The sequence below is a fragment of the Hypanus sabinus genome, chromosome 24 (assembly GCF_030144855.1).
Source record: "Hypanus sabinus isolate sHypSab1 chromosome 24, sHypSab1.hap1, whole genome shotgun sequence".
NCBI lineage: Eukaryota > Metazoa > Chordata > Chondrichthyes > Myliobatiformes > Dasyatidae > Hypanus > Hypanus sabinus.
The window spans coordinates 29892777-29959956 of NC_082729.1; the positions used below are offsets into that span (position 1 = coordinate 29892777).

The 67180-nt window shown below is 57.1% G+C and overlaps 1 protein-coding gene across 2 annotated transcripts; it reads right to left on the reverse strand.

The window, feature by feature from the left end:
• Positions 1-10317: 10317 nt before the first annotated feature.
• On the reverse strand, positions 10318-59445 carry LOC132380607 (protein-serine O-palmitoleoyltransferase porcupine-like). Of its 2 annotated transcripts, none has more exons than XM_059949536.1 (13): positions 59285-59445; positions 55561-55717; positions 54064-54256; positions 51529-51572; positions 40926-41107; positions 37854-37984; positions 33798-33923; positions 33343-33443; positions 24119-24195; positions 20831-20894; positions 18201-18286; positions 13279-13389; positions 10318-12313 (listed from the first exon to the last, which is right to left on the reverse strand). In XM_059949536.1, exons 2-13 carry the CDS (start codon positions 55646-55648, stop codon positions 12212-12214), a joined length of 1305 nt encoding a protein of 434 aa, XP_059805519.1. In that variant the 5' UTR covers positions 55649-55717; positions 59285-59445; the 3' UTR covers positions 10318-12211. The 2 variants fall into 2 exon arrangements, with proteins under 2 accessions (XP_059805519.1, XP_059805518.1); XM_059949535.1 differs by having other exon boundaries at positions 55556-55717.
• Between the last annotated feature and the right edge of the window lie 7735 nt (positions 59446-67180).

Below are 67180 nucleotides of genomic sequence, written 5' to 3' on the forward strand. Positions count from 1 at the left end.
CATATACATTAAACTAATACATTCCCATTCTCATAAAGGTTGGTATTTAACCCCCGTGTGGCCCAGCAATCCCGAAAACCTCCCATGGTCCTGGGCACTGCGTGTTTTTTCTCTCGCTAGTCAACCAGCCACTACATACTCCCGAAACACTGCCAGTCAGAACCCTATGCTACCCATCTGCAGGACCCACAGTATCTATCTTTGCCAGCTCCAGGAGCAAGTCAACTCCCCTCTCCCTGCCCCTGCCCTTACAGGATGACCAAATGTGGAGGGTGGGTCTAAAATGCAGCCCGGAGCAGCCTCCCCAGATACACGAATCGGGGCTGCAGCCTTGCACACTCCATGTACATGTGGTTCATGATCTCTTCCAGCCCACAGGAGGCTGGGAGATCCGTATACAAACCAAGAGACTGGTTGCAGAGTCTCCCAGGTCCCCCAGGGGAGGGGGAGAAACATCCGCATAAAAGGACTCCCACCCCTGCCCCCAGGTGGGAAGGCTGGCCGACGTGTATCGGACTGGCGAACGAGAGCTATGAAATGGACGGTGTGGAGCAGCAGGTCACACTGGTACCTCCTACCTGCAGGTGCTGATGTCAGATGGTTCAGGGTTTGAGAGACTGGCTCCCGGACACGATTCCACGGCCTGGGTCCGAGGAGCAACTCCAGCTGAGCGGAGCCGGGCTTGTCCGGAATCACCCCACACGCTGAGCCTCGCCGTCACCTCGTGAGGCAGGGGTGGGCCAGGACACCACCCTCACCAGCGAGGGCAGAGGCAACTATGTTCCAGACTCTCAGCAAGGCTGGGCAGCCTCCACACAGCGGCACAGCTAACGCCCGCCAGAGCCCCTCCAGAGAGTGTATATCACCAGCACACGCCACCTGGGAGGGCGCTTGGCGTGAGGCAGGGACCTGCCAACACATTGCCTGCCATTGCCCATCCCAGAGAGCCGGCGTTTCCTGTTACCCCAGAATTCCACCAACCCCCTCTGTCTGTTGGGTGGGGCCTGGGTGACCATCTGGTCCCACAAGATGGAGGCCACCAGCTGGTTTTGACCAGCCAGGCCATGACTCTCATTCTGTCCTGCCAGCCAGGTTCCCATAAGACATAGGAGCAGAATTAGGCCATTCAGCCCATTGAGTCTACTCCACCATGGCTGATCCTGGATCCCACTCAACCCCATACCCCTGCCCTCTCGCCATATCCTTTGATGCCCTGACCGATCAGGAAACTATCAACTTCTGCCTTTAACATACGCACAGACTTGACCTCCATAAGTCTGCGGAAGAACATTCTGCACATTTACTACTCTCGTGAAAAAAATTCCTTCTTACCTTTGTCTTAAAGGGTTGCCCCTCAATTTTGAGGCTGTGCCCTCTAGTTCTGGATACCCCCACCATAGGAAACATCCTCTCCACACCCACCCCATCTAGTCCTTTCAACTGTCTCCCCAGAAGGTCTCAGGTAGACTCCCAGGTGAAGAGGGTTGGACCTCCACTCAGAAGGCCTCGTGTCCTCCGGAAAGGAGTCCACTTGCCACTGACCCACCGAGAGCCCAGAACGTTTCGCCCTGATCATCGCAGGGAAGGACACCACCGAGGAAACCTCCTGGCACTCGCGCATCCTCCGCAGGTCACCGCGATCTGTCACGTCGTCAGACTGGGCCAAGAGCACAAACTCCATGCCTGGTCAACCCCCTCTGAAGACACAGCATTGGCTCTGCACAGATGGTGGATGTGGGGTACCCTTGACATACCCTTGGTCGCAAGGGAACTGGCACCGTCAATGATCCACTGACTTTGAGAAGGCACTCTACTCTACAAGAGCCAAAGCGGGGCCACAAATGCCTGCAGAGTGCCCACCAGGAAGCGGTGGTCCAACTGGTCCAATGCCTTCTCCGACTCACACTGACACCCAATGAGGCAGTGCGGGGGTGGACTGCTCCCTCAGCCAGGACACCAGCCGGGGTGGGCTCCAGCCAGAGGCAACCGCGTTTCAGACTCTTAGATACACCCTGACAGAAGCTGGGCTGTATCTGCAGAGCTGCCCAGCTGACGCCCACCGGAGATGGCCGCTTCTCCTCGGACAGAAGCCCCTCCAGGTAACGTCACGTCGCCAACACATGCCACCTGGGAAGCTGCTCAGTGGACAGGGATCTCTGCAGGGCCCTGAAGCAGAGCTGCCAACTGCGTATGGATACACACCAGTCGCCCTCTCCGATCAGACTCAGGACCACTGCAGACACCTACCATTGTCCGGCATCCCAGGGTCATCCACTAACTTCCTCTGCATTTTGGAAAACACTTAATAATGACAGTATACAACCCTGAGACTCGCCTTCCCCACACAGCAATCACAATAGGTGCAGGAGAAGGCCATTCAGTCCTTCGAGCCAGCACCGCCATTCAATGTGATCATGGCTGATCATCCACAATCAGTACCCCGTTCCTGCCTTCTCCCCATATCCCTTGACTCCGCTATCTTTAAGAGCTCTATCTATCTCTTTCTTGAAAGCATCCAGAGAATTGGCCTCCACTGCCTTCTGAGGCAGAGTGTTCCATAGATTCACAACTCTCTGGGTGAAAAAGTTTTTCCTCAACTCTGTTCTAAATGGCCTACCCCTTACTCTTAAACTGTGGCCTCTGGTTCTGCACTCCCCCAACATTGGGAACATGTTTCCTGCCTCTAGCGTGTCCAATCCCTTAATAATCTTATATGTTTCAATCAGATCCCCTCTCATCCTTCTAAATTCCAGTGTATACAAGCCCAGTCGTTGCGATCTTTCAACATATGACAGTCCCGCCATTCTGGGAATTAACCTTGTGAACCTGCACTGCACTCCCTCAATAGCAAGAATGTCCTTCCTCAAATTTGGAGACCAAAGCTGAACACAATACTCCAGGTGTGGTCTTGCCAGGGCCCTGTGCAACTGCAGAAGGACCTCTTTGCTCCTATACTCAACCCCCCTTGTTATGAAGGCCAACATGCCATTAGCTTGGAAGTCATTCAAGAAAAACATCAAACCGCACCCAACGCGCAAAATAAAACAAATTGCAGAAAAAGCAAAAGAATGGGTGAAAAACGCAGAATATAAAAAAATCGAAAGAGTCCAGGCACATTCAATTGAGCTCGGTGTCATTCATTACCCACAGGCCACCCCAATCAAAAATCAGCCAAAATAGCTACAAAAAAGGGAGAGACCAGAAACACCTCATAACGTGAACTACAGTCCAGTCCACAAACTGCGCTGATTGAACCTTGCCCAAGACCCAGAAACCCTGCACCATCCCCTGACAGCATCGAGGGAGAAAGAGACCATCACACGCAGAAACCGTCCTCCGGCAGCAGTCAGTGACGTTTTTGCGGCAAAGGCAGCAGGTGAGATCAAGGTGACCAGATCACAGAGGCACCTGTTGGCTGATGACCACCACCCTGTCTCACTAGGAGTGCCCTAACCAGCGCCCCAGGTGGGCCATGATCTGTGTCTCCAGATCCTGCCAGGACTCTGGTGAAGGAGATACTCAGAGGGTCCCATCTCCACTAGCAGGGACTCATTAAGAATCCAGAACATTTCGCCCAGTTGATCCCAGTAGCCACTGGAACACTGGGATCTGCCACCACCAGGACGTCCACGTCCGGCTCACACACACACACAGCACCAGACCTGTCAACCTGCTCCGTAGGAGATACAGGAATGGTTCGATGAAGATGATGTACAACTGTCCGGACAAGGGCATCACTGATTTACTCCTCTTCAAAGGGGAATGGGTGCCTCCAACGATGCATTGACCTCGACGAGACAGCCTTGGGCAGAGTACGAGAGCCGAACTCAGGCTACAAAGTGTGGTCTGAGCCCAAATGCATTGCAGCGCGCCCACCAGGAACCTGGTCTACCCAGTCAAACACCTTCTCCTGGTCAAGACAGAGGAACATTGCCAGGGATCCAGTCTCCTGGAGCAGCTAGATGGATAGGTCTAGGTACGTTTCCTTTCTTGGGCAATAGGACCACAACAGCTCTCTGGGGTGAAAGGGGCATCTCCCCAATCCCAGGACATCGTAAAAAGCCCGAGAGAACTGAGTGACTTGCTAGGGCACTTGGCCCTCTGAAATTGCTGAAGGGTTGTGGACACGTCAGGGCATCCAGCCGCTGCACGATCATCAGCAAATCCTCGTTGCACACATCCACATTTGATGGGTCTGACAAGAACAAGGACCTGTAGGAGATGTGGTCTTCTTTGTAGATTCCATTAGGATCCATGATGGAGGAAACATCAACAGCTACTATCTCCACTACTTTCTTTTGGACTTGCTGCCACTTCTCCGACGAGTAGAGGGTGAGCCGTGGTCCAAATCCTGGATCTGTGGCCTCAGGATCAGCACATCCACCTCCTCCTGGTTTTTCCCACCAGCACTGTTGGTCCCCAGCAGTCACACCAAGATAGGAGTCTGTCAGACAACTCTTTCAAGCCGCTCTATCTCAGAGCCTTGGCTCTTTATTGACCCCCTAGTGGACTCCTGATATAGAAACCTGAAGGGGGCTTTGCCAAAGCCCCACCATCGCCGGAGGGAACAGAAATCCTCCCGTCTCTCCCTCCAGGTGACCCAGAAGCGGCTGTCTTCCAGCCGCTGATTGTTAAAGGGCTCAGATCCTACCCATGAGTGCAGAGGAGTGAACTTCATCCACACAAGGTGCCGGTCTGAGCACACGGTAGCTGGCCGCAGGACGCTGACACACAGGAGGTGTACCCCCCCGGGGATGAAGAGGCAGTCTAAGCAGGAATACCCCACTCTATACCTTCTCAAGAAGGATGAAGGCTCTGCCAGGTGCCCACTAGCTCCCTGGACTTCTCTGCCGATGCTGGTTCACACTGAAGACCAGACCGGCCCTGCACCTCGAGTTGAAATCTCCCGAGGATGACGCAGTCCCCAGGGTTGATGGAATAGGTGCGTCTCAGGGCCAACACGTTGATGAAGTCCCGTGGTGCACCATGCCAGCACACAGCCGGGAATGATGTATCCCGGACTCTTATAACTTATGGCTGGAAAGTTTGGGCAACAGGATCATCACCCTACGGCCAATGCTTCACACCCTCAGAGCATCGTTTCATGCCCTTGATGGGTATCACGGGAGGGGTGAGGAAGTCCATGGTCTCACTATCAAATGAGTCCTCCTGCACCCCCTCATTACACTGTCCCAATCTTCCTCCCGTGTGTAGTACTGCTGGCTTCACATTTACCTCAGCCCTACCCCCAAGTAACAATGGAGGGATCACCCCCAGGGATTCCCTGTTGAGTTTATCCCTCACCCCAGGAGCCAGGCCGAAGGTGAACCCTGACATCTCCGAATCCCAGAGTACCTGCCTCTAAGGAGACGAAAACTAATCGGGCCAGGGTGGAGAGCTCCAGGCCACATCAGCTACCTGACCAAGGGCAACACAGTGTTCACCAATATATCTCTGTACACACACCCCGTCCACTTCAGGCTGCCTCTGGGAGCCCAGGTTTAGGGGCGATGTCCACACTCTCTCCCCTGCTGGCAGAAGAGCTCCTGCTCCTCTCCAGGCCAGAAGGTTCAGGCATTTAGGTACAGGAGCCACCAATGGAGCAGCACCCTCCGATTCCCTGACCCCGTCCCCCATGCTCTCCTCTCAGCCTCTGCGATCTCAGAGCTTTGCACCCAGCAAGGTAGGTGATGAACCTTCTGTGGCTGGGGCAGTCGGAAGGTGCTCAGTACTTTATAGTATCTTCTTGTCGTGGCTCCAGAAATCCCAATGCCCGGAAAGGCTCGGTTGGTCTCATTGTCAATTCCCAGGCTACAAAAGACCAAGAAACTTTGGCACCCAAACTGTCCAAGAAATACAAGGCAAGAGGAAGGGGTGCAATTAGCGGGAGAACAACAGTGATTCCCTCCTTGCTCTCAGAGCAATATGGCTTTCTGGCAGGTTGTCAGCAGCCAGCTAGTGGCCACCAACAAACGCACTGCTTCCACACTAAACCACTCACTCACTCAGATATTCAGGACTGTCCATACTTCCAAGGAATCTTACAAACTTAATAAAGCAGTTTTCCCCGATTTGTCCCAGCTGTCAAAAGAGCAACACAGTGTGTGTGACCCCAAGAGTGTGTGATGGGACAGTGTGGAGGGAGATTCATTCTGTGTCTGACCCCGGGAATGTGTGCTGGGACGGTGTGGAGGGAGATTCATTCTGTGTCTGACCCCGGGAGTGTGTGATGGGACGGTGTGGAGGGAGATTCACTCTGTGTCTGACCCCGGGAGTGTGTGATGGGACGGTGTGGAGGGAGATTCATTCTGTGTCTGAGTCCGGGAGTATGTGATGGGACAGTGTGGAGGGAGATTCACTCTGTGTCTGACCCCGGGAGTGTGTGATGGGACGGTATGGAGGGAGCTTCACTCTGTGTCTGACCCCGGGAGTGTGTGATGGGACGGTGTGGAGGGAGCTTCACTCTGTCTGACCCCGGGAGTGTGTGATGGGATGGTGTGGAGGGAGCTTCACTCTGTGTCTGACCCTGGGAGTGTGTGATGGGAAGGTGTGGAGGGAGATTAACTCTGTGTCTGACCCCGGCAGTGTGTGATGGGACGGTGTGGAGGGAGCTTCACTCTGTCTGACCCCAGGAGTGTGTGATGGGACGGTGTGGAGGGAGCTTCACTCTGTCTGACCTCGGGAGTGTGTGATGGGACGGTGTGGAGGGAGATTCACTCTGTGTCTGACCCCGGGAGTGTGTGATGGGAAGGTGTGGAGGGAATTTCAGTCTCTGTCTAACCAGGACAGTGTATTCAAAGGCTTCCTACATAGCAAGGTTTGGGGAAATTGGATGGGTCTGTCTATCTGGGACAGGGGTGTGGACGTGATGGGAGATGGCCGCAGTTCTAGGAAAGTTCGAGAGGGGGCAGCACCGATCCGCTGGAGGGACTCTGCAGGGCAAGCAGCAGGTGTGGAACAGTGGACATGGTGGAATTCAGAACCTCGACAGCTCCTCTCCCCTCCCACAGACGCTGCTGGGATCCCCGAGTTTCTCCGGGGTGGTCTGTTGCTCTGGATTCCAGTGACAGTCCGTGGTCACTGGCACTATAGCGTAGTGGTTAGCAGTACCAGAGCCCGGGGTTCGCTTCCTGTCATTGCCCATAAGGAGTTTGTTCGTCTTCTCCCTCCTGTGTGGGTTTCCTCCGGGTGCTCTGGTTTCCTCCCACAGTCCAGAAACATTGGCTGGTAAGTTAATTGCTCATTTTAAATTGCCCCGTGATAAGGCTTGTGTCAGATCAGGGGTTTCTGGGCAGTGTGGCTCGAAGGACCAGGAGAGCCTTTAAATAAAATAATCGCGTGGGTGGCCCCAGGCCCCCAAGGAGGTGGGCTTTCAGTCCACCCGGCATGTTGTTTACTGACGGTCTGATGCAGCTCACGTCCCTCTTTCAGCAGGTTCCGAAGGACTCCAAGAAAGGAGAGGACAAGAAACAAGGAGGTAATTAATGGTCGGAGGGTAGGGTGGCTGTCAGGTTGGGGTAGTCTTGTCGGGTGCCCCTCAAACCTACTTTACCCAATCTTACTCCCTGCCCGAATCTCCTGCACATTGCTGTTTCTTCAATGAAATAGTCAACTGCCCCTCCCCTCACCAAACCCCCACACCCACACTCCCCTCCATCTTTGCTGAAATACTCAACTGCTTCTCCCGTGGCCAAATCCCCACTCCCTGTCGAAATCCACACACGCAACCCAGCAAATCACCCTTCTCCACCGAATCTCCCCCCTCCACACAGACCCTCCCTCGGTGAATCACCCCACTGAATCCCCTCCCCTCTGTAGCCCCTACCCCCAGCTCCTCCCTCGGTGAGTCACCCCACAGCCCTTCGTTCGACAAATCCCCCCTCTGAATACACCCCCCCCCCCCGCAGCCCCTGCTTCACTCACGGTGCACATTCCTGTGAGTTTTACCGGTGCACACCCATGCCCCTTCACCACTCCTTCGCATGCACGCACCCCAGGGTTTCCTGAGGGGGGAGGGGGCGACCCAGACCACGTGGGAAAAGCTGCATTCACCACTCGCGTACGTCTGAGCCCCAGGGGTCCCGACGTCGCCAGCCAGGACCACGTGTTCGATGACGCGGGACTAACGCTGCCGCCTCCCTTCCTCCCGAGGGCAGGGCAGCCAAAGGCCGAGGGGCAGTGAGCTGCGCGACTTCCTGAAGATGGCACTGGCCGTCCTGCTGGGCTCCTGCATCGGCTCCCGCAGGCGGAGGCCCCCAGGCTGAAGTGGCCCGCACACCGGGCGCTGGACAACTGCCGCTACAATAAAGTCGACTTGAATAACTCCGTCGTCAAGAGTCCGTTCACCCAGAGTCTCCGGGATCAGGGCGGGGAGGGTTCCATCACCCACACAATGACAGGATGGGGTCTATGTGAACACACACACACTATGATGGGATGGGTTCTGTCTGTGACACCCCCACCCCACACAGTGACAGGACGGGGTCTATGTGAACACACACACACTATGATGGGATGGGTTCTGTCTGTGACACCCCCACCCCACACAGTGACAGGACGGGGTCTATGTGAACACACACACACACACACTATGATGGGATGGGTTCTGTCTGTGACACCCCCACCCCACACAGTGACAGGACGTGGTCTATGTGAACAAACACACACTATGATGGGATGGGTTCTGCGTCTGTGACCCCCCCCCCCCCCCCCCCACAGTGACAGGACGGGGTCTATGTGAACACACACACACACACGATGATGGGATGGGTTCTGTCTGTGACACCCCCACCCCACACAGTGACAGGACGGGGTCTATGTGAACACACACACACCATGATGGGATGGGTTCTGTGTCTGTTACCCCCCCCCCACCCCACACAGTGACAGGACGGGGTCTATGTGAACACACACACACCATGATGGGATGGGTTCTGTGTCTGTTACCCCCCCCCCCACCCCACACAGTGACAGGATGGGGTCTATGTGAACACACACACACTATGATGGGATGGGTTCTGTCTGTGACCCCCCCCCCCCCACAGTGACAGGACGGGGTCTATGTGAACACACACACACACCATGATGGGATGGGTTCTGTGTCTCTGACCCCCCCCCCACCCCACACAGTGACAGGACGGGGTCTATGTGAACACACACACACCATGATGGGATGGGTTCTGTGTCTCTGACCCCCCCCACCCCACACAGTGACAGGACAGGGTCTATGTGAACACACACACACCATGATGGGATGGGTTCTATGTCTCTGACCCCCCCTCACCCCACACAGTGACAGGACGGGGTCTATGTGAACACACACACGATGATGGGATGGGTTCTGTGTCTCTGACCCCCCCCCCCCACCCCACACAGTGACAGGACGGGGTCTATGTGAACACACACACGATGATGGGATGGGTTCTGTGTCTCTGACCCCCCCCCCCACCCCACACAGTGACAGGACGGGGTCTATGTGAACACACACACACGATGATGGGATGGGTTCTGTGTCTCTGACACCCCCCACCCCACACAGTGACAGGACGGGGTCTATGTGAACACACACACACGATGATGGGATGGGTTCTGTGTCTGTGACCCCCCCCCCCCACCCCACACAGTGACAGGACGGGGTCTATGTGAACACACACACACGATGATGGGATGGGTTCTGTGTCTGTGACCCCCCCCCCCCCCACCCCACACAGTGACAGGACGGGGTCTATGTGAACACACACACACGATGATGGGATGGGTTCTGTGACTGTGACCCCCCCCCCACCCCACACAGTGACAGGACGGGGTCTATGTGAACACACACACACACACACACACACGATGATGGGATGGGTTCTGTGTCTGTGACCCCCCCCCCCACCCCACACAGTGACAGGACGGGGTCTATGTGAACACACACACGATGATGGGATGGGTTCTGTGTCTCTGACCCCCCCCCACCCCACACAGTGACAGGACGGGGTCTATGTGAACACACACACACGATGATGGGATGGGTTCTGTGTCTGTGACACCCCCACCCCACACAGTGACAGGACGGGGTCTATGTGAACACAGACACGATGATGGGATGGGTTCTGTGTCTGTGACCCCCCCCCCCCACCCCACACAGTGACAGGACGGGGTCTATGTGAACACACACACACCACGATGGGATGGGGTCTGTGTCTGTGATCCCCCCCCACCCCACACAGTGACAGGACGGGGTCTATGTGAACACACACACACCATGATGGGATGGGGTCTGTGTCTCTGACTCCCCCACCCCACCTCCAGCACAAGAGTCACACACTGACGTATACAAACAGTTTGTATATATTGGAATATAAATATACTGAGGGCAATGCAGAGTGATGGGGCTGTGGGGGGGTGGGGGAGGAGTAACAAAACTCTCCTGGGAGAGGGAGAGGTTTCCCGACACTGACAGAGATGGGAGTGGTGGGGGAGTTTGGAGGGCAGTAGAGGGGAGGGTCTCGTGATTTTGCAGGATAAGACCGGGTGCCTCCTTCTGCCTCTTTGCCGGAGATTGGTTTCTCCCGTGGGGCGAGTTTCCACTCTCTCTGGAGAGGCCAAGAAGCCCAGAATCTTTCCCAACCGCCCCCCGTGTGTGCTGAGTCACACTTGCTCCCTGCGGACCAACGACCTGAGGGTCGGTGGGTTCATTGGCCATTTTACGTTAATCCCGGCACATGGCAGAGCGAAGAACCCGGGGGAGAGAGAATGAGATGAGGAGATGCTGATGGGACATTGATGGCAGGGGAGGGCCCTCATACCCCTGATGGAGATGTGGGGTGGGCCCCCTGCCCCCCCCGTAGCACTGCTTGGGTAGTTTAGGAACAAGAGGTCAGCTCCCCATAGGGAGAAATTTCTGGAATACCATGCCGGAATTCCAGTTACAGTATATCTGAAGTCTGATAATCAAGAGAGAAATCATGATTGTTCATCTACCATGATTTTGGCATGTTTGGGCTAGCAGAGTCGATGGGCCCAATGGCTTATTCCCTAAGGGAAGAGTGACTAGAAGGAGATGGGGCATTTAAATGGATTCATTCGACAAACAGGAATCGGATATCTCCCCCCCCCCCCCCCCCCCCGCCGTGTTGCTGCCGCGGATCGAACTCAGGTTGAAGGGGCCGGGTGGTTGTCCTGGGTTGCTATGGGAGGTGACCGGCCCTATCAACACCACTCCTCCCCTGAATCTAATGGGTCTGTAGTGCCGGGGAGGGGGGGAGACCGAGACACTTCTAAATCTTAAATCTCCCCAACAGTGGCATTCAGTTCTGCACCCTTCTCCGCTCATTCGAGGGTTAAGCCCCTTCGGCAATGGATAGGCAGGGCTGCTTTCGTCGAGGAGGGGGTTAACTGGAGCAGAGAGACTCCCGGTGGTCCGCGGATGAACGGGGGAGGTGGGTGCGGGAGCGTCCCGTCTGTTTAGTGTTATTATGTGGATAGCTGGAGGACGCTTCTCTTTTTCGGCGGAGGGGCCTGCCGATTTACAGAAACTCACAAAAGCGCTGAAGGGACTCAGGTCAGGCTGCAGCCGTGTAGAGGAATGAACGCTTTGAGCCAAGACCCTTCATCAGGACGCTGTCCCTAAATGACTTCACTCCTCCCCAGATGCTGCCCGTCCTGGCGTGCCCCTCAAACATTCCCTGTCGGTTGCTCTGGATTCCCAGCATCTGGTGCGGATTTGAAATCCGAGGTTGCCAAGGCGGACAGATTGGGTGGGGAGAGGGTCTTTGCGACTCTCTTCCAGAAGAGAACAGCACAGTGCCAGTCACTGTTCTGAAGGGGGGAGCAGGAGGGGAGGGAGGAGCAGAATATTTAGGAGAGTACAGTCGAGGCCAAGCAGACGCGGACAGTGGAAGGAGTCGAGGACCAGAGGGCAGAGACTTGTGCTTTGACAGAGTGTGAGTGGGTGAGTTGTTTGGGGTGGGGAGGGAGAGATAGAGAGGGTGGAAATGGAGAGGGATGGGGCGGAGAGAGAGGAGGAGGAGAGGGTGGAGGGCGAGAGTGGGGTGGGGGGGGGGGTTATATCCCAGTTAGGAACCATGATATACTGTCTGTGGGATTGGCTGGGCTGGGGGCAGGAGGAGGTTGTCAGCAAACAGGGAAAACCTGCTTCCCAGAGCCCTTGAGTATCCTGGCCCGGCGGTGGGGGCATCCGGGCTGTGGGAGGGGGTGGGGAATCTCAGCCCAGGAGGCGATAGAAAACCCAGAGTCCGAATGTGAGCCAATGTCCACTCCAGTTCAGCTCCTGCCACCTCTGGATGGTGAAGGACATCCCGTAACCCTGCAGGGAGGGTCAGAAGCAGAGGTCAGAAGCTCGTGCATACACTCCCCATGTCTCCCACACCTACCCCACTAATCGACCGCAGTGGGCAGCTTCAGACAGTTAACCCTAAACTCCCGAACGCCTCAGAGGGACGGTAATCCCCACCCCACCAGAACTGAGCCCCATCGCCAATGTAACAGGCTGACCGGTCTCTCTCAGTACAATTGTGAAGGGGTTCACTTTGGAAGGTCGATCTTCGAGGCAGACCGCAGGTCGAACGGCAGGATCCTCGGCTGTGCAGAGGAACAGACGGGTCTTGGGGGTCACACCCACAGATGCCTGAAAGTTGCCCCACGTCGGTACGGTGGCTCAGAAGGCGTATGGTGCGCCGGGGGATCGGGCTGAAGGGGGCGGAGGGCTCTTCCTGTGATCCGCTGGGCCGTGGCCGCCACTTTCCATCAAAGGTTTTCCGGTCGGTTCGAAGAAGCGAGGTTTAGTTTGTTACAGAGAGCACGGCGGATGCCTGGAACGCATTACCACGGGCAGCGGTGAAGGAAGATACAATAACCCTGGGGTCTGAAACCTATCGAATATTGAAAGGCCCAGAGTCTGTGTGGAGAGGACGTTTCCTATAGCAGGGGGAGTCCAGGACCAGAGGGCACAGCCTCAGCATGTAAAGACGTCCCTTTAGAACAGTTATGAGGAAGAATTTCTTATCCAGAGGGTGCTAAATCTGAGGAATTCATTGCCACAGGTGACTGTGGAGGCCGTTATTGAGTTTATTGGAAGTGGAGATTGATTATCGGGGTGTTAAAGGTTACAAGGAGAAGGCAGGAGAATGGGGTTAAGAGGAATAATAAATCAGCCACGGTGGAATGGTGGCACTGATTTGATGGGCCAAATGGCCTCTCTCTGTCGCCTAGGCCTAACGGTGATGACTCACTCGTCCACCCACCCTGAAAGCCCCCCACTTCCTAACGTACCTCCTCCTCCACCTCATCCTCGACGTCAATGTCAAAGAAAGATCCCAGATAAGTGAGGTAGAAGATGCTGAGGGAGCCGAACAGCAGGTTGATGGTCCAGACCATGAGATTCTGTGCCGAGCAGCAGAGAGTAGGGGAGGGGCGTTGAAAAGGGGGAATTGAAATGGGGTGGGGGAAGCAGAAGATACAACCACAGATGTCAGAACACCCAGGAAGTAAATCACAATCTCTAGCATGGGACATGGTGGGAGAAGGGGGAGAGGAACGGGGTGGGTAGTTTCATCAGTGGGAGAGGAGGGGAGGGTTCTAAATTGGAGGGATGGGAGGAGGAGAGGGACGGGGGAGAGGGTCCGCGCCAGAAGAGGGACGGGGGCAGAGGGTCTGCGGCAGGAGAGGGACGGGGGAAGAGGGTCCGCACCAGGAGAGGGACGGAGGCAGAGGGTCCGCGCCAGGAGAGGGACGGGGGCAGAGGGTCCGCGCCAGGAGAGGGACGGGGGCAGAGGGTCCGCGCCAGGAGAGGGACGGGGGGCAGAGGGTCCGCGCCAGGAGAGGGACGGGGGCAGAGGGTCCGCGCCAGGAGAGGGACGGGGGCAGAGGGTCCGCGCCAGGAGAGGGACGGGGGCAGAGGGTCCGCGCCAGGAGAGGGATGGGGCAGAGGGTCCGCGCCAGGAGAGGGACGGGGGCAGAGGGTCCGCGCCAGGAGAGGGAAGGGGCAGAGGGTCCGCGCCGGGAGAGGGACGGGGACAAAGGGACGGGGGCAGAGGGTCCGCACCAGGAGAGGGACAGGGGCAGAGGGTCCGCGCCAGGAGAGGGATGGGGCAGAGGGTCCGCGCCAGGAGAGGGACTGGGGCAGAGGGTCCGCGCCAGGAGAGGGACTGGGGCAGAGGGACGGGGGCAGAGGGTCCGCACCAGGAGAGGGACGGAGGCAGAGGGTCTGCGGCAGGAGAGGGACGGGGGCGAGGGTCCACTCCAGGAGAGGGTCCGCGCCAGGAGAGGGACGGGGGCAGAGGGTCCGCGCCAGGAGAGGGACGGGGGCAGAGGGTCCGCGCCAGGAGAGGGACGGGGGCAGAGGGTCCGCGCCAGGAGAGGGACGGGGGCAGAGGGTCCGCGCCAGGAGAGGGACGGGGGCAGAGGGTCCGCGCCAGGAGAGGGACGGGGGCAGAGGGTCCGCGCCAGGAGAGGGACGGGGGCAGAGGGTCCGCGCCAGGAGAGGGACGGGGGCAGAGGGTCCGCGCCAGGAGAGGGACGGGGGCAGAGGGTCCGCGCCAGGAGAGGGACGGGGGCAGAGGGTCCGCGCCAGGAGAGGGACGGGGGCAGAGGGTCCGCGCCAGGAGAGGGACGGGGGCAGAGGGTCCGCGCCAGGAGAGGGACGGGGGCAGAGGGTCCGCGCCAGGAGAGGGACGGGGGCAGAGGGTCCGCGCCAGGAGAGGGACGGGGGCAGAGGGTCCGCGCCAGGAGAGGGACGGGGGCAGAGGGTCCGCGCCAGGAGAGGGACAGGGGCAGAGGGTCCGCGCCGGGAGAGGGACTGGGGCAGAGGGTCCGCGCCGGGAGAGGGACGGGGGCAAAGGGACGGGGGCAGAGGGTCCGCACCAGGAGAGGGACAGGGGCAGAGGGTCCGCGCCGGGAGAGGGACGGGGGCAGAGGGTCCGCACCAGGAGAGGGACAGGGGCAGAGGGTCCGCGCCAGGAGAGGGACGGGGCAGAGGGTCCGCGCCAGGAGAGGGACGGGGGCAGAGGGTCCGCGCCAGGAGAGGGACGGGGGCAGAGGGTCCGCGCCAGGAGAGGGACGGGGGCAGAGGGTCCGCGCCAGGAGAGGGACGGGGGCAGAGGGTCCGCGCCAGGAGAGGGACTGGGGCAGAGGGTCCGCGCCAGGAGAGGGACGGGGGCAGAGGGTCCGCGCCAGGAGAGGGACGGGGGCAGAGGGTCCGCGCCAGGAGAGGGACGGGGGCAGAGGGTCCGCGCCAGGAGATGGACGGGGGCAGAGGGTCCGCGCCAGGAGAGGGACGGGGGCAGAGGGTCCGCGCCAGGAGAGGGACGGGGGCAGAGGGTCCGCGCCAGGAGAGGGACGGGGGCAGAGGGTCCGCGCCAGGAGAGGGACGGGGGCAGAGGGTCCGCGCCAGGAGAGGGACGGGGGCAGAGGGTCCGCGCCAGGAGAGGGACGGGGGCAGAGGGTCCGCGCCAGGAGAGGGACGGGGGCAGAGGGTCCGCGCCAGGAGAGGGACGGGGGCAGAGGGTCCGCGCCAGGAGAGGGACTGGGGCAGAGGGTCCGCGCCGGGAGAGGGACTGGGGCAGAGGGTCCGCGCCGGGAGAGGGACGGGGGCAAAGGGACGGGGGCAGAGGGTCCGCACCAGGAGAGGGACAGGGGCAGAGGGTCCGCGCCAGGAGAGGGACGGGGCAGAGGGTCCGCGCCGGGAGAGGGACTGGGGCAGAGGGTCCGCGCCGGGAGAGGGACGGGGCAGAGGGTCCGCGCCAGGAGACGGACGGGGGCAGAGAGTCCGCGCCGGGAGAGGGACGGGGGCAGAGGGTCCGCACCAGGAGAGGGACAGGGGCAGAGGGTCCACGCCAGGAGAGGGACGGGGCAGAGGGTCCGCGCAAGGAGACGGACGGGGGCAGAGGGTCCGCGCCAGGAGAGGGACGGGGGCAGAGGGTCCGCGCCAGGAGAGGGACGGTGGCAGAGGGTCCGCGCCAGGAGAGGGACGGGGGCAGAGGGTCCGCGCCAGGAGAGGGACGGGGGCAGAGGGTCCGCGCCAGGAGAGGGACGGGGGCAGAGGGTCCACGCCAGGAGAGGGACGGGGGCAGAGGGTCCGCGCCAGGAGAGGGACGGGGGCAGAGGGTCCGCGCCAGGAGAGGGACGGGGGCAGAGGGTCCGCGCCAGGAGAGGGACGGGGGCAGAGGGTCCGCGCCAGGAGAGGGACGGGGGCAGAGGGTCCGCGCCAGGAGAGGGACGGGGGCAGAGGGTCCGCGCCAGGAGAGGGACGGGGGCAGAGGGTCCGCGCCAGGAGAGGGACGGGGGCAGAGGGTCCGCGCCAGGAGAGGGACTGGGGCAGAGGGTCCGCGCCGGGAGAGGACTGGGGCAGAGGGTCCGCGCCGGGAGAGGGACGGGGGCAAAGGGACGGGGGCAAAGGGACGGGGGCAAAGGGACGGGGGCAAAGGGACGGGGGCAGAGGGTCCGCACCAGGAGAGGGACAGGGGCAGAGGGTCCGCGCCAGGAGAGGGACGGGGCAGAGGGTCCGCGCCGGGAGAGGGACTGGGGCAGAGGGTCCGCGCCGGGAGAGGGACTGGGGCAGAGGGTCCGCGCCAGGAGACGGACGGGGGCAGAGAGTCCGCGCCAGGAGAGGGACGGGGGGCAGAGGGTCCACGCCGGGAGAGGGACGGGGGGCAGAGAGTCCGCGCCGGGAGAGGGACGGGGGAAGAGGGTCCGGGCCAGGAGAGGGACGGGGGCAGAGGGTCCGCGCCAGGAGAGGGACGGGGGCAGAGGGTCCGCGCCAGGAGAGGGACGGGGGCAGAGGGTCCGCGCCAGGAGAGGGACGGGGGCAGAGGGTCCGCGCCAGGAGAGGGACGGGGGCAGAGGGTCCGCGCCAGGTGAGGGACGGGGGCAGAGGGTCCGCGCCAGGAGAGGGACGGGGGCAGAGGGTCCGCGCCAGGAGAGGGACGGGGGCAGAGGGTCCGCGCCAGGAGAGGGACGGGGGCAGAGGGTCCGCGCCAGGAGAGGGACGGGGGCAGAGGGTCCGCGCCAGGAGAGGGACGGGGGCAGAGGGTCCGCGCCAGGAGAGGGACTGGGGCAGAGGGTCCGCGCCGGGAGAGGGACTGGGCAGAGGGTCCGCGCCGGGAGAGGGACGGGGGCAAAGGGACGGGGGCAAAGGGACGGGGGCAGAGGGTCCGCACCAGGAGAGGGACAGGGGCAGAGGGTCCGCGCCAGGAGAGGGACGGGGCAGAGGGTCCGCGCCGGGAGAGGGACTGGGGCAGAGGGTCCGCGCCGGGAGAGGGACGGGGCAGAGGGTCCGCGCCAGGAGACGGACGGGGGCAGAGAGTCCGCGCCAGGAGAGGGACGGGGGGCAGAGGGTCCACGCCGGGAGAGGGACGGGGGGCAGAGGGTCCGCGCCGGGAGAGGGACGGGGGAAGAGGGTCCGGGCCAGGAGAGGGACGGGGGCAGAGGGTCCCCGCCAGGAGAGGGACGGGGGCAGAGGGTCCCCGCCAGGAGAGGGACGGGGGCAGAGGGTCCCCGCCAGGAGAGGGACGGGGGCAGAGGGTCCGCACCGGGAGAGGGATGGGGGCAGAGGGTCCACGCCGGGAGAGGGACTGGGGTAGAGGGTCCGCGCCAGGAGAGGGACAGGGGCAGAGGGTCCGCGCCAGGAGAGGGACGGGGCAGAGGGTCCGCGCCAGGAGACGGACGGGGGCAGAGGGTCCGCACCAGGAGAGGGATGGGGGCCGTGGGTCCGCGCCAGGAGAGGGACGGGGCAGAGGGTCCGCGCCTGGAGATGGACGGGGGCAGAGTGTCCGCGCCAGGAGACGGACGGGGGCAGAGGGTCCGCGCCAGGAGAGGGACGGGGCAAAGGGTCCGCGCCAGGAGACGGACGGGGGCAGGGGGTCCGCGCCAGGAGAGGGACGGGGCAGAGGGTCCGCGCCAGGAGAGGGACGGGGGCAGAGGGTCCGCACCAGGAGAGGGTCTGGGGCAGAGGGTCCGCGCCGGGAGAGGGACGGGGGCAGAGGGTCCGCATCAGGAGAGGGACAGGGGCAGAGGGTCCGCGCCAGGAGAGGGACGGGGCAGAGGGTCCGCGCCAGGAGACGGACGGGGGCAGAGGGTCCGCGCCAAGAGAGGGACGGGGGCTGCCATTGTTCTGAAGGCCCCCTAATGACAAACCCTTCCATCACTCGTTGCTGCACCCTCCCCCCATTGTCTATACCCCATCCCCGCATACTCACCGACTTATTGTGGTGGGGACATGCCGCCGGACACCTCCGGGACAGGACGCAGGCACTGAGGATGGTCGCTAGCTTGGCCCGCAGGACTGTGGAGAACAACAGGAGCCTTTGACCGACGGGAACAAAAGCCCGTTCCCAGACTCATGCCAGTGAGAGCAGCCAGGCATCGGGGGGGGGGGGGGGGGGGGGGCAGTAAGAACTCGTCTCAAGATTGGACTGGGAGGTGTAAGACTAGACCCCAAAGATGAACTTGGAAGAGCTTAGGTTGAGAGAATTGGCTTTGGACCGATTTAACCCTTCCCACCTACCCAAAATCTCCTTCCCGAAGCTCACTCACACATTGGCGAGGTGCCACTATCGTGAAGTGCTTCCAAAGGCCGATCATGGCATTTATCATCTTCAGCTTTCAGGAAAACCTTGACCCACAGCCCTTCCCTGAAACAGGTCTATCGTGCATACCAACTCCCCGGCCCTGCACACATCCCTGGATCATAAGACATTGGATATTCGGCCCAATGGCCCTGCTCCGCCATTTTATCATGGCTGATCCATTCCTTCTGAACTGATTCTCCTGCCTTTTCCCTTTAACCTTTCAAACCCTAATCGAAAACCTATCAATCTCCCCTTTGATCATGCCCAATGACTTGGCCTCTACAGATCTGCTGAAGAAATTCTTCAAACAAGCTGCTAGTGTACATTAACATTGAAGAGGCATTTGGACAGGAGAGGTTCAGAGGGATACGGCCAGATGAGACTAGGTTAGGTGGGCATCTCTAATTAGGGTCTGGTTCTGAGCTGTATTGCTTCATGATATGGTAAGGCAGGAGCTCTCAGTCTTTCTTATGCCCCTACCACTAACCTGGGTTTGGAATCTTGAGGGGTGGGGCTTCCTAAGGAGCACAGGAAAATCTGATGCCCCCTCAAGCCGACCATACTAATCAGATTGTGGCCGATTTCTTTCTGCTTTGAAAACTTTCTCCGACTCCGAGTTCACTGCCTCGAGGAAGGGGATGGCTTGTGACGAAGCTTCAGCTTGCCTCCATTTTAAAAGAGGCCCCATATATAACCATATATGGTTATATATTTTTAGGCTAGATGCTCCCACAAGGAACAAACTCTCCACACCCTCTTCTCAGGATCTTACACTTCTCAGTCCAGTCCTCTCTCATCACCCGAATAAACTCCAGGAGATACAAGCCCAGCCTGACTGACCTCACCGTACCAGATATGGGTCTAGTAAACCCTCTCCCAAAGCATTAACCTTCTGTAAATAAGAGATTGATACTGTTTACATTTACCATTCCTTTACCCTCTCTCGTGATCTCTCCATATCGCACCCCCCCCCCCCACCCATCGCCATCATCACCGACTCTCCCATCCGTAAGGTCCCACCCTGAACCAGAAAACAGGAGTGCCTGGTAAACGGGACTCGGAATCTGCCTGCCCACGGGTTGTGGTGAAAGGGTATTTTGTCCTGGCTGGAGCTCTGCACCCAGTGGCGTTCTGAAGGGATCGGGCCAGCACCTCTCCAGTTCAGTTTGCGTGATTCGAACAAAAATGCAGATGGGCGTATTAGTAAGCTTTTGGACAGTACAGATAGTTCTCTTTGGAACGGAGGAGAATAGGGCGAGACTTCAAAGTAAAATCATTGTGCACTTGTTACGTCACCATGTACCACCCTGAGATTCATTTCCTTGCAGGCATTCACAGAAGAACAAAGAAATGTAACAGAATTAATGAAAAACTACACAGCAAGACTGACAACTAATGTGTACAAAACGTGCAAATGCAAAAATAAATAAACAAATACTGAGAACATGAGCCGTAGAGTCCTTGGAAGTGAGTGTGAGGGTGGGGGGTCGGTTTGGTGTTGAGCTGAGTGAAGTTACCCATGCTGGTCAAAGGGTAATAACTGTACCCGAACCCGGAGGTGTGGGACCTGAGGCTCCGCACCTTCAGCAGTGAAGAGAGAGCATGGTGGGGGATTCTTGATGATGAATGTTAACAGTGCTCCTTATCGGCGTGCTCCGTGGTGGAGAGAGCTTTGCCTGTGACGGACTGGGCCGCATCCACCACTTTTTTTGTAGGCTTTTTCCGCTCTTGGGCATTAACGTTTCCAGACCACGCCAATCAGGATTCTCTCTGCCGCGCATCCATGGAAGTCTGTCAAACACTTCTCTAGTTTAACAAGTTTTGGCCAGGCGTCTATATACGGTAGTGTAGAAATGATAAATTGGGATGGCACAGTAGTGTCTTGGGTACAACAACGCTTTACAGCACCAGCGATCCAGGTTCAATTCCTGCCCCTGCCTGTAAGCAGCTTGTACTTTCTCCCTGTGACCTTGTGGCTTTCCCCCGGGTACTCCAGTTTCCTCCCACTGTACCAGTTGGTCATTGTAAATTGTTCCGTGATTAGGGAAGGGTTAAATTGGAACGTTGCCCAAAGGGCTGGAAGGGTCGGTTCTGCATTGTATCAATCAATAAGTGCAAGCTCTGAATTAATGAAGATTTGACACTCAATCGTGTCTCAGCTGGTGACAGGGTCAACAGGATGGGTGGTGGGGCTCACGGGGGGAATTCCAGAGCCCAGGAGTCTACGGCAGAGCGACAGGAGAAATCGGGGAACTCACCGTGTTCGACGTAGGTGATAAATCCGAGCGAGAGGAGGACAGCTCCAAGGTGAAAACTGAGACCCTGGAACGAAATGCGGAGATCAGCAGTACAACTCGACAGGGCAAAATGTCCCACCTAATGGCCAAAAAAAAATGGCTTGCCGACTGCACCCGCCCCCACATTAGGATAAAAGGAACTTTTAAACGTGCTCACCAAACCACCGGTTCTCGGCCCAGTTTAACTGCGCACACAACTTGTATAGCCCTCGTCTTTGGGTTTGGAGGCTTGTGTGCCTCAAAGACTCGGAGAGCCATGTTGGCTGGAGTCGGAGCTTTATGCTTTTGCTCTTGGTAGGGTCACCCAAGCCAAACAGGTCAAGGGTAGAGGCCAGACTAAGAGAGGTCCGCCAATCCTCTGAGCTTTGGGGCGGGGGGGGGGGGGGGGTGCTCAGTTCAGCTCAGGGCTAACAATCCTAACTGGCAAAACAAAACTATTATGGAAACAGCAGTGAAGAATCCTACATGTGTGTGTGAGACACCATTCAAGTCTCCACTGAAAACCGAGAAGAAGCGTTTGACACAATGAAGGAAGCCTTGAAATCCCAAAGACAGAGAATCTTCATTGTTGCCCGAGACACCAGCGTAATGGGCCGTAAGTACAACTTGTCAAGTGGAATTTCCCCCCAACCAAACAATAATCTCATTAGTGTGTCAAGTAGATTCCGCACTGTTTGCTGTAGTGTGTCAAGTAGATTCCGCAGACTGTTTGCTGTAGAGTGTCAAGTAGATTCCGCAGACTGTTTGCTGTAGTGTGTCAAGTAGATTCCGCAGACTGTTTGCTGTAGTGTGTCAAGTAGATTCCGCAGACTGTTTGCTGTAGTGTGTCAAGTAGATTCCGCAGACTGTTTGCTGTAGTGTGTCAAGTAGATTCCGCAGACTGTTTGCTGTAGTGTGTCAAGTAGATTCCGCAGACTGTTTGCTGTAGTGTGTCAAGTAGATTCCGCACTGTTTGCTGTAGTGTGTCAAGTAGATTCCGCAGACTGTTTGCTGTAGTGTGTCAAGTAGATTCCGCACTGTTTGCTGTAGTGTGTCAAGTAGATTCCGCAGACTGTTTGCTGTAGTGTGTCAAGTAGATTCCGCAGACTGTTTGCTGTAGTGTGTCAAGTAGATTCCGCAGACTGTTTGCTGTAGTGTCAAGTAGATTCCGCAGACTGCTGTAGCATGTCAAGTAGATTCCGCAGACTGTTTGCTGTAGTGTGTCAAGTAGATTCCGCAGACTGTTTGCTGTAGTGTGTCAAGTAGATCCGCAGACTGTTTGCTGTTGTGTGTCAAGTAGATTCCGCAGACTGTTTGCTGTAGTGTGTCAAGTAGATTCCGCAGACTGTTTGCTGTAGTGTCAAGTAGATTCCGCAGACTGTTTGCTGTAGTGTGTCAAGTAGATTCCGCAGACTGTTTGCTGTAGTGTGTCAAGTAGATTCCGCAGACTGTTTGCTGTAGTGTGTCAAGTAGATTCTGCACTGTTTGCTGTAGTGTGTCAAGTAGATTCCGCAGGCTGTTTGCTGTAGTGTGTCAAGTAGATTCCGCAGACTGTTTGCTGTAGTGTGTCAAGTAGATTCCGCAGACTGTTTGCTGTAGTGTGTCAAGTAGATTCCGCAGACTGTTTGCTGTAGTGTGTCAAGTAGATTCCGCAGACTGTTTGCTGTAGTGTGTCAAGTAGATTCCGCAGACTGTTTGCTGTAGTGTGTCAAGTAGATTCCGCAGACTGTTTGCTGTAGTGTGTCAAGTAGATTCCGCAGACTGTTTGCTGTAGTGTGTCAAGTAGATTCCGCAGACTGTTTGCTGTAGTGTCAAGTAGATTCCGCAGACTGTTTGCTTTAGTGTGTCAAGTAGATTCCGCAGACTGCTGTAGCATGTCAAGTAGATTCTATGGACTGTTTGCTGTGCTGCATTAAATAAATGGATTCTGTAGTCTGGTGTGCTGCACTATTTATATAAATTGCGTTGGCTGGCTGCTGTTTCCATTGTGAAAATAGATTCTCCATTAGTAGGTTAAGCATTGCACCAAACAGATAAACTCTGTAGGCTGTTTGATGTTGCTTTTGTAGATTCGGTGGGCTTTGCTAATAGAGCTGTGTATAATTAATCCTGCGCAGACTGAGAGGGGAGCTGCTGGCTGTAGCTTATGAATTGGATTCTGTGGACTGGTTACTGCAGAACAATGCATAAACAGACACCACAGACTGCTGTTTAAGTAGATTCTGTGGAGTGCAGCGTATAAATACTTGGCAGACTGCTTGAGGTGGTATTGTTACGCCTGTGCCCCAACTCTGAGGGGCCGACTCTGAGTAGCCCCCTCCTTTTTGAGAATCGCAAGATCGCTATTAATTCAGGTCAGGAGACTCAGGAAATGAGAGAAAGACACGCAGAATTCACAAAGGGGTTTGGAATGTCCTGGCCCCTCAGCGATATAAAGCCACGGGAAACGGCCATTGTCTCTTGGAGACGGAATTGTGTATTGAGTACTGTACTATTTATTTGAAGCCCTTAGGGATGACCAAAGTGGGCTGGGTTGAGGGATGGCACCATCCCAACCTGACTGACATCTGAGACCCCGTGAGTAAGGATAAAAGAGGGTCTGGGGAACAGGAGAAACGCTAGAAATCCTGTGACAGCGTTTAATAGCGACAGCCGATGGAGGGCCCACGTGTGTCCTTTCCCGTTGCCCCGGGATTGGGGCCTTACCACAGAAGATGGCTTAGCTAAAGAAGAGATCACCACCGACGAAATTTTGAAGGATCCACATCATAAAAATGAAAAGCTGACAAGTTCTAAAGATCTGTCTTTCTCCCACCAAAGGCTGCAGCCTGAATGAACTAAAGTGACTTTTATATTTCCATTGGACAATACGTTATCCCCGTATTGGACAACGACAGAGCTATTTCTTAGTGATTATTATTATACCCACCGTTGTAGATTTAGTACTGACGACGTATATTATCTGTATGTTTGCATTGATATTATTTTTGTGTATTTTTATCAATAAATACCATTAAAAATAGCACCATCAGACTTCAACGGACCTCTCTATCTTTGCTGGTAAGTGACCCAGTTACGGGGTACGTAACAGCATGCCTTTGAGTGCTAAGTGGACTCTGTGGATTGTTTGCTGTACTGCAATCTAGAAACAGACTCCGAAGATCGTTCGAGCTTATTGAAGTTGATTCCGTAAACTGATTGCTGGACCTGGTGGTAATTGGAAACCACAAACCGGGGGCAGCTTGTGACCTCCCCCTCAGCGGTACTCACATGCAGCAATGCACTGGCACTGTAGGTGACCAAGATGGCAGGGAACCTTCCCAGAGTCAGCGCACTCTGAAACACATCTGGGGAGAGAGGAGGAGGAGGCATTACTGAAGAAAATTAACCCTGGCAGGAGGCAACCCACCCATCACTGTCTCAGGGAAGATCATCCCTGGACAGTTACAATCAATATCCTTCATAATGCAACAAGACTACAATAAGTCTCGGCCCAAAATGTTGACTATTTATTCCTTTCCATGGATGCTGCCTGTCCTCTGTGTTTCTCTGGATTTCCAGCACCTGCAGAATCGTTTGTGTTTAAGATCCCGATAATCCGCCACCCTCTACTGACTGGGAGAATCCACAGGAGCTCGAAACCCAGACTTACGAACAACCTCTTCCCCATGTTATAACTCCGAATAGGTCACGTCTGTCTGGCAACACAAAGCGTCGTGAAGAACGCTGCGAGGCGTGCTTGCCTTCCAACGGTCAGGGCACTGAGCACAAGTGCCAGGAGGTCTCGTCACACCTACATGCAACTTCACTGAGGCTACACCTGTGCAGAGTTCTGGAAGGCCAGGAAGGCTTGGCAAAGAGCTCAGAAAAGGTTCACCAGTACTTTGGACGCTTTTCCTAAGAAAAAGCGTGCAGCACTGGAGAGGGTCCAGATGAAATTCACAAGAAAGATCCCATGGACGAAAGGGCTAACATGTGAGGAGTGTTTGTTAGCTCTAGGCCTGTACTCGCTGGAGTTCAGAAGAATCGATCTCACTGAAACCTATCGAATGGTGAAGGGCCGAGATAAAGTGGATCTGGAGAGGATAATTCCTATAGTGGGAGAGTCTAGGACCAGAGGGCACAGCCACATAATATAAAGATGTCCCTTTAGTCGTGGTTGCCAACCGGTCGATCTTTGAGCCTTTCCCAGTAGATCCCAAAAAGAAAATAAAACAGAAAAGACCGGAAATAAAAGCCCGCAACCCCGGAAGCAACCTCTCCCCACAAACAGCTTTCCGCAGCAGGAGCACCACTACATCAACATTGTCCTCATCAGCACCAACCTATCTTTATAACGGTCGCATTACAGCACTTCTCCCCTTCAGATTCCAACATTCCCCAAATGTAAAAGAACTGGGAAACAAAAACACAGTGGTGTCATTAGCTTGCGTACCTCTGAAACTTATACTAGTGTCTCAGTAACAGTTTACCAATACAAAACACCTGAAAAACGTGGTAGGTTCAACATTCAGTCTGACAAAGTAAACTGTCCATTCAAATATTCAGTCTGTCAGGACGTCAGATGAAAATTATTAAATCTAAGTACGAGAGCTCTCTTACTGACAGACACCTCACAGACTGTCTCAAACTGGCTGTCTGTAGTCATGAGCCAAACTTCAGGGAACTAGCGTAAAGTATTCAGCCCCAGTCATCACACTGAGTGCAACAGTCAATTTATATTCATTTATTTTTCGTGTTGAAATAAAGTTAAATAAAGAAACAAAGAATTAAAAGGTGTTGGAATGTGAGCATTATAAAGTAATACCAATTAAGATAATGGGAATATAGCAACACTCCCGCTACGGAAAGCTGCCTGTAAAGAGAGACTGCTTCCGGTCCCTTCTGCCCGGTGCTCATGCGCGTGTTTAAACGATTCAGTAGGTCGATCTTGCCTTTCACTACGGCCGAGGTAGGGGATCCTGGGCTTAAAAAGGTCGGCGCCCACTACTTTGGAAGAACAGTAATGACGAGGGATTATATTTAGCCCGATGGTAGTTCATTGCCACAGACTGCTATGGAGGCCCAATTATTGGATATTAAGGTTGACAGGTTCTTGATTAGTCAGGGCCTCGAAAGCTATGGGGAGACGTCTGGAGAATGGGGTTGAGAGAGATGATAAGTTAGCCACGTTGCAATGGCAAACAAGAGAAAATCTGCAGGTGCTGGAAATCCGAGCAACACGCACGAAATGCTGGAGGAACTCAGGAGGCCAGGCAGCATCTATGGAGAAGAGTACAGTCGACGTTTCAGGACTGGAGGAAAAAGCCGAGGGGTAGAGTTAAAAGGTGGGTAGAGTTAAAAGGTGGGGAGAGCAGAGGGACACGAGGTGACAGGTGAAACCAGGAGGGGGAGGGCTGAAGTAAGGAGCTGGGAAGTTGATTGGTGAAAGAGATACAGGGTTGGAGAAGGGGGAATCTAATAGGAGACAGAAGGCCACGGAAGAATGAAAAAGGGGCAGGAGCACCAGAGGGGGGCAATGGGCAGGCAAGGAGACAAGGTGAGAAAGGGAAAGGGGGATGGGGGCCATTACCGTAAGTTTGAGAAATCTATGTTCGTATCATCAGTTTGGAGACAACCCAGATGGAATACAAGGCCTCCGCCCTTCACCATTCCGCACAGTGCTTCCAGTGTGGGTCTGACTCAGGGATACAGAGATGGGAACTGTACACGGTGCTCCAGGTGTGGGTCTGACCCACGGATACGGAGATGGGATCTGTGCATGGTGCTCCCGGTGTGGGTCTGCCCCAGGGATACGGAGGTGGGAATGTACACTGTGCTCCTGGTGTGGGTCTGACCCACGGATGCGGAGATGGGATCTGTGCATGGTGCTCCCGGTGTGGGTCTGACCCAGGGATATTGAGATGGGAATGTACACTGTGCTCCCGGTGTGGGTCTGACCCAGGGATACGGAGGTGGGATCTGTGCACGGTGCTCCCGGTGTGGGTCTGACCCAGGGTACAGAGATGGGAACTGCGAACAGTGCTCCCTGTGTGAGTCTGACCCAGGGATACGGAGATGGGAATCTACATGGTGCTCCCTGTGTGGGTCTGACTCAGGGATATGGAGATGGGAATGTACACTGTGCTCCCAGTGTGGGTCTGACTCAGGGTACAGAGATAGGAACTGTACACAGTGCTCCCGGTGTGGGTCTGACCCAGGGAAACGGAGATGTGATCTGTACACTGTGCTCCCAGTGTGGGTCTGACTCAGGGTACAGAGATGGGAACTGTACACGGTGCTCCCGGTGTGGGTCTGACCCAGGGATATGGAGATGGGAAAGTACACTGTGCTCCCAGTGTGGGTCTGACCCAGGGATACAGAGATGGGATCTGTACACTGTGCTCCCGGTGTGGGTCTGACCCAGGGATATGGAGATGGGATCTGTGCACGGTGCTCCCGGTGTGGGTCTGACCCAGGGATATGGAGATGGGAAAGTACACTGTGCTCCCGGTGTGGGTCTGACCCAGGGATATGGAGATGGAAATGTACACTGTGCTCCCGGTGTGGGTCTGACCCAGGGATACGGAGATGGGATCTGTACACGGTGCTCCCGGTGTGGGTCTGACCCAGGGATATGGAGATGGGATCTGTGCACGGTGCTCCCGGTGTGGGTCTGACCCAGGGATATGGCGATGGGAATGTACACTGTGCTCCCGGTGTGGGTCTGACCCAGGGATACGGAGATGGGATCTGTACGCGGTGCTCCCGGTGTGGGTCTGACCCAGGGTACAGAGATGGGAACTGTGAACAGTGCTCCCTGTGTGGGTCTGACCCAGGGTACAGAGATGGGAACTGTGAACAGTGCCCCCTGTGTGGGTCTGACCCAGGGTACAGAGATGGGAACTGTGAACAGTGCTCCCTGTGTGGGTCTGACCCAGGGTACAGAGATGGGAACTGCGAACAGTGCTCCCTGTGTGAGTCTGACCCAGGGATACGGAGATGGGAATGTACACTGTGCTCCCAGTGTGGGTCTGACTCAGGGTACAGAGATGGGAACTGTACACAGTGCTCCCGGTGTGGGTCTGACCCAGGGAAACGGAGATGTGATCTGTACACTGTGCTCCCAGTGTGGGTCTGACTCAGGGTACAGAGATGGGAACTGTACACGGTGCTCCCGGTGTGGGTCTGACCCAGGGATATGGAGATGGGAAAGTACACTGTGCTCCCAGTGTGGGTCTGACCCAGGGATACAGAGATGGGATCTGTACACGGTGCTCCCGGTGTGGGTCTGACCCAGGGATATGGAGATGGGATCTGTGCACGGTGCTCCCGGTGTGGGTCTGACCCAGGGATATGGAGATGGGAAAGTACACTGTGCTCCCGGTGTGGGTCTGACCCAGGGATATGGAGATGGGAATGTACACTGTGCTCCCGGTGTGGGTCTGACCCAGGGATACGGAGATGGGATCTGTACACGGTGCTCCCGGTGTGGGTCTGACCCAGGGATATGGAGATGGGATCTGTGCACGGTGCTCCCGGTGTGGGTCTGACCCAGGGATATGGAGATGGGAATGTACACTGTGCTCCCGGTGTGGGTCTGACCCAGGGATACGGAGATGGGATCTGTACACGGTGATCCCGGTGTGGGTCTGACCCAGGGTACAGAGATGGGAACTGTGAACAGTGCTCCCTGTGTGGGTCTGACCCAGGGTACAGAGATGGGAACTGTGAACAGTGCCCCCTGTGTGGGTCTGACCCAGGGTACAGAGATGGGAACTGTGAACAGTGCTCCCTGTGTGGGTCTGACCCAGGGTACAGAGATGGGAACTGTGAACAGTGCTCCCTGTGTGGGTCTGACCCAGGGATACGGAGATGAGAATGTACACTGTGCTCCCGGTGTGGGTCTGACCCAGGGATATGGAGATGGGACCTGTGCACGGTGCTCCCGGTGTGGGTCTGACCCAGGGTACAGAGATGGGAACTGTGAACAGTGCTCCCGGTGTGGGTCTGACTCAGGGATACAGAGATGGGAACTGTGCACGATGCTCCCGGTGTGGGTCTGGCCCAGGGATACGGAGATGGGATCTGTGCACGGTGCTCCCGGTGTGGGTCTGACCCAGGGATACAGAGATGGGATCTGTGCACGGTGCTCCTGGTGTGGGTCTGACCCAGGGATACGGAGATGGGAACTGTGCACGGTGCTCCCGGTGTGGGTCTGACCCAGGGATACGGAGATGGGAACTGTGCATGGTGCTCCCGGTGTGGGTCTGACTCAGGGATACAGAGATGGGAACTGTACACGGTGCTCCCAGTGTGGGTCTGACTCAGGGTACAGAGATGGGAACTGTACACGGTGCTCCCGGTGTGGGTCTGACCCAGGGATACAGAGATGGGAACTGTACACGGTGCTCCCGGTGTGGGTCTGACCCAGGGAGACGGAGATGGGATCTGTGCACGGTGCTCCCGGTGTGGGTCTGACCCAGGGATATGGAGATGGGAACTGTACACTGTGCTCCCGGTGTGGGTCTGACCCAGGGATATGGAGATGGGAACAGTGCATGGTGCTCCCAGTGTGGGTCTGACTCAGGGTACAGAGATGGGAACTGTGAACGGTGCTCCCGGTGTGGGTCTGACCCAGGGATACGGAGACGGGATCTGTACACGGTGCTCCCGGTGTGGGTCTGACCCAGGGGTACGGAGATGGGATTTGTGCACGGTGCTCCCAGTGTGGGTCTGACCCAGGATACAGAGATGGGAACTGTGAACAGTGCTCCGTGTGTGGGTCTGACCCAGGGATATGGAGATGGGAACTGTACACTGTGCTCCCAGTGTGGGTCTGACTCAGGGTACAGAGATGGGAACTGTACAAGGTGCTCCCGGTGTGGGTCTGACCCAGGGATACAGAGATGGGAACTGTACACGGTGCTCCCAGTGTGGGTCTGACCCAGGGATACAGAGATGGGAACTGTACACGGTGCTCCCAGTGTGGGTCTGACCCAGGGATACAGAGATGGGAACTGTACACGGTGCTCCCGGTGTGGGTCTGACCCAGGGAGACGGAGATGGGATCTGTGCACGGTGCTCCCAGTGTGGGTCTGACCCAGGGATATGGAGATGGGATCTGTGCACGGTGCTCCCGGTGTGGGTCTGACCCAGGGATATGGAGATGGGAACTGTGCATGGTGCTCCCAGTGTGGGTCTGACTCAGGGTACAGAGATGGGAACTGTACACGGTGCTCCCGGTGTGTGTCTGACCCAGGGGTACGGAGATGGGATTTGTGCACGGTGCTCCCAGTGTGGGTCTGACCCAGGATACAGAGATGGGAACTGTGAACAGTGCTCCCTGTGTGGGTCTGACCCAGGGATACGGAGATGGGATCTGTACACGGTGCTCCCGGTGTGGGTCTGACCCAGGGATATGGAGATGGGAATGTACACTGTGCTTCCAGTGTGGGTCTGACTCAGGGTACAGAGATGGGAACTGTACACAGTGCTCCCGGTGTGTGTCTGACCCAGGGGTACGGAGATGGGATTTGTGCACGGTGCTCCCAGTGTGGGTCTGACCCAGGATACAGAGATGGGAACTGTGAACAGTGCTCCCTGTGTGGGTCTGACCCAGGGATACGGAGATGGGATCTGTACACGGTGCTCCCGGTGTGGGTCTGACCCAGGGATATGGAGATGGGAACTGTACACGGTGCTCCCGGTGTGGGTCTGACCCAGGGATACGGAGATGGGATCTGTACACGGTGCTCCCGGTGTGGGTCTGACCCAGGGATATGGAGATGGGAATGTACACTGTGCTCCCGGTGTGGGTCTGACTCAGGGTACAGAGATGGGAACTGTACACGGTGCTCCCGGTGTGGGTCTGACCCAGGGGTACGGAGATGGGAACTGTGAACAGTGCCTCCGGTGTGGGTCTGACCCAGGGATACGGAGATGGGATCTGTGCACGGTGCTCCCGGTGTGGGTCTGACCCAGGGATATGGAGATGGGAACTGTGCATGGTGCTCCCAGTGTGGGTCTGACTCAGGGTACAGAGATGGGAACTGTACACGGTGCTCCCGGTGTGTGTCTGACCCAGGGGTACGGAGATGGGATTTGTGCACGGTGCTCCCAGTGTGGGTCTGACCCAGGATACAGAGATGGGAAATGTGAACAGTGCTCCCTGTGTGGGTCTGACCCAGGGATACAGAGATGGGATCTGTACACGGTGCTCCCTGTGTGGGTCTGACCCAGGGATACGGAGATGGGAACTGTACACGGTGCTCCCAGTGTGGGTCTGACCCAGGGATACAGAGATGGGAACTGTACACGGTGCTCCCGGTGTGGGTCTGACTCAGGGATACAGAGATGGGAACTGTACACGGTGCTCCCGGTGTGGGTCTGACCCAGGGATACGGAGATGGGATCTGTACACGGTGCTCCCGGTGTGGGTCTGACCCAGGGATATGGAGATGGGAATGTACACTGTGCTCCCAGTGTGGGTCTGACTCAGGGTACAGAGATGGGAACTGTACACAGTGCTCCCGGTGTGGGTCTGACTCAGGGGTACGGAGATGGGAACTGTGAACAGTGCTCCCGGTGTGGGTCTGACCCAGGGATACGGAGATGGGATCTGTACACTGTGCTCCCTGTGTGGGTCTGACTCAGGGATATGGAGATGGGAATGTACACTGTGCTCCCAGTGTGGGTCTGACCCAGGGTTACAGAGATGGGAACTGTGCACGGTGCTCCCGGTGTGGGTCTGACCCAGGGATACAAAGATGGGATCTGTACACGGTGCTCCCGGTGTGGGTCTGACCCAGGGGTACGGAGATGGGATCTGTGCACGGTGCTCCCAGTGTGGGTCTGACCCAGGATACAGAGATGGGAACTGTGAACAGTGCTCCCTGTGTGGGTCTGACCCAGGGATACAGAGATGGGAACTGTGCACGGTGCTCCCGGTGTGGGTCTGACCCAGGGATACGGAGATGGGAACTGTGCATGGTGCTCCCGGTGTGGGTCTGACTCAGGGATACAGAGATGGGAACTGTACACGGTGCTCCCAGTGTGGGTCTGACTCAGGGTACAGAGATGGGAACAGTGCATGGTGCTCCCAGTGTGGGTCTGACTCAGGGTACAGAGATGGGAACTGTGAACGGTGCTCCCGGTGTGGGTCTGACCCAGGGATACGGAGACGGGATCTGTACACGGTGCTCCCGGTGTGGGTCTGACCCAGGGATATGGAGATGGGAACTGTGAACAGTGCTCCGTGTGTGGGTCTGACCCAGGGATACAGAGATGGGAACTGTACACGGTGCTCCCGGTGTGGGTCTGACCCAGGGATATGGAGATGGGAACTGTACACTGTGCTCCCAGTGTGGGTCTGACTCAGGGTACAGAGATGGGAACTGTACAAGGTGCTCCCGGTGTGGGTCTGACCCAGGGATACAGAGATGGGAACTGTACACGGTGCTCCCAGTGTGGGTCTGACCCAGGGATACAGAGATGGGAACTGTACACGGTGCTCCCAGTGTGGGTCTGACCCAGGGATATGGAGATGGGAACTGTACACGGTGCTCCCGGTGTGGGTCTGACCCAGGGATACGGAGATGGGATCTGTACACGGTGCTCCCGGTGTGGGTCTGACCCAGGGATATGGAGATGGGAATGTACACTGTGCTCCCAGTGTGGGTCTGACTCAGGGTACAGAGATGGGAACTGTACACAGTGCTCCCGGTGTGGGTCTGACCCAGGGGTACGGAGATGGGAACTGTGAACAGTGCTCCCGGTGTGGGTCTGACCCAGGGATACGGAGATGGGATCTGTGCACGGTGCTCCCGGTGTGGGTCTGACCCAGGGATATGGAGATGGGAACTGTGCATGGTGCTCCCAGTGTGGGTCTGACTCAGGGTACAGAGATGGGAACTGTACACGGTGCTCCCGGTGTGTGTCTGACCCAGGGGTACGGAGATGGGATTTGTGCACGGTGCTCCCAGTGTGGGTCTGACCCAGGATACAGAGATGGGAACTGTGAACAGTGCTCCCTGTGTGGGTCTGACTCAGGGATATGGAGGAATGTACACTGTGCTCCCAGTGTGGGTCTGACTCAGGGTACAGAGATGGGAACTGTACACAGTGCTCCCGGTGTGGGTCTGACCCAGGGGTACGGAGATGGGATCTGTGCACGGTGCTCCCAGTGTGGGTCTGACTCAGGGTACAGAGATGGGAACTGTACACGGTGCTCCCGGTGTGGGTCTGACCCAGGGATATGGAGATGGGAACTGTGCACAGTGCTCCCAGTCTGATCTGGGGGGGGGGGGGGGGGGGGGGGTGAGGAAGGGTGCTAGAAAGCCATGGGTTAGAGAGAGATGAGGCAGAGGACCCAGCTGCCAGGTTCACGTTCTGTGCTCCATGTTGTACGCGGATGGATGCAGCAATGCAGGGACAGATGGAAGGGATTCCGTGGGTGCTGGAGGGAAGGGATTTGGGGCTTGTGGTTGGGGGCAGGGGTATTACTTGGTACCTACAGGTGTTCAGCCAGCGAGACATGGGGACATTCCAGCTCGTCACAACCTCCACCATGGAACGAGGCAGTTCTATGTTCCAGGGCCGCGACACTACCAGGTCCCTGTGGAGGGAGAGACAGAGGGGAGTGAGAACAGTCTACAGTGGATTGCACACCCGTGCCACACCTCCCTCCTCCCCAATCCCCGGTCTGCCCCTGCTCCCCTTCCCCAGATGCCCACTCCGAACCACTCCCCCTGCATTGGCTCCTCTCCTCCCCCTTCCAACACCCCGACTGTTGTGTATTTAATATTCAGTGATATTCATACATTTCATGACATTGGTTGATTAAACATTCGTGTTTGCTGAAATAATTCATTATGGGTTAATGTATAAACATGCTGTCAGGCTACACCTTGCTTGGACAGACTCTCATTCCAGACGCCCGTGTCTCCGCGTTAGCAAACACGACACCTACCACTGGAGATTCTCCTTCTGGGTGCCGAATCCGGCCCCTGCCAGGGTGCTGGTGCTCTCCGACAGGAAGCTCACAAAGTAGTGGCTGAAGTGGAAAGAGATGGCACTCTCGTAGGCTCGCAGCCACCTGGGGGGGGCAAACCGAGGGGGAGGTGGGCAGGAGGAGAGGGAGGAGGGAGGGGGAGAGGAGAGGGAGGAGAGGAGGGGGAAGAGGGTGGAGGGGGAGAGGAGAGGGGGGAGAGGAGAGGGGGAGGGGGGAGAGAGGGGGAAGAGGAGGGGGAAGAGGAGGGGGAAGAGGAGGGGGAAGAGGAGGGGGAAGAGGAGGGGGAAGAGGAGGGGGAAGAGGAGGGGGAAGAGGAGGGGGAAGAGGAGGGGGAAGAGGAGGGGGAAGAGGAGGGGGAAGAGGAGGGGGAAGAGGAGGGGGAAGAGAGGAGAGGAGGGGGAGAGGGAGAGGGTTGGAACATTTCACGTCAGCTTTCACAGAGACAGCGACAGTGTTAACTCGACGACAGCAACGTGTTCAAGTGAGAGAGAGGGAGAGGCGGGAGAAACTGAGAAAATTTAATTCGGTGAGATTTTGGGGAAGGGCGGGGATTCTGGACACCCCCCATCCAGAAGGCCGATGCCACAACTCGACGGGACGCTGAAGGAGGCGTCTGGCCTGCCCGCTTCATGAGTCAGTGCACAGAGTACCGGGGTTGGGATGTTCAATTGCAGTTGTAGGAGACGCCGGTGAGTCCTGTGTACAGCCCTCTGTCACTCTGTTACAGGGAAGGCTTGAAATGGTACAGGAAGATTTACGAAGATGTTGACAGGACTGAAGGGACTGACCTCTGGAGAGTTTGAGCAGGTTGGGGCCATATTCCCAGCAGAGTGCACTGGGTGCCACTGGGGAGCGTAGCAATGCTGAGTGAGGGTTCGGGTCAGGAAGTAATTTTGTGGGAAAATTATCCTTCTTCTAGATCTCGTTACTGGATATTCGGTGTCACACTGATCTGGCCCGTGCCTTCATTAACCTGGTCCAACACCGCTTACAGCTCCGAGTTCGATTCCAGTGTCCTCAGTACCTCCCCCCTGTGGAACGCGGGGGTTTACCCCCGTCCAACCAGTGCCGAGTCACTCACTTGGTCATTGCAAAGAGTCCCGGGATTAGGTTTGAGTTAAATCAGGGTTGCCAGTGGTTTCTGGGGGAAGAAAGTACCCTATACCCCTAAGTAAAATGTTAAAACACATTCTGACAGGCATTGGTAGGGTGACGTGGCCAAGACTCGAGAAGATTGGACAGGCTGTGACTTTATTTCATGCAGTGCTGGAGACAGAGGGGTGATCTTATAGACATGGGTAAAATCACGAGGGGGTACAGAACACACACAGTCTCTTTCCCCAGGGTTGTGGAGACAGCGGGGTGATCTTATAGACATGGGTAAAATCACGAGGGGGTACAGAACACACACAGTCTCTTTCCCCAGGGTTGTGGAGACAGCGGGGTGATCTTATAGACATGGGTAAAATCACGAGGGGGTACAGAACACACACAGTCTCTTTCCCCAGGGTTGTGGAGACAGCGGGGTGATCTTATAGACATGGGTAAAATCACGAAGGGGTACAGAACACACACAGTCCCTTTCCCCAGGGTTGTGGAGACAGCGGGGTGATCTTATAGACATGGGTAAAATCAAGAGGGGGTACAGAACACAAACAGTCTCCTTCCCCAGGGTTGTGGAGACAGAGGGGTGATCTTATAGATATGGGTAAAATCACGAGGGGGTACAGAACACACACAGTCTCTTTCCCCAGGGTTGTGGAGACAGCGGGGTGATCTTATAGACATGGGTAAAATCACTAAGGGGTACAGAACACACACAGTCTCTTTCCCCAGGGTTGTGGAGACAGAGGGGTGATCTTATAGACATGGGTAAAATCACGAAGGGGTACAGAACACACAGAGTCTCTTTCCCCAGGGTTGTGGAGACAGAGGGGTGATCTCATAGACATGTGTAAAATCACGAAGGGGTACAGAACACACACAGTCTCCTTCCCCAGGGTTGTGGAGACAGAGGGGTGATCTTATAGACATGGGTAAAATCACGAAGGGGTACAGAACACACACAGTCCCTTTCCCCAGGGTTGTGGAGACAGCGGGGTGATCTTATAGACATGGGTAAAATCAAGAGGGGGTACAGAACACAAACAGTCTCCTTCCCCAGGGTTGTGGAGACAGAGGGGTGATCTTATAGATATGGGTAAAATCACGAGGGGGTACAGAACACACACAGTCTCTTTCCCCAGGGTTGTGGAGACAGCGGGGTGATCTTATAGACATGGGTAAAATCACTAAGGGGTACAGAACACACACAGTCTCTTTCCCCAGGGTTGTGGAGACAGAGGGGTGATCTTATAGACATGGGTAAAATCACGAAGGGGTACAGAACACACAGAGTCTCTTTCCCCAGGGTTGTGGAGACAGAGGGGTGATCTCATAGACATGTGTAAAATCACGAAGGGGTACAGAACACACACAGTCTCCTTCCCCAGGGTTGTGGAGACAGAGGGGTGATCTTATAGACATGGGTAAAATCACGAAGGGGTACAGAACACACAGAGTCTCTTTCCCCAGGGTTGTGGAGACAGAGGGGTGATCTCATAGACATGTGTAAAATCACGAAGGGGTACAGAACACACAGAGTCTCTTTCCCCAGGGTTGTGGAGACTGGGTAAAATCACGAAGGGGTACAGAACACACAGAGTCTCTTTCCCCAGGGTTGTGGAGACTGGGTAAAATCACGAAGGGGTACAGAACACACAGAGTCTCTTTCCCCAGGGTTGTGGCAATCAACAACTGTCATGGGTGGTGCAGAGGAAGATTGGCGTTCGATCCCAGTGCTGTCTGTGAGGAGTCTGCACGTTCTCCCCGGGACTCAGTGAGTTCCCTCCCGAAAGACGAGTTTGGGTCAGCAGGCTGTGGGTTCGATGACAAAAGCAAGGCTGCTCCTAGCCCAATTCCCACTGATTCAATATGACACAAGCAACGCGTTTCGCTGTGAGAAGTGAAGTTTTAACGTTTGGAGGGTACAGGTTCCAGGGTGGGGGGTGGATTTAATAGGAACTCAAAGGGGAATTGTTTTATTTACGCAGAGACCGGTCAACGTGCGGAACGAGCTGCTGGAGAAAGTGGTTGAGGCAGCTACAATTACAACATGTCTTTGGGCAGGAGGGATATGGCCCAAATGCAGCGGCTAAGGAGAGCGGTGGGTGGGGGGGGGGGGGGGAGTTGTTCAACGCACCCACCTCAGCAGGGATCCTCTGGGGGAGGCAGCAGGGAGGCAGGAAGACAAAAGCAAGTCAGGAGCCGAGCCGTAGAACATGCCCCCTGCCCAACCACCCCCCACCATCCCACTCCGCCACTTTGCCCCATACACAATACCCCTTCTCCGCTCTGTCCCTGTCCCACAAACGATAACCCCCCCCCGCCTCCCCGCAAACGATGAACCCAGCCCCCACTCCCCGTCCCACACACGATGACCTCACCCACCCGATGACAGAGATGCCGTGGTGAGGGAGGGGTTGGGGAGAAGCAGACACCCAGCGACAGGAAAGTACAGAGCAGGCCAGCAAACCCCGAAACCTCCATAGTGAGCGGGGGAGGGGTTTGGTTCGCGGACAACAGGCCAATGAACAAACGCTGAGATGGGCACGTAGTAGGCACGGGAGAATGGGCAGAGGGGGAGGAAAGGGGAGAGGGGGAGGGATTGGGGGCAAGAGTGGCAATGAAATGACAAGTTCAGGACGTTCACAGACACCGCGGGAGAAACGAGTCTGGCCTTACCTCATCTTACGACTCTTCTTACTGAGGAAGCATTGGGAAAGAGACGAGGGTGAGGAGGGGAACAGAGAGAGACGGAGAGCAGAGGGAAGGAGTGAGTGTTACTGGTAAAGAATAAGCAACACCATTCACCGATCCGTGAAGTGTAATCGACGTGACGAACACAGGAGCCGGCCCACGGAGTGAGGGGATGGGTCACATTTAAGGTGAGACAGGACGAGGATGGCCACTCACCGTTTGAGGAGCTTGTCCCCGTAGACCGGGATGAAGTAGGGGAAGAGGTAGGGGGCCACACAGGTGGAGACCACGAGGCAGAGCAGGCTCTTCACCAGACTGAGCGACACCTTGCTGAACCAGGAGTAGCTCTGCGAGGGGGAGAGAGAAAGACACACAGTTGAGAAGACAACAGAGACTCTTTCAAACTTTTACGGATTACAGTGGGGAGCATTCTAACAGGTTGCATCACCGTCCGGTATGGAGGCTTCAATGCACAGGATCAGATAAACCTACAGAAGATTATAAACCCAGCCAGCTCCATCACGGGCACATCCCTCGGCACCAGAGGACATCTTCAAAAGGTACTGTCCCAAGGCGACGGCATCCATCATTAAGGACTACCCACCATCCGGGACGCGTCCTCTTCTCCTTGGAGGCGGTACAGGAGCCTGGTGGCACACACATTTCAGAAACAGCTTCTTCCCCACTGTCAGGTTTCTGAATGGACATTACCTCATTAGGATCCAAGGTGGTCAAGCCGAGGGGTGGGAGTGGGGACAAGCTCCCACTACCTAAAAGAGCTCCTCACGGCATCGGCCTCAAATAGCCTCTGACAACCAAGTCCAATCACCGGCCTTCTCGAGGGGCTTATCCTCTAAGCCCGGCGGAACTGTTTCTACCGGCGGGTCCTGACGACTTAAAACCAGTCGCTTTGGGTAGATGGAGCTCATTGGCCTGGGAAGGCAGTCCATCTGAGAGAGGAAAAGATCTGATCTCAAACCTCCGCTGCTTTGCGGCCATACGTACTCATGGGAAAGGCTTCGGGAGTAAACCCTGAGGACAAATCCGGAGCTGGAGTCCCTAAGGCAGTCCGACGTTGTCTACAACCTCGTTCCGGCAACTCCTGCAACGACACTGGTGCCGAGCTGTATCAGCCCCTGCCCTTCCCTTGGACAACATCGGTGGTGTGGAGAGGGGAGACTCGCAGCGTGGGCAATAGCCGGTCTCCCGTACAAACTTGCCCAGGTACGCGCCCTGGAGAGGGCAGTTTCCAGGCGCAGATTCAAGGTCTCACGAGACTAACGGATGCCACCACTACCTCATTAGCAAGCGGGACGTTGTGGGAGGGAAGGGGAGAGAGATATCATGTGCAGCGGGGGGGGGGGGAGGGGTAGCCGCTGCCTCCACTCACCATGCTCCGACCCTCCACGGACTGCAGGTAGGTGCCGAGGTTGGTGCGGCGGGGTGGGGGGGTGGGGGGGGAGGTAGCCGCTGCCTCCACTCACCATGCTCCGACCCTCCACGGACTGCAGGTAGGTGCCGAGGTTGGTGCAGCGGGGTGGGGGGAGGTAGCCGCTGCCTCCACTCACCATGCTCCGACCCTCCACGGACTGCAGGTAGGTGCCGAGGTTGGTGCGGCGGGGTGGGGGGGTGGGGGGGGAGGTAGCCGCTGCCTCCACTCACCATGCTCCGACCCTCCACGGACTGCAGGTAGGTGCCGAGGTTGGTGCGGCGGGGTGGGGGGGTGGGGGGGGAGGTAGCCGCTGCCTCCACTCACCATGCTCCGACCCTCCACGGACTGCAGGTAGGTGCCGAGGTTGGTGCGGCGGGGTGGGGGGAGGGAGGTAGCCGCTGCCTCCACTCACCATGCTCCGACCCTCCACGGACTGCAGGTAGGTGCCGAGGTTGGTGCGGCGGGGTGGGGGGGGGGTAGCCGCTGCCTCCACTCACCATGCTCCGACCCTCCACGGACTGCAGGTAGGTGCCGAGGTTGGTGCGGCGGGGTGGGGGGAGGGAGGTAGCCGCTGCCTCCACTCACCATGCTCCGACCCTCCACGGACTGCAGGTAGGTGCCGAGGTTGGTGCAGCGGGGTGGGGGGGAGGGGGAGGGGTAGCCGCTGCCTCCACTCACCATGCTCCGACCCTCCACGGACTGCAGGTAGGTGCCGAGGTTGGTGCAGCGGGGTGGGGGGGTGGGGGGGGAGGTAGCCGCTGCCTCCACTCACCATGCTCCGACCCTCCACGGACTGCAGGTAGGTGCCGAGGTTGGTGCGGCGGGGTGGGGGGGTGGGGTAGCCGCTGCCTCCACTCACCATGCTCCGACCCTCCACGGACTGCAGGTAGGTGCCGAGGTTGGTGCGGCGGGGTGGGGGGGGGGAGGTAGCCGCTGCCTCCACTCACCATGCTCCGACCCTCCACGGACTGCAGGTAGGTGCCGAGGTTGGTGCGGCGGGGTGGGGGGGTGGGGGGGGAGGTAGCCGCTGCCTCCACTCACCATGCTCCGACCCTCCACGGACTGCAGGTAGGTGCCGAGGTTGGTGCGGCGGGGTGGGGGGGAGGGGGAGGGGGGTAGCCGCTGCCTCCACTCACCATGCTCCGACCCTCCACGGACTGCAGGTAGGTGCCGAGGTTGGTGTGGCGGGGTGGGGGGGGAGGTAGCCGCTGCCTCCACTCACCGACCCTCCACGGACTGCAGGTAGGTGCCGAGGTTGGTGCGGCGGGGTGGGTGGGGGGGGGTAGCCGCTGCCTCCACTCACCATGCTCCGACCCTCCACGGACTGCAAGTAGGTGCCGAGGTTGGTGCAGCGGGGGTGGGGGGGTGGTGGGGGGGGGGGGGTAGCCGCTGCCTCCACTCACCATGCTCCGACCCTCCACGGACTGCAGGTAGGTGCCGAGGTTGGTGCGGCGGGGTGGGGGGGATGGGGGTAGCCGCTGCCTCCACTCACCATGCTCCGACCCTCCACGGACTGCAGGTAGGTGCCGAGGTTGGTGCGGCGGGGTGGGGGGGTGGGGGGGGAGGTAGCCGCTGCCTCCACTCACCATGCTCCGACCCTCCACGGACTGCAGGTAGGTGCCGAGGTTGGTGCGGCGGGGTGGGGGGGGGGAGGTAGCCGCTGCCTCCACTCACCATGCTCCGACCCTCCACGGACTGCAGGTAGGTGCCGAGGTTGGTGCGGCGGGGTGGGGGGGGGGTGGTAGCCGCTGCCTCCACTCACCATGCTCCGACCCTCCACGGACTGCAGGTAGGTGCCGAGGTTGGTGCGGCGGGGTGGGGGGGTGGGGGGGGGGGTAGCCGCTGCCTCCACTCACCATGCTCCGACCCTCCACGGACTGCAGGTAGGTGTTGAAGTTGATCCAGGGACCGAAGATCACCGTGCCCACAAAGTAGATGTAACCCATGAACTCGATCGGAGATGGCATCGCTGGCACGGTGCCCTTGTCCAGGTCGAACCCCAGCGAGATGGCCTTCATGGCAACAATCATCTGGGCCCCTTGGGGAGAAGGAGACGGGGTTAGCGGATGAGGACATCCCCACCCCTGCTCTCTCATGCACTCACTCACCCCTACAGAGTGCACTGGGGTAACTCACTGCAGACTCTTCGACACCCTGACCCTGAGGGAAAGGATAAGATGTGGCCAATTTATTGGAGGGGTGCATACCTTACTGATGGGAGGGGGATTTTACTGATAGGAAGTGATTTCAAGCGAGGGGAGGAAGGAGGGTAAGAGAGTGGGCTCATGGGCCGGGGGAGCGAGGGGGGGAGGGTAAGAGAGTGGGCACATGGTCCGGGGGAGCGAGGGGGGGGGGGTAAGAGAGTGGGCACATGGTCCAGGGGGAGCGAGGGGGGGGGGGAGGGTAAGAGTGTGGGCACATGGTCCGGGGAGCGAGGGGAGGATGGTAAGAGAGTGGGCACATGGGCCGGGGGAGTGAGGGGGGAAGGGGGAGAGGGTAAGAGAGAGGGCATATGGTCCGGGGGAGCGAGGGGGGGGAGGGTAAGAGAGTGGGCACATGGTCCAGGGGGAGCGAGGGGGGGGAGGGGAAGAGAGTGGGCACATGGTCCAGGGGGAGCGAGGGGGGGAGGGGAAGAGAGTGGGCACATGGGCCAGGGGGAGCGAGGGGGGGGAGGGGAAGAGAGTGGGCACATGGTCCAGGGGGAGAGAGGGGGGGGAGGGTAAGAGAGTGGGCACATGGGCCAGGGGGAGCGAGTGGGGGGAGGGTAAGAGAGTGGGCACATGGTCCAGGGGGAGCGAGGGGGGGGAGGGGAAGAGAGTGGGCACATGGTCCAGGGGGAGCAAGGGGGGGGTAGAGAGTGGGCACATGGGCCGGGGGAGCGAGGGGGGGGAGGGGAAGAGAGTGGGTACATAGTCCAGGGGGAGCGAGGGGGAGGGAGGGTAAGAGAGTGGGCACATGGGCCAGGGGAGCGAGGGGGGAGGGTAAGAGAGTGGGCACATGGTCCGGGGGAGGGGGGGGGGGGGGAGGGTAAGAGAGTAGGCACATGATCCAGGGGGAGGAGGGGAAGAGAGTGGGCACATGGTCCAGGGGGAGCGAGGGGGGGGTAGAGAGTGGGCACATGGTCCGGGGGAGCGAGGGGGGGGTAGAGAGTGGGCACATGGTCCGGGGGAGCGAGGGGGGGAGGGGAAGAGAGTGGGCACATGGTCCAGGGGGAGCGAGGGGGGGAGGGTAAGAGAGTGGGCACATGATCCAGGGGGAGGAGGGGAAGAGAGTGGGCACATGGTCCGGGGGAGCGAGGGGGGGAGGGTAAGAGAGTGGGCACATGATCCAGGGGGAGGAGGGGAAGAGAGTGGGCACATGGTCCAGGGGGAGCGAGGGGGGGGTAGAGAGTGGGCACATGGTCCAGGGGGAGCGAGGGGGGGGAAGAGAGTGGGCACATGGTCCAGGGGGAGCGAGGGGGGGGGTAGAGAGTGGGCACATGGTCCAGGGGGAGCGAGGGGGGGGAGGGGAAGAGAGTGGGCTCATGGGCCGGGGGTGCGAGGTGGGGGGAAGAGAGTGGGCACATGGTCCAGGGGAGTGGGGGGGGGGGAAGAGAGTGGGCGCATGGTCTGGGGGAGCGAGGGGGGGGTAAGAGAGTGGGCACATGGGCCGGGGGGAGAGAGTGGGCACATGGTCCAGGGGGAGCGAGGGGGGGGGGAAGAGAGTGGGCACATGGTCCAGGGGGAGCGAGGGGGGGGGGAAGAGAGTGGGCACATGGTCTGGGGGAGCGAGGGGGGGGGAGGGTAAGAGAGTGGGCACATGGTCCAGGGGGAGCAAGGGGGGGAAGAGAGTGGGCACATGGTCCAGGGGGAGCGAGGGGGGGGAAGAGAGTGGGCACATGGTCTGGGGGAGCGAGGGGGGGAGGGTAAGAGAGTGGGCACATGGTCCGGGGGAGCGAGGGGGGGAGGGTAAGAGAGTGGGCACATGGTCCGGGGGAGCGAGGGGGGGAGGGTAAGAGAGTGGGCACATGGGCCAGGGGGAGCGAGGGGGGGGAAGAGAGTGGGCACATGGTCCAGGGGGAGCGAGGGGGGGGAAGAGAGTGGGCACATGGTCCAGGGGGAGCGAGGGGGGGGGTAAGAGAGTGGGCACATGGTCCAGGGGGAGCGAGGGGGGGGGGAGGGTAAGAGAGTGGGCACATGGTCCGGGGGAGCGAGGGGGGAGGGGAAGAGAGTGGGCACATGGTCCAGGGGGAGCGAGGGGGGGGGTAAGAGAGTGGGCACATGGTCCAGGGGGAGCGAGGGGGGGGTAAGAGAGTGGGCACATGGTCCAGGGGGAGCGAGGGGGGGGAGGGTAAGAGAGTGGGCACATGGTCCAGGGGGAGTGAGGGGGGGGAGGGTAAGACAGTGGGCACATGGTCCGGGGGGAGCGAGGGGGGGGTAAGAGAGTGGGCACATGGTCCAGGGGGAGCGAGGGGGGGGAGGGTAAGAGAGTGGGCACATGGTCCAGGGGGAGCGAGGGGGGGGAAGAGAGTGGGCACATGGTCCGGGGGAGCGAGGGGGGAGGGGAAGAGAGTGGGCACATGGTCCAGGGGGAGCGAGGGGGGGGGTAAGAGAGTGGGCACATGGTCCAGGGGGAGCGAGGGGGGGGTAAGAGAGTGGGCACATGGTCCAGGGGGAGCGAGGGGGGGGAGGGTAAGAGAGTGGGCACATGGTCCAGGGGGAGTGAGGGGGGGGAGGGTAAGAGAGTGGGCACATGGTCCGGGGGAGCGAGGGGGGGAGGGTAAGAGAGTGGGCACATGGTCTAGGGGGAGCGAGGGGGGGGGAGGGTAAGAGAGTGGGCACATGGTCCGGGGGAGCGAGGGGGGGAGGGTAAGAGAGTGGGCACATGGGCCAGGGGGAGCGAGGGGGGGGTAAGAGAGTGGGCACATGGGCCAGGGGGAGCGAGGGGGGGGTAGAGAGTGGGCACATGGTCCGGGGGAGCGAGGGGGGGAGGGGAAGAGAGTGGGCACATGGTCCAGGGGGAGCGAGGGGGGGGTAAGAGAGTGGGCACATGGTCCAGGGGGAGCGAGGGGGGGGAGGGTAAGAGAGTGGGCACATGGTCCAGGGGGAGCGAGGGGGGGGGAGGGTAAGAGAGTGGGCACATGGTCCAGGGGGAGCGAGGGGGGGGAGGGTAAGAGAGTGGGCACATGGTCCAGGGGGAGCGAGGGGGGGAGGGGAAGAGAGTGGGCACATGGTCCAGGGGGAGCGAGGGGGGGGAGGGTAAGAGAGTGGGCACATGGTCCAGGGGGAGCGAGGGGGGGGGAGGGTAAGAGAGTGGGCACATGGTCCAGGGGGAGCGAGGGGGGGGGGAAGAGAGTGGGCACATGGTCCAGGGGGAGCGAGGGGGGGGGAAGAGAGTGGGCACATGGTCCGGGGGAGCGAGGGGGGAGGGGAAGAGAGTGGGCACATGGTCCAGGGGGAGCGAGGGGGGGGGAAGAGAGTGGGCACATGGTCCAGGGGGAGCGAGGGGGGGGAAGAGAGTGGGCACATGGGCCGGGGGAGCGAGGGGGGAGGGGAAGAGAGTGGGCACATGGTCCAGGGGGAGCGAGGGGGGGGAAGAGAGTGGGCACATGGTCCGGGGGAGCGAGGGGGGAGGGGAAGAGAGTGGGCACATGGTCCAGGGGGAGCGAGGGGGGGGAAGAGAGTGGGCACATGGTCCGGGGGAGCGAGGGGGGAGGGGAAGAGAGTGGGCACATGGTCCGGGGGAGCGAGGGGGGGGAAGAGAGTGGGCACATGGTCCGGGGGAGCGAGGGGGGAGGGGAAGAGAGAGGGCATATGGTCCGGGGGAGCGAGGGGGGGGAGGGTAAGAGAGTGGGCATATGGTCCGGGGGAGCGAGGGGGGGGAGGGGAAGAGAGTGGGCACATGGTCCGGGGGAGCGAGGGGGGAGGGGAAGAGAGTGGGCACATGGTCCGGGGGAGCGAGGGGGGGAAGGGAAGAGAGTGGGCACATGGTCCAGGGGGAGCGAGGGGGGGAGGGGAAGAGAGTGGGCACATGGTCCGGGGGAGCGAGGGGGGAGGGGAAGAGAGTGGGCACATGGTCCGGGGGAGCGAGGGGGGGGAAGAGAGTGGGCACATGGTCCAGGGGGAGCGAGGGGGGGAGGGTAAGAGAGTGGGCACATGGTCCAGGGGGAGAGAGGGGGGGAGGAACGTCAGCTCAGAGCGCGCAGCTCTCCCCGTGTGGCAGTGTGCTCAGAGGGGGGGTAAGAGAGTGGGCACATGGTCCAGGGGGAGAGAGGGGGGGGAAGAGAGTGGGCACATGGGCCGGGGGAGCGAGGGGGAGGGGGAAGAGAGTGGGCACATGGGCCGGGGGAGCGAGGGGGAGGGGGAAGAGAGTGGGCACATGGTCTGGGGGAGCGAGGGGGGGAGGGTAAGAGAGTGGGCACATGGGCCGGGGGAGAGAGGGGGGGAGGAACGTCAGCTCAGAGCGCGCAGCTCTCCCCGTGTGGTGGTGAGCTCAGAGGGGGGGTAAGAGAGTGGGCACATGGTCCAGGGGGAGCGAGGGGGGGGAGGGTAAGAGAGTGGGCGCATGGTCTGGGGGAGCGAGGGGGGGGAGGGTAAGAGAGTGGGCACATGGGCCAGGGGAGCGAGGGGGGGGTAAGAGAGTGGGCACATGGTCCAGGGGGAGCGGGGGGGGGGAGGGTAAGAGAGTGGGCACATGGTCCGGGGGAGCGAGGGGGGGGAGGGTAAGAGAGTGGGCACATGGTCCGTGGGAGCGAGGGGGGGGGAAGAGAGTGGGCACATGGTCCAGGGGGAGCGAGGGGGGGAGGGTAAGAGAGTGGGCACATGGTCCAGGGGGAGCGAGGGGGGGGGGTAAGAGAGTGGGCACATGGTCCAGGGGGAGAGAGGGGGGGAGGAACGTCAGCTCAGAGCGCGCAGCTCTCCCCGTGTGGCAGTGTGCTCAGAGGGGGAGTAAGAGAGTGGGCACATGGTCCAGGGGGAGCGAGGGGGGGGGGAGGGTAAGAGAGTGGGCGCATGGTCCAGGGGGAGCGAGGGGGGGGGGAGGGTAAGAGAGTGGGCACATGGTCTGGGGGAGCGAGGGGGGGGAGGGTAAGAGAGTGGGCACATGGGCCAGGGGAGCGAGGGGGGGGAGGGTAAGAGAGTGGGCACATGGTCCAGGGGGAGAGAGGGGGGGGGTAGAGAGTGGGCACATGGTCTGGGGGAGCGAGGGGGGGGGGGGTAAGAGAGTGGGCACATGGGCCAGGGGAGCGAGGGGGGGGTAAGAGAGTGGGCACATGGTCCAGGGGGAGAGAGGGGGGGAGGAACGTCAGCTCAGAGCGCGCAGCTCTCCCCGTGTGGTGTTCAGCTCGTGCTCACAAGCAGGGTCAGACGTGGCGGATCGTTTCTGTCGGGCAAGCCACGTCCCTGACACCTGGCTCCTGGAAACGAGGCTCTGTGCCAGGCTCCACAGTGGGAGGGGAGAACTCAGGAGGGCAGGGGGCAAGGTTCAAAGATTGCACTGGTGAAAACGGGCAGCACTACAATCTTGAGAAGACTTTGTACCAGATACATGGATAGGGAGAGTTTTAGAAGGTTATGGGCCAAACATGGCAAGAGACTAACTCAGATACATGTCACACTAGAATGCGGAAGAAATGTGATGAAGTGACTGACTGAGAATGACTGTTGGTGCCAGATGGAGTGGTTTGAGTATCTCAGGGACTGCGGATCTCCCGGGATTTTCACACACAACAGTCTCAGGAGTTTACAGAGAATGGTTTGAAATACAAAAAAACACCCAGTGAGTGGCAGTTCAGTAGGTGGAAATGCTTTGTTGATGAGAGAGGTCAGAGGAGAGCAGCAAGACTGGAACATTACAACAGCGGTTTGCAAAAGAGCGTCTCTTAAAGCACCTTGGACTACAGCAGCAGTAAACCTCCTGTACCTAATAAAGTGCCACTGGTTGTGCTGCACGTGGGAGCATCGTACTTGGTTCTGAAGCAGGAAGGACGTGAAGGCTCGGGAGCGGGAACAGAAGAGACTCAGCAGGGTGGTGCCTGCTTTAGGGGGTTTGACCTACATGGAGAGGTTGAACAAACTTGCGTTGTTTTCTCTGGAGCAACGGAGGCTGAGGGGAGATCTGATAGTTTATAAAACATTGAGAGGCAGAGACTATAAGACATAGGAGCAGAATTAGGCCATTCGGGCCATCGAGTCTGCTCTGCCATTTGTCCCTCTCAATCCCAATCTCCTGCCCTCTCTCCATAACCTTTCAAATCCTGACAAATCAAGAAAATATACCCAATGTATCTGCTTTAAATATACCCAATGACTTGGCCTCCACAAGATTTTTTGTAGCAGTGAATACCAGATTCGTGACCTTCTGCCGTTTGAAATTTCTCCTCATCTCTGTTCTAAATGGACGTCCCTCTATTCTGAGCCTTCTGATCCTGGACTCTCCCACTCCACATCCATTCTTATCCAATTTCAATCACCCTTCCATTTGCCAGTATTTGTATACTGCCATCATGCGTTGTGTCGTACGACACGGGCGATCGTGATCTTCCTCTGGGGTAGAAGCTCTTCACACTGTTCCTATTCCTTTCTCTATCCATGACACTGTACCTCCCCTCAATTCCTATACGTTCCACAAAGTCCTGACCTTTCCTAGTGTTATGAAGGTACCACAGCTCTGAGAGGCCGAAGGAGCGGGAGCAGCCCCCTCCTTCCGGAGAATCGCAAGATCACTATTCATTTGGGTCTCGGAAGTGAGAGACAATGCAACGGTTCTGGCCATTGTTCTTAAAGGCATCTGTGTCACGTGCATGTCCCTGCTACGTGACAGCTACCATGGACATGGACACCCTCGGGCAATGTGGGGGTGGAGATTGCCTCACCCTACTTTGATGGACATCTACAACTCTGCAAGTAAAGATAAAAGCGGACTGCAGGAGGCAGTACCTTAGCGATGCACCAGAGGAACTTGCTCGCTCAATGCTCCCGGGAGAGCTGGAAGCAACTCAACGCCACGTGTGCTCCTAACTCCTTTGACTGGGGAGCGGGTGGCTGATAATACCGAGAAGGACTTCGAACTAACAACGGGGAAAACAACGCTCCCCTGATTTAACGGAGTTGGTTCATAAAGACCCGGGCAAGTTTTCTTTTCGTTTTCACCGATCCCTCTAAAACACGTGAAACCCAGCGATTCCTCAAAAGGCTAAAGTCTGCAGACTTCTGAATGACTTTTTATATTTCCAATGGACAAAAATATTATCCCCTAGACAACAGCCGAGATTACTTCTTAATGATGATTATTACTATACCCGCGCTTTAGATTGAGTATTGGTGACGTGCATTATCTGAATGTTTGCATTAACTTTACTTTTGTGCCCCTTTATAAATAAAAACGTTTGAAAATAGTGACATCAGACTTCAACGGACCTCTCTATCTTTGCTGGTAAGTTATCCAGTTACGGGATACGCAACACTAGTAAATCAGGTCCTCAGGTCCCATCAACATCCCCTCTCCTTCTTCCACAGTCCGGCACGTGCAGCCCAGGGTCATTAAATGCCCCCCCACGCATTAACCCTTTCATTCCCAGAATCATTCTTCTGAACCTCCCCTGGACCCTGTCCAAAGCAAGCACGTCCTCTCTCAGATAAGGGGCTCGAAGCAGCCCACAATACTCGACAAGCAGACTGACCATTGCCTTCCAGAGCTTCAGCATTACGATGCTTCAGCTGAGATTGGGACGACGGCCAGTTTTTCTTCTCCCCAGGGTTGAAAAGTCTAAAACTGAAGGGCATGTATTTAGGGCGTTTGCCTTTATTAGATGAGGCATTTGGTTTGAGAGTCAAGAAGATGTGCTGCAGTTTTATGAAACTCTGCTTAGGCCTCATCTGCACTCAGTCTCTTCACTCTGTTATGGGATGGGTGTGGAAGCTTTGGACGGGGTGCAGATACCGCCTGGATTCAAGTTTAAAAATTCAAAGTAATTATCAAAGTACACACAATCTCCACATACAACACTGAGACTCATTTTCTCGCAGGCATCCTCAAAAAATCCATAATAGAATAACCAATAGAACCACTGGAAGACTGCACCAACTGGGCATTCAATCAATGTGCAGATTTAAAAAAAAAAATATATATATATATAAATAAGCAACAAATATTGAGAACATGAGATGAAGAGACCTTGAAAGCGAGTCCATTGATTGTGGGGACATTTCAATGATGAGGTGAGTGAGGTTATCCCCTTTGGTTCAAGAGCCTGAGGGTTAAACTGCTCCTGAACCTGGGATTACCCCTCAACAATGAAGGATCCACACTCCCTCAATCAACATTCGGGGTCCTGGGGCCACAGCATCAGAAAGGACAGAAACCCCTGTGTTAGAGAGGTCGGCCAAACTTGGGTTGTTTTCTCGAGAGCAGCGGAGGCTGAGGGGGAGACCAGATGGAGGTCTTATAGGAACGTGCAATTGTGAAAGGCATAGATAGGATAGAGGTAGGAAAGTTGTTTCCACTCGGAGGTGACTAGGGGACATAGCCTCAAGGTTCAGGGGAGCAGATTTAGGACAGAGATGAGGAGGAACTGTTTCTCCCAGAGAGTGGTGAATCTGTGGAATTCTCTGCCCAATGAGGCAGTGGAGGCTGCCTCAGTAAATATACTCAAGAGAAGGTTGGATAGATTTTTGCTTAGTAGAGGAATTAAGGGTTATGGGGAAGAGGGAGGTAGGTGGAGATGAGTCCGTGGCCTGATCAGCCATGATCTTATTGAACGGGGGGGGGGGGGGGGCAGGCTTGACGGGCCAGATGGCCGACTCCTCCTCCCATTTCTCGTGTTCCTATGGGAGGTACAGATGGGTTGACAAGACAAAATCTTCACCCCTGGGTGGAAATGGAGGACATTAATTTGTGAGAGGGGGAAAGTTGAAAGATGATGTGCAAGACAAGTTCTTGTACACAGAGAGTGGTGGGTGATACCATTTGTCTGTTGGTTCAGTCAGATATGAAGGAGGTGCTTGTACAGGAGTGATGTGGATCAAGTGCGGACCAAAAGGGAATTAGGTAAATTTGGCCCTGTGCTCAGCGGGGTCTGTTCTTGTTCAGTCGTGTTCTCCAGCTAAAGATGAAAAAGGAAAAGATTAAAGAGACAAGATATTCTGCAGGTGCTGGAAATCCAGAGCAACACACACAAAATGATGGAGGAACTCAGCGGGTCAGGCAGCATCTATGGAAATGAATAAACAGTCAACGTTTTGGGCCGAGACACTTCTTTGGGATTGAGAAGGAAGGGGGAAGAAGAAGAAATAAAAAGGTGGGATTTGGGGAAGCAGGATAGCTAGATGGAGATAGGGGAAGCCAGGTGGGGAGGAAAACTAATCTGATGGGACAGGAGAATGGACCATAAGAGAAAGGAGGAGAAGGAGGGGACCCAGGAGGAGGTAATCGTCAGCTGAGGAGAGTTAAAAGGCAGGGTGGGGAATGGGGGTGGGAGAATTGATATTCATACCATCAGGGTGGAGGCTGCCCAGAGAAAATATAAAGGAGGTCATGGACTGACACATCAAAGCGGGAGGAGGAATAGGAATGAGAATGTTTGACCACTGGAAAATTCTGCCTTTGGCAGGAGCGGAGATGCTAGACAATGGGAGAGGAGAGGAGGCTGCATTAGGATTCACAAGGGAGGTGTTGTCTCACCTGGAAGGACCGTTTGGGGCTCTGATTGGAGCTGAGGGAGGAGGTGTAGTACTTTGTTCGCTTGCAGGGATAAGTGCCTGGAGGTAGAGAAGTGGGGAGGGACAAGGGGATCATGGAGAGAGCCATCCCGGCAGAAGATGGGGATGGAGGTAGAGATATGTTTGGTGGTAGGATCCACCAAGCATATCTTTGCCTATTTTTTGTGGTACCATCTACGGTGTATCTACATCTCATGCTGATATTTATTGCTTGTTTTTCCCTCTTGTTGTATTTGCGTATTGACTGTACCTGGTTTCGAATTGGTTCGATTGTGTTTCTCACTGCAAACGCCATCAGGAAAATGAATCTCAGGGCTGTATACGGTGACATATAGGGACTTTGATAATAAATTTACTTTGAACTTGGAGAGGAATAAAGAGACGACATTTTGGGCCAAGACTCTTTATCGGGATGTCAAAAGAAAAACTAGTTTTATTTGATGCATGTAGAACAGAAACAGACAGTGAAATGCATCGTCTGCATCGAGTCAGACCAGCACTGCGGGCAGCTGGTCAGCTTCGCATTCTTCCAGCGCTGACACAGCAGGCCTACAACTCGCTAACCCTAACCCGTACGTCTTGGGAATATGGGAGGAAACCTCCGCAGTCATGGGGAGCGTATAAACTCCTCACAGGCAGCGGCAGGAAATGAACCCTGATCAGCGAATGCTGGCGATACGCTAACCTATTAACTGCGCCAGGTTTGGTCACCCAGCCACGCTCAGACGGGGGACGCTCCGGGCTGCAGCCCGTGGGCACTCACCTCGCATTTTGTGCCAGCTGATCGTGTCCACCATATGCATCTCCCTGCAGAGGCAGAGAACATCACTGTTAGTGCTTGTGGGTTACAGCTGCCAACACCCGCCCTTTCGCTGACAGGCATCACGGAAACCAGCCTCCCCTCGGTACGGCAACTGCTCGACCCGTGACTGACAGAAACCGCAGGCAGCTGAGGACACGGCTCAGCGCATTACGGAAACCAGCCTCCCCTCGGTACGGCAACGGCTCGACCCGTGACCGACAGAAACCGCAGGGAGCTGAGGACACGGCTCAGCGCATCACGAAAACCAGCCTCCCCTCGGTACGGCAACTGCTCGACCCGTGACTGACAGAAACCGCAGGCAGCTGAGGACACGGCTCAGCGCATCACGGAAACCAGCCTCCCCTCGGTACGGCAACTGCTCGACCAGTGACGGACAGAAACCGCAGGGAGCTGAGGACACGGCTCAGCGCATCACGGAAACCAGCCTCCCCTCGGTATGGCAACGGCTCGACCCGTGACTGACAGAAACCGCAGGGAGCTGAGGACACGGCTCAGCGCATCACGGAAACCAGCCTCCCCTCGGTACGCCAACTGCTCGACCCGTGACTGACAGAAACCGCAGGCAGCTGAGGACACGGCTCAGCGCATCACGGAAACCAGCCTCCCCTCCGTACGGCAACTGCTCCACCCGTGACCGACAGAAACCACAGGGAGCTGAGGACACGGCTCAGCGCATCACGGAAACCAGCCTCCCCTCCGTACGGCAACTGCTCCACCCGTGACCGACAGAAACCACAGGGAGCTGAGGACACGGTTCAGCGCATCACGGAAACCACGGAGTCGGTCGACAAGTTGGGTGGGGTGACTGGGCTCCTGGCTTGCTGTATCTCGCTGCCTCAGTAAAGCAGCCAGTACAATCAAAGACCCCACCCAAGCAGGACATCCTCTCTCGTCCCATCTCATTAGGCAGAAGATAGCACATCCCACCAGGCTCAAGGACAGCTTCTATCCCGTTGTTTTCAGAAAAATGGACTCTAGGCCTCCCCTCACTAACCTACCACGCTATCACCTTGCACCATATTGTCTGCCTGTAATGCACTTCCCCTGTAGCTGTTACAGATCCGCCAAAGCCCCGTTTGGGGAGGGGGATAAAAAGCCCTTCAGTCCATGTCTTCCGAAACCACATATTCCGCTTCTCATTTGTCCTTTACGTTTGTTTCTCGTCTCGAACGTGATTCTGGAACCGAGGGAGACTGTGAGAATTTGCTGCTTGGAGAGTACCTGGGTGCTTCAGCGCTCCACAGCCTCCGTCCGAGAGGATTCACGAGGCAGAGGCAGCACGCACGAACCTCAAGGCAGGCAGGCCGTGGGACGGAGCGCAGGCTGACTCCATTTCACCGATTAAAGTGACGAGGGAGATTGAAACCTCGAGGCGGATGCGGAAGGGGCTGAGGCGGAGGGGTGAATGAGAGATGGAGGAGTGAAGGGGAGAGGTGGGGGACAGAGGAATGAGGGGCAGGAATGAGAGTGGTGGGGCTGAAAGTGGAAGTGTGTAGGAGATGGAATGGGGAGGGGGAATGGCAAGGGGAGTGTAGGGGAAGATGTAGGGGAGACAGAGGTGTGGAGAGGGGAGGGAGGTGTAGGGGAGACAGAGGTGGAGAGGGGAGGAGGTGTAGGGGGAGATGGAGAGGTGAGGGGAGGTGGGTGTAGGGGGGGACGGAGAGGGGAGGGGAGGGAGGTGTACGGGGAGACAAGAGAGGAGAGGGGAGGGAGGCGTAGGGGAGACGGAGAGGTGAGGTGAGGGGAGGTGGGTGTAGGGGGAGACGGGGAGGGGAGGTGTAGGGGGAGATAGGAGAGGGGAGGAGAGGGGGGAAGTGTCGGGGGGAGATGGAGGAGTGAGGTGAGGGGAGGTGGGTGTAGGGGAGAGAGAGGTGAGGAGAGGGGAGGGAGGCGTAGGGGGAGATGGAGAGGCGGGGGAGGGATGTGTAGGGGGAGATGGTGAGGAGAGGTGACGGGAGGTGGGTGTAGGGGAGACAGAGGGGGAGGGGAAGGAGGTGTAGGGGGAGACGGAGAGGGGAGGGGAGGGAGGTGTAGGGGGAGATGGACAGGGGAGGAGAGGGGGGGTGTCGGGGGGAGACGGAGGAGTGAGGTGAGGGGAGGTGGGTGTAGGGGGAGACAGTGAGGGGAGGGAGGTGTAGGGGAGAGAGAGGTGAGGAGAGGGGAGGGAGGCGTAGGGGAGATGGAGAGGTGGGGGAGGGATGTGTAGGGGGAGATGGTGAGGAGAGGCAAGGGGAGGTGGGTGTAGGGGAGACAGAGGGGGAGGGGAAGGAGGTGTAGGGGGAGACGGAGAGGTGAGGGGAGGGGAGGGGAGGGAGGTGTACGGGGAGATGGTGAGGGGAGGGGAGGGAGGTGTAGGGGAGACGGTGAGGGGAGGGGAGGGAGGTGTAGGGGAGACGGTGAGGGGAGGGGAGGGAGGTGTACAGGGAGACAGTGAGGAGAGGAGAAGGGGAGGTCAGTTAACCATTGCCCACTCACCCGAGAAGCAGGTAGATGAGGATGGTGACGGACAGGAAGACCCCTTTATGTTGCGAGTGGCGACACAGGAAGAGTACGGTGTAGCACATCAGGCTGAGCAGCACCACCCACACCATCTGCTGCTGGAAGAAGTGGTAAAGACAGTAAAAACCCCCAGCCACCGTGCTCAGGTGCTTTAGCCAGGGGGGCAGACCTGGTGGAGGGGGGAGAGAGAAAAGACAGTTAATGGGACACACTAATGCACATGTTCGAGGATGTTTCAGAGACAGGGAGGGGGTGTAGGGGAGGAGATGGTCACAGAAACGGGGAGGGGCTCACAGAGACATGCAGGGGTGCACGGAAGGGAGGGGTCATGAAGACAGGGAGGGGCGTAGGGGATAAAGGGAATCACAGAGCTGGGGGGGTGTAGGGGAGCGTGGGTCACAAATGTGGAGGGGTGAAGGACAGGGAGGTCTCACAGAGGTGGGGAGGGCTGTTCAGGTGGGGGGGGTCACGATGACCGGGAAGGAGGTGGGTCACAGAGATGGGGAGGGGTCACAAAGACAGGGAGCAGTGTAGGGGAGGGAGGTGTTCACGGAGAAGGGGAGGAGTGTAGGGGAGGGATTGGGTCACAGACATGAGTTGGGGTGGGGGGAGGGAGGTGTGTAGGAGAAAGGGGGGGTCGGTCTGTGAGGGGTGTAGGGGAGGGATTGGGTCACGGACACGAGTTGGGGTGGGGGGAGGGAGGTGTGTAGGAGAAAGGGGGGGTCGGACTGTGAGGGGTGTAGGGGAGGGATTGGGTCATTGGGGTGGGGGGAGGGAGGTATGTAGGAGAAAGGGGGGTCGGACTGTGAGGGGTGTAGGGGAGGGATTGGGTCATTGGGGTGGGGGGAGGGAGGTGTGTAGGAGAAAGGGGGGGTGGGACTGTGAGGGGTGTAGGGGAGGGATTGGGTCATTGGGGTGGGGGGAGGGAGGTGTGTAGGAGAAAGGGGGGGTCGGACTGTGAGGGGTGTAGGGGAGGGATTGGGTCATTGGGGTGGGGGGAGGGAGGTGTGTAAGAGAAAGGGGGGTCGGTCTGTGAGGGGTGTAGGGGAGGGATTGGGTCACGGACACGAGTTGGGGTGGGGGGAGGGAGGTGTGTAGGAGAAAGGGGGGGTCGGACTGTGAGGGGTGTAGGGGAGGGATTGGGTCATTGGGGTGGGGGGAGGGAGGTATGTAGGAGAAAGGGGGGGTCGGACTGTGAGGGGTGTAGGGGAGGGATTGGGTCATTGGGGTGGGGGGAGGGAGGTGTGTAGGAGAAAGGGGGGGGTCGGACTGTGAGGGGTGTAGGGGAGGGATTGGGTCATTGGGGTGGGGGGAGGGAGGTGTGTAGGAGAAAGGGGGGGGTCGGACTGTGAGGGGTGTAGGGGAGGGATTGGGTCACGGACACGAGGGAGGGGGACATTGAGACAAGGAGGGGTGTAGGGGAGGGAATGCATCAAGGGATCGGAGAGGTGCTTGCCCTCTGCCTCACCTAACCTCCAGAGAACCCGACATGCCAGGCAGGTGATGAGGAGTTGCCAGACCTGCTCCAGGCCCTGCTGGGCAGTCGGGAGGATGCAGCCATGGGTTAGCTGACGGAAAAACTCTTGTTGACTGAGTGCAGCCATTGCCTCTCACCAACTTCATCAGATCCCTGCCCAAGGAGAGAGCACAGGAGTCAAAGTTAATACTGAGAATGAGTTGTAGAATCCTTAAAAATGAGTATCGCTTGCGGAATGAGTCTTTTCCACGCCAGTTCCTATATCTGGGGGTGTGGCTCAGAGCACGGTGGGGGTCTTTTTCCACTGAACGCTGCTTTCTTGTGGCACAATTGCCCACCTTTAGTGTGGGGTATAGGGGCAACAACTCACAGAGAATCAGTGGGTAGACGGGATTGCTCTGTGAGCTAGCATCAACTCAGATGGGCCGAAATATCCTGTCCTTCCGCTCCATCGTCTCCATCTACTCTTCCCACTGCCTCAGTAAAGCAGCCAATGTAATCGAAGACCCTGCGCACCCTGGACATTCTCCCCTCTCCGCTGCCCTGTGTCCAGAGAGTCGTGCCTGCCCATGGTCAAGGGCTGGCAAGTATCGTAGTTTTATTGCCTTGCTTGTAACCTGTACTCTGTCCACACACCGTTTTCCCCTGTATTATACTGCCAACCCGACTTTTCCCACACTCAACAAAATGCTGGTGGAACACTGCTGGCCAGGCAGCATCTATGGGAAGAGGCACTGTCGACGTTTCGGGCCGAGACCCTTCAATCCTGACGAAGGGTCTCGGCCCGAAACGTCGACAGCGCTTCTCCCTATAGATGCTGCCTGGCTCAAGGGCTGCTTCGACTCCGCTGTTACCAGACTCAGAGATACAGAACAGACCTTCCCGGGGGAACTTGGGGAAAAAATGCTATGCGAGAATGAGGCATGGCTGATGCCGTGCGGGACAGCGAGAGAACGCAGCAAACTATTAAAAACTAAAGACGTAAACTGTTGAGAGTGGAATTAGTAGCGAGCATCTCTAGCCTACTTACATGAAAACCTCAGGGTGAAGCCCCTGGAGGAGAGACAACAGCGATAAAAGATTTATTGAAGCTACAGATATAACAGCAGCGTAAAACAATATTGGCAGAAACGAGTGTGCAAGATTTCTAGCAGGTAACCAGGAAATAGTTCTCTTAAATCCCACCAAGCAACTTGGTCAGGTTTTCTTTTGTGAATCAGCTTTGTGTGGATGATCAAATATTTCATCCAACGAAATGAGAAAGAAGATGGCGAGCCAACCAAGTTTGAAGAACCAGCACGGGAACAAAATATTGAATGACGTAGAGGGTTTAATATGGCTGGTTTTACAAGCTTACTTTCATTCGAAGGATCTGAATTTGATTTTCTGCAAGAACTGATTATTTTTGTAAAGACTTTGATAAGCTACTGAATGAGATTTACTTTATTTCAAATTGTGGTGTTGGAGAACTATTGTGAAGGGAGTTAAGCTGTACAGGTATATAATATTTGAAATTGAATTTGAATTCATAGACATAACGACTGGAACTGAAACTGAAGTGAACCATTATACTTAAGAATAGGAATTCAATTAGTTTTTAACTGGCTAGGTATGAATAAAAAGGAAATGTTACTCTATAAATCTTTAAACAGGGAATGACACTAGATCTAATTAGTTAGAGAAATTGGAGCAACAAAGGTTATTCTAATCAATCTCACCAATTCTAACTAAAAAGGAATTTGGTTTTCATTTGATACCCGAAGTTTGGAATGCAGACAGAATGCTGGAATTTTGAGTTGTTCTTACTTGTGTAAATATTTTGTATATCTTGCTTTTTCAATACAAAAAAAACTTACCACCAGAACCGTTTGTTTTCTATTCACTGCCTCCTTCCGATACCTAGAGCTTCTGATGGCCCACTGGAATCTAGTGTAGTACCATGTACTTTTCTCATCAAGAGTGCGAGGACCATTCACGTGAGATTAGACCAGCTCTACACCGGTGTGACCAATATTGTGTGCCGTTCTGGTCAGCTACTGACGAGAAATAGTATCGTCGGGATTATTTACAAGAGTGATGCTGGGACCTGAGTTGCAGGGGAGGGGCGAATTGGTTGGGACTTAAAGTACCTTTATTTCTGTCATGGAACAAATTCACGCCTTTATATCGAATAGACTAGATTACAGCAATGCACTTTCCACTGGCCTTCCAAAACAATCTACTGGCAAACATCAACTCATTCAGAACATCGCTGCAACTCATCACTCCTGTGCTTGCTACTCTGGACTGGCTTCCTATATCTTTCAGAAGGATTTCAAAGTTCCTTTACTTGTTCTTATAATAGTCTGGGACCAGAGTACATACATCACAGAAAAATTTTCGTTTTATACTCCTGCTCGAGCTCTCACGTCTTCTTCCGACAGACTCTTAAAACAATATCCCTCAAGAGATCAACTTTTTCCCGCTATGCCCTTAAACTTTGGAACTCAATCCCTAAAACTATGAGGGATGCAGACGCTGTTGACACTTTCAAACGGCAGCTCAAACCCCATTTATTTAACCTTGTTTTTAACTAAAATCATCTTGTCTTTTGTTTCCCTATATTCCTACTTGTAGCCCATTGTAAAGCACTTTGAGCTGCATCACCTGCATGAAAAGTGCTCGATAAATAGTTGTTACTTAATCCCTAGAGTGTAGGAGAATGAGAGAGGAGATTTGATTGAGGCACTCAAAATTATGGACACGGCACAAATCAAACGAATCGTACAAAATGCGAGCAGACGTTTTTCCCCACTGAGTTTGGGTGAGACAACTAGAGGTCATGGGTTAAGGGTGAAAGGTGAGATGTTTAAGGGGAACAACTTCTCAGAGGGTGGAACGAGCTGCCAGCACAAGTGGTGCATACAGGTTCGGTTTCAACGTTTAAGAGAAGTTTGGGTAGGTACATGGATGGTCCCGGTGGATGAATGACAGTTTAGCATGAACGAGATGGGGCCAAACGGCGTGTTTCCGTCCTACGCCTCTATGACAGAGTGCATTGAGGTAGAACGATAACCATGCATTATAAAGAGTAGCTTTAATGCAGGTGAACAATAGAGGTGCAAGATGATAGAGAAAAGCGGGAGCACCCAAAGGAAGCCCTTGAAGTCACGGAGAGAACAGGCTCTCTCCACACAGACATCGCCCCGACACGGAGGAAGGGAGCACAGAGATGGGGATGGGGTGGGAGAATGGACCCGCTCCGCATTCTGCTCCAAATTCATGGCGCTAACACAATAAAGCGGGAATACCCCTCTCATTAAACACTCCCTCTCCCCCTTTGAGGATCTGCATTCCCATTCACCCTCCCTTTAGGGGGTAACCTCCCAAGCACAGAGGGCTGGGGGATTTTCGCATGCCTGCTGGGGTTGAGAACGGGTGGCCGTGGCGGAACATCGGGAAGGATCTCCACCAGAAATGCACCAACCAACCCCCCACCCCCACCCCCGCAATCTCCTGCCCCCAGGAGGACCCCATTGCCTCCGCCTGGGTTGCTCCACTTTGCCCCCCGGTGACCCCGGTTTTCTTTGCGGATTTCCCCGAAATGGAGGAATTGTGCCGCCAGGCCGGGATTTGGGGACAATCCGTCGATTGCTTTTTTCCCCTCTCCCCAGGGTTTCGTTCCACCTTTAAGGCCGGCCCCAAATCCCGGGAGGCGATGTGGCCTAGCGTCGGACCTACCGGCTCGCCGTTGCTTGCTGCTTCTCAGTGCAAACGCGGCCGCAACCCGACACGGCCGCCGCCGCCGCCGACCGTCCCGACCTCCGACATCATCCCCGCCGCCGCATCGCCGGAGGAGAAGGAATTCCGCCGCCGGGGTGGCTCAACGCGCATGCGCGGGGGCGGGGGGAGCGCACGGTTGCCTGGCAGGCGGCTGGGCTCGGCCCTCACCACGCATGCGTTCACCCGGCATTGTCGGCGGGTGTCCGATCAGTACGCGTGCGTACTTCCTCCTACCACAGCAGGATTGCCGGACCCGTGCGCGCATGCGTACGACTGCCAGCTACCCCCCTCCATCAACCAAAGCTGCTGCGCCTGCGCAGTTTGCTTTACCCATGCACGCCGGCTTTATTATGGGAATATGGTCACTCCTGGAAAGAGTTACAGATACTGTGCTGGTAGTTCCAGCGTTACAGGCTTTTCCTTTCCCCTCGCTGCCTGGAAGGAATTTGTACGACTGTGTGGGTTTCCTCCTGGTGCTCTGGTTTCCTCCCACAGTCCAAAGATGTAAATTGTCATGTGTTTGGGCCAGGGTTAAGTTGGTAGATTGCTAGGCGGAAATGGCTTGAAGGGCCTTATCACAAAAACTAAATAAATGATTTCTGGAAACTTCTCTTCGCTGACCGTCCAGACTAGCGGATTGCAAGGCTGTGTGCACCTCTCCCCCCCCCCCACCCCCTGGGGGTCGTGTGGCCGAACCCAGCTCCAGTAACATGTACGCATTTGCCAGCACCACTGGTGCTGGGTGAACCACAGTCGGTAACACATCAGCAGAGGAGGGACGCCTGGTTCAGTCACTCGAGTTGAGTGTGGCGTTCTCCTAAGTGGTTCAAAGTTTAAATTTGTCATCAAAGTACACATCTCAGAGTCAGGTTTATTATCAGCAGCGTGTGACGTGAAATGTATTAACTTAGCAGCAGCAGTTCAATACAATACATAATCTAGCAGAGAGAAAAAAATAATAAATAAAATAGAACATAATGTAGCGGTGTGCTACACGCAGCGCTAAAATTACGACACGGAGTCGGTAACTGCAGTCGAAGGAAAAAACTTTATTCGAAAACTTCAGCCTCACTTTTAAGCCTCTGTCAACCAGCCCCCCATGGCGAAGAGGCTCCAAAGCTCTGTGCTCGCAAACCCCCGTAGGCTATCTAATTGTGAGTCGGTTCGGATACGCTAGGAAATGAGTCGCCACATAACCCCCCCCCCAGAACCAGCGATACACCCCCCAATGTCCACAGTCTGGGCCAGAACCTGCTTGGGAGGTCGGCCTCTGCGCCGAGGCGCCGGAAACTCGGCCGGTTGCGCCAGGTCCACATGGGCCGGCTTGAGGCGGTCCACCGTGAAAACCTCCTCCTTCCCCCCAACGTCCAGCACGAACGTGGACCCGTTGTTCCGGAGCACCGTAAACGGCCCCTCGTATGGCCGCTGCAGCGGTGGCCGATGCCCGCCCCTTCGTACAAACACAAACTTACAGTTCTGTAGGTCTTTGGGTACGCAGGTCGGGTGCCGCCCATGCTGTGAAGTGGGTATGGGGGCCAGGTTACCGAGCTTCTCGCGAAGTCTGCCCAGGACTGCAGCGGGTTCTTCCTCTTGCCCCCGTGGGGCTGGTAGGAACTCCCCGGGGACGACCAGGGGCGCGCCGTATACCAACTCGGCCGACGAGGCGTGCAGGTCGTCCTTGGGCGCTGTGCGGATGCCGAGTAGGACCCAGGGAAGCTCGTCCGCCCAGTTGGCTCCTCGCAGGCGGGCCATGAGGGCCGACTTCAGGTGACGGTGGAAACGCTCCACTAGCCCGTTCGACTGTGGGTGGTAGGCAGTTGTGTGGTGCAGCTGAGTCCCCAAAAGGCTGGCCATAGCTGACCACAGGCTGGAGGTGAACTGGGCGCCTCTGTCGGAGGTGATGTGGGCCGGTACACCAAAGCGGGATATCCAGGTGGCGATCAGGGCTCGGGCGCAAGATTCGGAGCTGGTGTCGGTGAGCGGGATCACCTCTGGCCATCTTGTGAACCGGTCCACGATAGTCAGGAGGTGCCGCGCTCCGCGCGACACTGGCAGGGGGCCCACGATATCCACATGAATGTGGTCGAAACGCCGGTGGGCGGGATGGAACTGCTGCTGTGGGGCTTTGGTGTGCCGCTGCACCTTGGCCGTCTGGCAGTGCATGCACGTTTTGGCCCATTCACTGACCTGTTTGCGGAGTCCGTGCCAAACGAACCGGCTGGAAACCATCCGGACAGTTGTCCGGATGGAGGGATGCGCCAAGTTATGAATGGAGTCGAAAACACGTCGCCGCCAGGCTGTCGGGACGACCGGACGGGGCTGGCCGGTGGCGACGTCACAGAGTAGGGTGCTCTCACCTGGGCCCACGGGGAAGTCCTGGAGCTGCAAACCAGAGACTGCAGTCCTGTAACTCGGAATCTCCTCATCCGCCTGCTGTGCCTCTGCCAGTGCCTCAAAGTCTACCCCTTGGGAAAGGGCATGAACGGTAGGACGAGAGAGCGCATCCGCCACGACATTGTCCTTACCCGAGACGTGCCGGACATCCGTTGTGTATTCAGAGATGTAGGACAGGTGGCGTTGCTGGCGGGATGACCAGGATGCTTTCGTAAACGCAAAGGTAAGCGGTTTGTGGTCCGTGAACGCGGTGAAGGGCCGACCTTCTAGGAAGTACCTGAAATGCCGGATTGCCAGGTAGAGCGCCAACAGTTCCCGGTCGAAAGCACTGTACTTGAGCTCGGGTGGTCGCAGGTGTTTGCTGAAAAACGCCAGGGGTTGCCAGCGACCTGCGATGAGCTGCTCCAGCACCCCACCGACTGCCGTGTTTGATGCGTCCACTGTGAGGGCGGTAGGGGTGTCCATTCTGGGATGTACTAGCATTGCGGCGTCAGCCAAAGCTTCCTTCGTTTGAACAAAAGCAGCGGCGGACTCCTCGTCCCAGGTAATGTCCTTGCTCGGACCCGACATCAGGGCGAACAGGGGGCGCATGATCCGGGCAGCTGAAGGGAGGAAGCGGCGGTAGAAATTGACCATACCTACGAATTCCTGAAGGCCTTTGATCGTGGTGGGTCGGGGGAAGTGGCGGACCGCATCTACCTTAGCGGGCAGAGGGGTTGCCCCGTCTTTAGTAATTCTGTGGCCCAGGAAGTCAATGGTATCGAGTCCGAACTGGCATTTGGCAGGGTTGATTGTAAGACCGTACTCACTCAGTCGGGCGCAGAGTTGACGGAGGTGGGACAGATGCTCCTGACGACTGCTGCTGGCTATGAGGATGTCATCCAAATAGATGAACGCGAAGTCCAGGTCCCGTCCCACCGCGTCCATTAACCGCTGGAACGTCTGTGCGGCATTCTTCAGGCCGAACGGCATGCGGAGGAACTCGAAAAGGCCAAACGGGGTGATGAGAGCCGTTTTGGGGACGTCGTCAGGATGCATCGGGATTTGATGGTACCCCCGGACAAGGTCGACCTTGGAGAAGATCCGTGCGCCGTGCAGGTTTGCCGCAAAGTCCTGAATGTGCGGCACAGGGTAGCGGTCCGGTGTTGTAGCCTCGTTCAGCCTGCGGTAGTCGCCGCACGGTCTCCAGCCCCCCGTCGCTTTTGGCACCATGTGCAGGGGGGAAGCCCAGGGGCTGTCGGACCGCCGGATGTTCCCCAATTCCTCCATTCTCTGGAACTCCTCCTTCGCCAGTCGGAGCTTGTCCGGGGGAAGCCGCCGAGCACGGGCATGGAGGGGTGGTCCCTGGGTCGGGATGTGGTGCTGTACGCCGTGCCTGGGCATGGCTGCTGTGAACTGCGGTGCCAGAACCGATGGGAACTCCGCCAGGACCCTGGTGAAGTCGTTGTCGGACAGCGTGATGGAGCCGAGGTGAGGGGCTGGCAACTGGGCTGCACCCAGGGAGAACGTCTGAAAGGTCTCGGCGTGTACCAGTCTCTTCCTGGGCAGGTTAACCAGCAGGCTGTGAGCTCGCAAAAAAATCCGCACCCAGAAGCGGTTGGGCTACGGCGGCCAGTGTGAAGTCCCACGTGAACTGGCTGGGGCCGAACAGTAGCTGCACCTGACGGGTGCCATAGGTCCTTACTGTGCTGCCATTCACGGCCCTCAGGGGGGGACCCGGTGCCCTGCTGCGGGTGTCGTAACTCGTCGGAGGTAAAACGCTGATCTCAGCCCCAGTATCGACCAAAAACCGGCGTCCCGACCTTCTATCCCACACATACAGGAGGCTATCCCGATGGCCAGCCGCCGTAGCCATCAGCGGCGGCTGGCCCTGGCGTTTCCCGGGAACTTGCAGGGCGGGCGGCAACGGCGGGCTTCTGCGCCCCACCGCTGGTGGTAGAAGCACCAGTGTTCATTGGGCCGGGGGTTAGCGGGCTCTGCGGCCGGGCCTGGACTGGTTTGCTGCCGGGAGCGTGGCTGGGTGATCTGTGCGATGGACGCCCCGCTCACCTTTTTGGCGTTCCACAGCAAGTCCGCCCGGGCTGCCACCTTCCGGGGGTCACTGAAATCCGCGTCGGACAGCAGCAGGCGGATGTCCTCGGGCAGCTGCTCCAGGAATGCCTGCTCAAACATGAGGCATGTGTGTCCGTCGGCCAGAGACAACATCTCATTCATTAAAGCCGATGGAGGTCTGTCTCCCAAGCCATCCAGGTGCAGTAAACGGGCAGCCCGCTCGCGCCGAGAGAGTCCGAAAGTCCTGAGGAGCAGGGCTTTGAATTCCGTGTACTTGCCGTCTGCCGGGGGCGACTGTACGAACTCTGCGACCTGGGCCGCTGTGTCCTGGTCGAGGGAGCTCACCACGTAGTAGTAGCGGGTGTCTTCTGAGGTGATCTGGCGAACGTGGAATTGGGCTTCGGCTTGCTGGAACCATAGGTTCGGGCGCTGTGTCCAGAAACCTGGCAGTTTCAACAAAACCGCATGAACAGAGGCGGCGTCGGTCATTTCTGGTCCAAAAATCGTTTGGACCGTCGGGGTGACCAATTGTAGCGGTGTGCTACACGCAGCGCTAAAATTACGACACGGAGTCGGTAACTGCAGTCGAAGGAAAAAACTTTATTCGAAAACTTCAGCCTCACTTTTAAGCCTCCCTCAACCTGCCCCCCGTGGCGCAGAGGCTCCAAAGCTCTGTGCTCGCAAACCCCCGTAGGCTATCTAATTGTGAGTCGGTTCGGATACGCTAGGAAATGAGTCGCCACAATAATAAATAAACAAGTAAATCAATTACATACATTGAATAGATTTAAAAGAATGTACAAAAACAGAAGTACTGTATATTATACACCATTTTCTTGTGGGCATACTCAATCTATAGAATAATAACTGCAACAGAATCAGTGAAAGAACACTCAGCTGGAGTACAAAAGACAGCAACACAGGTAAATGCAAAAAGAAAGAGTAAATAGGTAAATAAGCAATAAATATCAAGAACATGAGATGAAAAATCCTTGGAAGTGAGTACTGTATATTGTTATGGGAGCATTTCAATGATGGGGCAAGTGAAGTTGTCCCCTCTGGTTCAAGAGCCTGACAGTTAAGGGGTGGTAACTGTTCCTGAACCTGGTGATGTGAGTCCTGAGGCTCCTGATGGCAGCAGTGAGAAGAGAGCCTGGCCTGGATGGTGGATGATGGTGGACTCTACTTTCTTGCGATGTTTCGTGTAGGTGTTCTCAGTGGTGGGAGGCTTTTACCCATGATAGACAAAGGGAAATCCACTATTTCTTGTAGGATTTTCCATTCAAGGGCACTGCTAGCTCCATTCCGGGCTGTGTTGCAGCCAGTCAATATACTCTTCACTACACACCTTTAAAAGTTTTTCGAAGTTTTGAGTGTCACGCCGAATCTCTGCAAACTCCTAAGCTGATGGGGCACTGTTGTGATTTCTTCGTGACTGCACTTCGTGCCAGGCCCAGGATGGGTCCTCCGAAACAGTAACAGCAAGGAATTTAAACTTGCTGACCCTCCAATGAGGCCTGGCTCACGGACCTCTGGTTCCCTTCTCCTGAAGCCGATGATCAGCTCCCTGGCCTCACTGACGCTGAGCGAGAGGTTGCCGTTGTGACAACACTCAGCCGGGTTTTCAATCTCCCTCTTACATGCTGAGTTGTCACCACTTTGAATGGGCCTCGACAGCAAACTTGAATATGGCGCCGTGGCTGTGCTGAGCCCCCCAGTCGTAAGTGTAAAGCGAGTAGAGCAGGGGGCGAAGCACGCAGGCTTGTGGTGCTCCTGTGCCGATGGAGATGGTGGAGGAGATGTTGTTGCCAATCCAACAGACTGGGGTCTGAAAGTGAGGAAACTGAGGATCCAATTGCAGAAGGAGGTATTGAGCCCAAAGCCTTGAAGCTTGACAATCAGTTCTGAGGGACATTGAATGCCAAGCTGTCGTCGTATATCTATCTCCTGATGCCAATACACATCTGTGCTGTCCAGATGTTCTGGGGTTGGGGAGAGCAAATAAGATGACACCTCCTGTGGGTTATTCCCTTAATGGAGATCACCAGTGCATGACTTTGTTTGGTGTGGGGAGGCTGATGCATGGGCTGCCCCCATACGGTCCTTGGCAGATCAGGATCAGGGACCGGGGGTGTGGAGTGCAAGGTGACCGGGGACCTTTCACTGCCAAACACAAAGTGCACTGCAGATGCTGGGGTCAAATCAAGACGTACAAAAAAGCTGGAGGAACTCAGCAGGTCGGGCAGCATCCATTGAAACGAGCGGTCAACGTTTCGGGCCGAGACCCTTCGTCAGGACTGGAGAGGGAGGGGGCAGGGGCCCTATGAAGAAGGTGAGGGGAGGGTGGAAAACCAACCAGAGGAAAGATCATGGGGTGGGGAAGGGGAAGCATAGAGGGGATAGGCAGGAGAGGTGAAGAAGGAATCTACTATGGGTAGTAGAAGAAGGTAGAGTCATGAGAGGCAGCTGGAGGAGGAAGCAGAGTGAAAGTGGGATGGGGGAAGGGAGAGGGAGGGGATTACTGGAAGTTGGTGAATTCAATGTTCATGCCAAGGGGTTGGAGACTACCCAGACGGTATATGAGGTGTTGTTCCTCCAACCTGAGTTTGGCCTCATCATGGCAGTAGAGGAGGCCGTGTATGGACATATCGGAATGGGAATGTGAAGCAGAGTTGAAGTGGGTGGCAACCGGGAGATCCTGTCTGTTGTGACAGATGGAGCGGAGGTGCTTGATAAAGCGGTCCCCCAATCTGTGTCGGGTCTCGCCGATGTAGAGGAGGCCGCACCGGGAGCACCGGATGCAATAGATGACCCCAACAGACTCAAGTGAAGTGTTGCCTCACCTGGAAGGACTGTTTGGGGCCCGGAATGGTGGTAAGTGGGGAGGTGTGGGGACAGGTGTAGCACTTACGCTTGCAGGGATAAGTAGCAGGTGGGGAGGGACCAGGGAGTCGTGGAGGAAATGAGGGGTAGAGAGGGAAAGATGTGCTTAGTGGTGGGCCCCTGTTGAAGGCGGTGGTAGTTGTGGAGGATAATATGCTGGATCCGGAGGCTGGTGGGGTGGTAGGTGAGGGCAAGGGGGACACAGTCCCTGTTGTGGTGACGGGAGGATGGGGTGAGGGCCGAAGTGCGGGAAATGGAGGAGATGCGTGTGAGGGCATCATTGACGACGGCAGAAGGGAAACCACGATTAATGATGCCACCGTTGGGAGGATCTCGGACAGCAATGAGCGGGCTACGAGAGCGAGGTACGTTGTTTGGTTGAGTGGCGGCGCCACAGCAGACTTGCTCTCACTGTCAAGTGAGGCCAAGGAACCGATTGTGGACCTCCGCAAGAGGGAGCCTCGCCGAGGGATCAGCGAGCGGGAGGGGGACCAGATCCAGGGCGTCAGTATCTCAGAGTGACTG

Excerpts from the sequence above, each read along its gene's own strand:
- LOC132380607 (XM_059949535.1), bottom strand. The coding sequence starts at position 55,691 with ATGGCTGCACTCAGTCAACAAGAGTTTTTCCGTCAGCTAACCCATGGC. Across the intron at positions 33,924-37,853 it reads GGGGACAAGCTCCTCAAACG|GTGGCTGCGAGCCTACGAGA; the intron begins GTGAGTGGCCAT and ends TGCCCCCCCCAG. Across the intron at positions 24,196-33,342 it reads GTCTCGCTGGCTGAACACCT|ATGTGTTTCAGAGTGCGCTG; the intron begins GTAGGTACCAAG and ends CTCTCTCCCCAG.